Below are 72,089 nucleotides of genomic sequence, written 5' to 3' on the forward strand. Positions count from 1 at the left end.
TAGTTGGCTAATATCTGCTTTCATTGTCTCTTGTGCAGTTTCCCAGTCCTCCATATTTTTACTATTGTAAGGGTGCCTTGGCTTTACTGTATTTATTTTTTATATTTTTTCTCTATTATTTTTATTAATCAAAATAAAATAAGAAAAAGAAAAGGAAGGAAAAACATAATGCAAATCGTTTATTTTATTAAGAAATAATAAAGTTGTGAGTAAATAGAAATTAACATAGAAAAGAGTCCACACACACCCAACCCTCTAGAAAGCTCATAAATCAATGCGTTAGAAAGAAAACCTAATCTCTAGTCCTAGCTATCACGCTCTCAAATTTCTTTCAACAACCCTAAAGGATAATTTATTCTTCAATGTATTAGATCCTAATTGACCCCGACTCCAAAGTCCATGTTAACTTGCATTTTTTTTTTCAAATTTAACCATAGCTTTATAATTTCGAGCCTAAAAACAAATCAACATGATGAGATGACATGACAAAACATAAATACATGGATGCATAATATGTTATGCATGACTTTATTACTAATTCAAAATTAAGAGGAAAAAATAAATAAATAAACTGAGGATTAAAAAGATGTGCATATTTCCCTTTGGGCCTTAACAAAGGTTTGGCGCCTAATGGATCTAAGGTAAAAGACATGCACTCACTAGGATGGTTTCCTAATACCTAACTATCAAGGTCACTAGAGCTATGGTCCACTTCATGGCATTTCCCACGACAATTGGTAAACAATAAGAGGTGGGAGTACCAATGAAGCAAACAAACTCTAGCCAGGGTTCTCACAATGACCACTTGGAAAGTACATCCATCGTGGCATTGTTACACAATCCCCTCTAATTCTAAAGTTACTCAAACCCGGGTATAGGGCCCCGCTCATGTCATGCACACAGTGTGTGTGTGTGTGAAGGGAGGATAATGCATACCCAAACCCTTTCCCGCAAACAAACAGAAAAAAAAAACCAAGTAGATATATATAACAAAGTCATCTATCCTATGATTCAATATTCAAGCATACAAATAAACAATATAAACAAAAATTTCAATCCTCCAAAATGAAAAAAAAAAAATACATACAAAATAATAATCATAATAATAATAAAAATAAATAAAAAAACAAACAAATAAATAAATAAAGAAAAATAAAGAAAAAAATTTAAAACAACCGTATCAATTTTACATATTTAATTAAATGCCTAACTCTCTAAAATCCCCAGTGTAGTCGCCATTTGTCACAACCGAAATTGCAACGGGATGACGAACCAAAAAGAAATATTAAAAAAATAGGTTTGGAGTCGCCACCATATTATTATAGGAAACTATGAAAAACCATAAAAAAAAGCAAGGTCTACGAAAACAAATTTTGGATACAGGAGTTGGTTATGCGTAGGGAAGGTGTTATCACCCTACAACGCCCGTCATAAGACTATACCTTTAATTAAAATACAAATGGATGTGATCTCCTTTAAATGTTTATTTTTTTCAACATAATAAAACGAAAAAAATTCAAAAGAAAACAAAAAATGATTTTTGTCTTTTGGGTTCGACAAGGATTACTCCTTGCTTCTACGTATCTCCATTCATAATGGGAGAATCAGGGTCACGTAGTTCTTTATGGAAAGAATTTTTGAAAAAAAAAAAATTTGTTCAAAGATGTTGAGATCACTTTTTTTAATATTTGAAAATGTTGTATTTTTTTAGTAATCTTATAGAAGAGCGAAGGTATTAAGTACTAATACGACGCGAGCGGTCACACAAGCACTTATACCTTTTAAAACTGAAAAGGGTATTGAAATTATTTATTTATTTATTATTTTCTTTAAAGAAAAACATCTGAAATCATATATGATACCCAAAAAAGTGTGATTATTATATATCAATAATTTATGAAAACATTAGGAAAATTAATAAATAAATAAATAAAAGATTAGGAAATAATGTTTACGATTAAACATATTGTTTTATTATTTGTTAAATGTTAAATAAAAAGTTAAAAAAAATTAATATGAAAAATATAGCACAACATATTCATAAAATGTTAAAACATGATATCTCTCACTTATTCATAACTAATGAACCCCAAAATGCATATAGTAATGCTTTTTCCACACCAAGAAGAAATGGCAAAAACATCAAATTCAACAAAAATCAAAACCAAATCTCAACAAACACCACATAACACAACAAGAATATATTTTTGTGAACTTGAACGAGAGATTGGATTTACAATAGTTGCGTTGGAACACCAAGAAGCACATGGGGGTGACAATCGAAGGTGAGTGGGTTTTTTCTATGCGAGGGTTAAAAGAAATTATATGCTTAGGGTAAGATAGAGGTCTCCATAATCGTCCCTTTATTCTTTTGCTTGATGGGTTTATATACACAAAATTATAAATCTAACACAATCTCGCAATAAAGTCAGTTTTGATTATAAAGAAAATGAAAAGGCAAGAATTGGTCTCAATATTATCACATTATGGGAATCAAATCATAGAAAAATCATAGCACAAAATCAAACGTGATCAGGAAAAATGATTCTAATTAGTAAAAGAGATATTGCTTTGAATCATATTACTATTTTCTTTTTCTGAAAAAGAGGTGTCATAAAATCAGAGCACAAAATCAATTATCCTTGGGAAAAAACGATTTTAAATATTAAAACAGATTCTGCTTCTAAATATTAGAATTCCATCATTAACTTCTTGATTTGGAGCATAAATGACAAAGCATAGAGTGGGGGTGAGAATATAAAATTTTAGGCTGCTATTAGTTGTAAGAAAATGCATTGTGGGTGGATAGAGTATTTTGGGCTAAAATAAAAACAAGACATTAAAAGAAAACATATAAAAGCTTAAAATAATTTTTTTCTTTTTATTTATTATTATTATTATCATATTATTATTATTTAGAAAAGGGAAAAAAATTACTTATTTTTATTTTTTATATTATTTTTTATTTGTTTATTATTTATTATTATTTTTTAAATATATTTTTATTATTAATTATTCTATTATTTTTATTAAGTCGAACGAAATTGGGTGTTGGCAGCGCCAAAAGATCAAATCCATGAATGTGTTCGACGCTTACAATTATCCAAAAAGTTACTGTAAAATGATTACAAAGTAAGTAAGAAAATCCATAGGAAAATAAATCCATGAAAAAGTCCTCAAGTTGACCCCTCTCTGGTTCTAAGTATCCACGGGCTCACCTGCATCAACATCTGCTCCTATGTACCAAGTTACATGATCATTGTCAAACATACAAACAGATAGGGTGAGCTCAAATAAAAAGGAATACAATACACAATAACATAATGATTTTAAACTCAATACTCTAACCCAAACCTAACCGTCAACCCAACATTCACATCTTCCTCTAGTCGCCTTTGATTCTACACCCTTGGATGATTACATTGATCGATCCTTGCTGCCACAAGTGTTTACTCACCCCTCTGACTACAGGCTACCACCTATAGTCCACACGCGGGAATAAACTTCTCACGGCCACAATCCGCAACACTGAGTAGAGTTCCCCAATACGAACCGTAGTTCGTATTTGTCCCAAGACTACCAAACTCGTTGGATAACACAGAGAAGGTTAATCTTTCGGAACCCATCCGTATGAGCAACAATCTCGCACACTCTACTGGACTTCCAAAACCACTAGGCTGCAACCTCGAGTGGCCACGTGTTATATAAGTTGCACTCGTAATTGGACCCAGCAGAGCATCGCCTCAAGACCTCCATCCAAAGCGATGTAAAATCCTCCACATGATCAAGTTTTGCACCCGAAATCACCTGGCGCATCACACACATTGCCTTGCGCTGCCTGGTTCCAGACCGCTTGGCGAAACCCAAATGCCGCAAAGCGACAAGCTCCTTCTAGTACCTCTATCAATCCAATTCCGCGTGGTGGGACCATTCCTTCTGCCTAGCACTACGTGATTCTAGTGGCCTCTACCACTGTTTTTGGTCCTTACTCCCTGGCAACTTGTCCCCCGTCGCCAGGCGCCATACTAGTAATGAAATGCTATTGGTTTTGGGCACTTTGGAACAAGTTCTAATGAACCTCAAACACGCAACACACAATTCATATTATCAATCATACTCATCCAGTCATAATCATATGACTGAATCACAATTCACACATCCATTTAAATACATTTCACAATTTAAAATCATGCATTTCCTTAATTAGTTATGAATCCACCATAAATTTATTCTTTTACTAAATGAGGCATACTTCACTGATTTTGCAACCAACATTACAATTTGCACTTCATGATAGTAACCAACAAGCAATGAACCACATCACAATTAAGGAAAACATGTCCTTTACATGCATATAATCACAATCCCTACATAATCATACATATATTTAATTCCATTACAAGCCTATGTTCTCTTTCCAACCCCTATGCCCAATTCAACATTTTTATGCACAATATTTCTAGTTAAACACCCAAGGACGCATAATACAAAATAGAAAAAAAATACAAATATGCATTGATGTGTCGCCTGGCGGTAGTTCATGTGCCGCTAGGCAGTGCATAAAAATTTTGGGTTCTTCCCAGTTTTCTTGCACCAGTACGAATCCCAAAATCTCAGTTGTCAATTCAGGCATCCATTGTGTCATATTTTTCACGTCTTGTCAAAATTACCCATTTCATTCTTGTCCAAATATAATATACTTTCATGAAAACAGCACATTAATCATAGCCAGGAACATATTCCCTCCTTCTCAACCCTAACATGAACCCATTCCCCAATCATGCAAAGAATCATACAATTATCACCAGTTCATACAATCTCATACATGTAAACACGTAACCAAATTTATAATTTGATATAAAGACCCCAACCAAGAATTACCTACATCATAGAACTCAAGCTAACAGAACAACTAGGCAAGCCAGTTCGCGTCGCCTGGCGGGAAGTACATAGTCGCCAACCGGTTTTTGGAAATTTCCAGAAACATGAACATTTTAAGCATAATTTGGTTAAGGAGATAGCTTTCATACATCATTATATCACGCAATTACACATATCAAAATGAAAGAACAGTTGAAACTCCCCTAACCTGGATTACTTTAGAGTTCCTTCCTTGATCACCAATGGCCTCCTTTGCTCCTCCTTAATTCAACTCTCCATCTCACTCACTAAATCACACGTTACTCTGAAATTTCTCTCCTCACAATACTCTACAATTGGAGCCACCAAAAATCCATTCTCTCTCCCTTAATTTGGCTCATAAATATCCCTTAATTATGCTTAATGGCTAAAAAACGGAAATGCATTGAAAATAATTTTAATTGTCATTCAAGAGTCATTATTAATAGTTTTTCCAGCTAGGGTGTTTGACTCTTCACATTCATGCCCAAAAGAAATTTGGCAAAAAGGAAAAAGAAGCTTAATTCATGTTTACCAAGGTTTGAACATACAACCATGCCATTGTGAAGTCAATACACACCTATTCAACCAATTCATGTTTCATGATAATTCCTATACATCTAGGAATTTAAAATCACTCATCATGATCAAGCATATCATAAAAAATAATACAATCAAATAACACACAATTTGGCATATATAGGACTCAAACCCAAGTCCTCTCAACACCTCCACATACTTTCAACCAATTAAGCTAATACATTTCCACATCATGAAAGTCAGCATTAAATGTCATAAAGGCTCCCCTACCTGCATTTCTTACCAACATGAAACTAAATCACACACAATCAAACGATAAGCTCACTCCTCAAAAGCCCCAAAATATTTTTAAAATATTTTCAAAACTTTTGCTCTGATACCAAAATTGTAACATCCCGATAGGATATTACGGGTTTAAATAATTAAATAAAAATAAGAAAATAAATCCCATTTATTATAAGTCCATTTCCCAAAAACGCGGGAAATTAAAACAAAACTTTAACTGTAACATAATTCAAATGTTCGCAATTACATTATTACAAAATCCACCAAAATTCAAAATAATTAAAATTACATCAAAAGTCTTAAAATGAAAATCTTTTCAAAAGCCCAGGTAGCCCCTGCACTCCGCCTTTAAGCATCTCTTGGCTCACCTGTCAAATCATCTGCTCCCGGATAACAAGTTATCCGATCATCGCCGCACACACACAGATAGGGTGAGCTATGCACAGATATATATACATATATATATATATATATATATATATATATATATACACACACACACACACACACACACATAAAATAATATGCCATCCATCCCAAAGAAAATAACATCACTAAAGTATTTCATTATTTTCAAATTACCCATTCCCTGATCTCATAATCCTTCATGAGTCATATGCATGAACTAGGTCTTGGGACTTCACTGTGCTCCCACGAAACTAATCCATTCGTGGTCCAACCCTATGAGCCTATCCTGCTCATAGTCCTGCCCTACAGACTCCTCATTCTTAGTAAATCATCCAAGCCTCCCTCGCTTGGACCATGGCACACACGCAATCACCATACTATGGACTCCTCGCCCAATAACAGCCGACGGAAACATAATAGTTCCTTGTTCATCGTGTGTTCGACTCATGTAATCACCATACTAAGGTCTTCTTGCCACTTAGCAGCCGATAAGAACTACACAGTTCCATGCCTATCATGCATCCAACCATCAAGCACATCCCAGACCCCTATTGGACTTAGTCCTTCAAGCCCAAACACCGCAAACACAAGCATATGGTCACTACACTTTAAAAAATATCAAGCCAACAATCCAAATAGTGCATATTAGCTTGGCTTCTAGCCATTCTCGCTTAGGCGAGCCCTTCTCGCATGAGCGAGATCCCATTCGCTCAAACACCCAAATCTCCTCACCTGGATGAAATCTCAATGTAATCAGCACCAATGTCTCCTCGCAACCTCGCTTAGGCGAGCCATTCTCGCCTGAGCGAGAGTATCAATCGCTCAACACCTCAAAACCCCTTGCCTGGATGAGAAGTCGCGCTCAACACGTGCAGGCTTCCTCGCGACCTTGCTTCGGCGAGCCTCTCTCGCTTGAGCGAGAGTCTCGGTCACTCAACCCTGACACAAGTCGCCCAAGCGAGAAGCGCGATTCAAAACCAAAACAAGGCTTTGCAACTCTCGCTTAGACGAGGTTGGACTCGCTTGGGCGAGACTAGCAGAGTTTCCTCTCTGTTAACGCACACAATTCACCCAAAACAATGCCAAACCAAACCAAAATCATACCAAAATAGCATTCCACCATTACCAACACATTAACATGACAAACAACCCTCATAATCATGGTTTCTATTCATTCAGACTACCAACTTCGTGTCCAAATTCAACAATGATACATTTCATACCACTCATAAGGTCAAAGCACAACCACTATGCCAATTCATATTTAGTGATAACTATTATAATCCTATAATTATGATTTCACTCACTATTCACAAACATATTATCAAAATAATAATAAATCAAATAACCCATAAATGGCATACATAGGACTCGAACATAAGTCCTTTCACACAATTAAAGTACTATCAACCACATGAGCTAGCACTTTTCCACGTCACATCAAACAATATTTAATGCCAAAAAGGCTCTTCCTACCCGCATTTATTAATTAATTAATTTTCACGGGTCTTACAACATGCGCCACTTTCCATCTTTCTTGGGCACCAAAAACACATGCACAACACAAGGACTTAAACTTTTTTGAACCCATCCCTTGTCTAGCCACTCATTCACTTGAGTTTCTATCTCCTTAGTCTCAATTGGGTTTGTCCTATAGGCGGGTCTATTAGGAAGACTTGCCCCTGGGACAAAATCAATTTTGTGCTCAATCCCTCTAAAAGGTAGGAGACCATGGAGGCCATCCTTTGGAAAAATATCTTGAAATTTATGAAGGATAGCACGAATGGAAGGAGGTAGATCCTTAAGAGAAGGATGTTCAAGACAAGTAAGGATTGCTTGACAAAGTAGGAGGAAGGGAGGTTGCTCATCATGAAGAGTGTGTATGAGTTAAAAGAACTTCATGAGCAACATCCTTAGAAGAAGAAACTTCCTCTACCTTTGTCTTGTCCTTAGAATCTTTAAAAGCATTAGAGTTCTTAGAACTCTCTTCCTCTCTCCTAGCTCGCATTTGAACTTGATCGCTAGCAACTTGGCTAGGAGTGAGGGGATGCAACACAAAAGTTTTTGAATGATGTTGGAGGGTGATCTCATTGGTGTGGCCATTGTGTAAAGTTTCATGATCAATATGCCAAGGCCTTCCCAAGAGAATATGGCAAGCTTCCATTGGGATTACATCACATAAAACTTTATCTTTAAATTTCGCAGTGGAGAACTTGACTTTCACTTGATGTTCAACTTTGAGATCCCCATCTTCATTAAGCCAATGAAGTTTGTAAGGTTTGGGATGGGGTAACAAAGTCAAATTCAACTTCTCAACCAATCTTGTGCTACAACAATTGCAACAAGACCCACTATCAATGATCAAAGAGCAAGTGTTTTTCAAAACCTCACATCTTGTGTGTAAAATATTTTCTCTTTGATCATTGAGAGGAAGGCTAGGTTGGTTATTGAGAAGCCTCCTAATCATCAAAAGTTTCCCTTCATTTGGATATGATCGTTCTTAAGAATCACTAGAATGAGAAGTGTCGAAGTCACTTGAAGATGACTTCTCTTGGCTAGTGTAGAGGTCTTTGCCCTTAAGCACAATGGTGCGTTTGGTAGGGCATTGGGCGGCCACATGACCTCTACCTAGAAACTTGAAACATTTGATGTCACTACCTCTTTTGTTGGTGGAGGATTCACCTTTGTCACTTACCTTTGTAAGGCTCTTATGAGTGGACTCTTTTTCTTTTGAAAAATCTTTCTTTTGAAAATTATTTTTTTGAAAAAGAAGGAGAATCCTTGCGAGAAGGACGTCTCAAAAGTTGTTGCTCCACCTTGATGCTCATTTGAACAAGATTATTAAAATTGCGGTAGGGGAGCAACTCAACTTTATCTCTTATGTTGTAATTGAGTCCACTTAAGAACCTAGCAATGGTAAGTTCCTCTTCTTTTTCAATTTTGGCTCTCATGATGTAGAGCTCCATCTTTTGTCTATACTCTTCTATAGACATAGATCTTTGTTGGAGCCTTTGGAGCTTGTCCAAGAGCTCTCTTTTGTAGTAGGAGGGAACATGGCGGGCATGAAGGGCTTCCTTAAGATCATTCCAATACTCAATATCATGTACCCTTTTTCTCCTTCTTTAGAGGACTAAAGAAGTCCACCAATTAAGAGCATGCCCTTGAAAGCTAAGACTAGCTAGAGACACATGCCTCTCTTCCTCCACAACATGACTCTCAAACAATTGTTCCACTTTTGCAACCCAATCAAAAAAAACCTCAACATTATCCTTTCCATAGAAATGAGGCAAATCAATTTTGACTTCTTTAGGATAAGGAGGTATGCATCTTTGCCTTCTTACACGAGGCAATTGTCTAAGGTTGATGCGCTCATCTTCCTCCTCTTCAAAATCATACTCATGCCTTGAAGGGGCACGAGAAGGCCTAGGAGAGGCACGAGTATGAAGGTTGGAAGGGTTAAGTTGATTGGCAATTAATTGAAGATTGGCTTGCATGGAAGCCATTTGAATTTTAAGGTCCCTAACCTCTTGAGAGAGATTATTTAGGACTCTAGGATCAACCTCAACCTCCTCATCACCACATGTGTGGAGGTTGTTTTCATCAACATGTTGTTGATGTTGGGTACTAGCACGAGTAGCCCTTCTAGTGCTCATGGTGATTGAAAGAACTTAGAACTTTAACAAAAAGGTGAAAGACGAAACCAAGCACAAGTAGACCTCCAGGTTAGGCGAGGTGAGTCTGAAAGACTTTTTAAGTACCAAGGCCAATCCTTGCCAAGATGTACTTGCAAAAGGTTTCAAAGATCACACAATTGTCTAAGGCTAAGTAAGTATAATCACTTGAGACACTAAGCACAAATAAACACAAACAAGACTCAAAGAAAAGAAAAGACTAACACTAAAAACGGACCCCTAAATGGCAAAAATTTTAGAGACTTTGGTCTCACAAATTAAAACCACTAAGTGTCTAATCTATGCAGCCTAAAAGCAAAGTGAGAAAGCACTTAGAACTTTCAACACACTCACTTACTAAAACGTTGCATTATAATATGAAAAAGGTTCTATTTAGGAGATGGGATTGAACACCTTTGGTTGCCCAAGACACCTAAGTAGGCCATGGATACAATTTAGAACTTGAAAGCAATTTTGGTTCACTTAATATCTCAAATTTTGATGCTCAAAAGATGCAATTTCACAATCACGGAGGCTTCAAAATGGTACCAAATAAGATGTGCCAAAAAGAAGTACAAAGTACAAAGAAGTAAATCCAAAAAATAAGAAATAATGCAACTCCAAATGTGCTGCCAAAGTGCTACCAATTTGCACAAAATCAAGAGCCAAGAGCTTGGCTTGTAGCCTCCTTTTGATTTGAACAAAGACCACCACCAAGTAAGGCACTTGTAAGCACCTTAAGCCACCAAAATGAAGTGCAAAACAGTAACTATAGCCTTGGTTTTAAGGCCAAAACAACTACCAAACCTGCACCAAAAAAACAAAACGACAAGAAAACCATACTAAGCAATGGAGTTAGCACACACACACACACACTCTCAAATGAATAGGTCCAAAACTCTCAATAGGTGAGGAAAAGGATAACCACACAACCTAAAATTCTACTTCAATATCCACCACCTAAGATGCTACCAAATCATATAATCCATTCTAAACTTCATAGCATCATCAATCACAACCAATAACCAAGAGTCAAGTATATGAACCCAAACAAAGGAGAAAGCAAGAAAAGCTAATTAGAAATGCTAAACCAAAAGAGAATTGAAATGAAACATGACTAGAAGGAGATTCAAGAAGTGACAAGCAAGAAATTAAAGGCTGGAAAGAAAGGCAAGCACCACAAAAAGGAACCTAGAAATGCACTAGAATAGATGAAAAAACTGAAAAAAGAGAAGAAAAAGTGCTAAAAAACAACCACTGTACTCATTGCAATTTTGTGCCAAATTGAGGGAATAAATTCAACTTCTATTGAAGGCAAACTCAAGCCAATATAGAGTACACAATCAAGGAATCAATTAGAATAACAAAGAGCACTTAAAAGCACCACAAAACGCAAAAAATAGCAGTAAAACATAAAATTCCCGAGACCACTGCGCCAGAAAACGTGAAAATTTGCCTCAACTACGCCGATTTTTCATTTTTTTTCTACTCAACATTTTTGAATGATTACTTTTTGTGTTTTTTGTCTGGATGTTAGCTAAATGAAGAAAAATTCAAATTAAAATTTGGACCAGGCAGTGAGTCATGAAAAATCTCAAACAGTAGGTGTTTGTGCAGTGAAAACTGGAAAAACAAACGGGAGCAGAATTGCTCACAGAAATTGAAGATGTTCTATGAAAATTCAAGATGAATAAACTTGATTATGATCTAAAATCAAGTATGAATCATAGAAGAACATCTTAAACACTCAAAAGCACAATCCAATTGGTGAAATGGATGAAAAACAGTGAGACCATTGCCTTACACATCCACAAGCATCACTTGAAGTTCATGGCTCATTTTGTGTGATGTAGGACTTGGTTCTCATCAAGCAAGTGCAGAATTCAGCTATATGAACGAAAATTAAGATGTATGAAAGTGCTAAAACATGACTTAAGACAAAACAAAACATAAGGAACTGAAAATTAAAAGATGCACCGATTAAAATGAAGAAAAACAGCAAGGAAGAAAAGAATAAGTGTTGGAAAACGAAAATGGAACCTAAAACAGATTTGCACCAATGAAGCAAGGAGTACTACAAGATGAATCAATAAAGATTCATATAGCCTCAATGTCAAACGGCGGAGAGCAACAAGAACATGAAAAAAAACAACAGAAAAATTGAAGAAAACAGGGGAGAAAAGAGACAACGGAAATTAAAACAAGACACAAGTATGGACCAAGAACCTTACCCAAACCAAGAGGATGGATGCACCAAAGGCTTGGATGGCTCTAGATACCAATTGATGGACATCCTTGGTGTAGGAAAGGAAGGAGATCCATGGAAGACACAAAAAGTAGATGAAATGCAATAGAAATGAAGATAAGAGCAAGAAGAGCTCCATGCAATGGAGGTTTTTGGTGAAGATGAAGAGTAGAAGTGGAGCTATGGTATGGAAGGTGGCTAGAGGAGATGAAGGAGAAGGTTAGCCATGTATGCTCTCAAAATAATAGAAGAGTGGAGTGATCTCAACACAAACATTCTATTAAAAATTTCAAGAGTTAAAATGTACAAATGGTCTACTTTTGGCTTTTATATGTGAGCCTAAAAGCTAGACTAATTCTTGGCCCTTAGATCAAGCTTGGAGGAGAAGCTTTAATCATCACCCTTGGATGATGGCTTGGAGAAGGAGGTATCTTCCTAGCCTTAAGATGAAGACTTTGAAAAGAAGACACTCTCTTAGCCCTTGGATGAAGGAGGCACATGGGTGGAGTGTGGACTTAGCTCCATGGGATGCATGATCCATGAGGTGTATGAAGGAATGTTGACTTTCACTTAGTCCACCTTTGACCTTTGGTAGCTCATGGCCAAATCTCCTATTGGGCTTAGTCAAGCCTAATTTTATCAATTCAACTACACATTTTTTGACTTATTATCTAAAAAAACAAGGCCTAAACAATGGCCCAATTTAAATCCATACTACTTCCTTCATGCATCATCTCATATTTTAGAGATTTCTTTAGCCCATGTGAATAATGTAAAAAGCCCATGATTGACTTGATCATCTTATGAGAGGTCCATATGAATCTTTCTCATCATGCTTCTAGTGATTGGGCCTTGATGTGGGCTTGGGCTTGTTGATGCACTTGAGCTTGGGCTTGTTGGGGTCACATCAGATTACTTCATCTATGTGCTTTGCATTTTCTAACTTGTTTGAGTCACTCAACCATAATAATATATAAGCATGTGGCAGACCTCTCTTTTGAAATTCAACTATATACATACCTAAAATTTGAAGATAATTATTAGACAAAACAATTGGCAGTAAAAAAGTCTAAATGATGGAAATGTAGTTTGTGTACTTGCATTGACTTTGCCAAAGAAATTATTCTTCTTGAAATCTGTCATCATTTGGTCTAATTTTATTTTAAAAACTCTGCAAATAATGACTGGCCTATCTAAAGTAGTTAAACCTCTTGATTTTACAAAATCAAGAATTTCAGGCCAATTTACATTACATGTGATTGTTATAAACAAACACTACAACAAAAAAGCTAATTTGCGAGAGAAATTAGCGAGGAAAAAGATTCTCACTAATTTCTCGCTATTTAGCGAGGGATTAGCAACAAAAATAATCTGTAGCTAATTTGCGAGGCAATTAGCAAGAGAATTTATTTCTCACTAATTTCTCGCTATTTAGCGAGGGATCAGCAACAAAAAAAGTTTTATACTTAATTTGCGAGAGAAATTAGCGAGAAAATTTATTTCTCACTATTTAGAGAGGGATCAGTGACAAAAAAAGTTTCGTATCTAATTTGCGAGGAAAATTAGCGAGGAAACTTATTCCTCACTATTTAGCGAGGAATCGGCGACAAAATGTTCTGTAACTAATTTGCGAGGGAAATTAGAGAAAAAATTTATTCCTCACTATTTAGAGAGAGATCAGCGACAAAAAAAAATGTAACTAATTTTCTAGAGAAATTAGCGTGAAAAATTATTCCTCACTATTTAGCATGAGATCAATAAAAAAGAATCCGTAATTAATTTGAAGTTAATTAGTTATATTTGGAGAGAGGTAAATCATTCTATTAACAAAAACTATTTGTAAATTTTATTATAAAATATTTTTCATAAAAAATATTCATGAAAGTTTTTAAAATTATTTTTAACAAGAAATCTCTACAAATTTTATAAAATATTATTTGTAAATAATTAATGTTATTTCACGTCAATTTTGTTGCAGATTTTCTTAAAATAAATATCTACAAAAAATACTTGTAGTTTTTATTATAAAATATTCATGAAATTGTTTTAGAATTATTTTTTTATTGTGAACTATTTTTCATAAAAATATCTATAAAGTGTTGGAAATTGTTTTTTTTTTAAAAATACAAATTCTTTTTCAAAAATATATCAGTAGAAAATCAATATTAATACATACAAATTTTATAATATTAATAATATTAATTAATTTTTATTATATTATATATTATTAGGAAATATAACATTTTAAAAAATTGTCTATAGGAACTATTTGTAAATTTTATTATAGAATATGTTTCTTAAAAATGTAATGTAATTTTTTTAGAATTGTTTTGCAAAAAGTATTTACAAATATTTGTTTATATCTTTATAAATTGTGATTTAAATTAAAAGGATTATTAATTAATTTACATTAGTATAAATTTATTATATTTTACTGTTTTATTTCTTTTATATGTTTATTTATTTTTAGGTTTTTAAATATTAAATAAATTATTTGAGATACATTGTAAGTAAAAGTAAATTATATTTAAATATTTTATTTATAAAATATGAATATTTAACTTAATTTAATATAATATTTACTTAACTTTAGTAAATAGGTAATTTTTTTATAAATAATTATTAATATTAGTATTTAATATTTTTATATCTACATAAATTACTTTTTTATAAATAATCATTAATATTAGTTTTTAACTTTTTAATATTTATATAAAAACCTATATAAAAAATAATTACATAAAAAATAATATTAAATATGAAATAAAAATCAATAAATTGAAAATATAAACTACCGTAACTTTTAATCTTATATCTTGAGCATGTCGAAGATACAACCCCAAATTTTTAAATCACTGTACAAATAATGAAGTATTCTAAATCATGAAAGCTCAGGTTTTTTGTGAAAAATTGAAGCTATGAAAAATTGAAGTGATGGAACAATTGAAGGCAATCGTGCAAAGAGCGTGGAAGAGAGTGACGAGGTGGAAGAAAGATTGGAGAGGTTGCAGCTTGACTACGTCGTCTACACCGAGTTTGGTTTCTAATCAAGTTAATTATCTCTCTCTGCCTCTGTTATTTCTCGTTCACCTTCTTGCTTTTCATCGATTGGTTCTTCTTCTTGTTGTTTGGTAGATCGGGGGACGATTTCGGAGTTGTCAAAATCCTGTATTTGAACAGAGGAGTCAGTGTTGTTGCGTTTCGTCGAAGTGAAGGAGGAGGTTGTGCTATTGCCATTACTATGTGAACGACACCAGATTGGGGGATTAGGGCAAATGTTTCGTTACCTTCATCGGCAATAGGTAATCATTTGTTTCTTTTCCTTGAGTTTTTAGTTTTGTAATAGTTTGCATACAAGTTTCTTAGTGTTATAATCATTTTAAATTCGATGAAGTAAGACATTACGATTTGGGAATGCTTCTTTTCTTCTTTCGTTCCATAGGTGCAGTGAGAATAAGTGTACTTATTTCATTGTTGAAATACTTTCTCGCAAGTTTCATATCCATATTTGCCATTCACAGTGAAAATCTAACTCTACTTCTCAGGCATATCTTCTAAAACTTTTAAAGCAACCTAGAGTTATTGCAGAGATAATTGTAAGTCCATTTCTTTTCTTTTAGTTTTTAATCAATATAGGTGTATGTAACTTATTTTACTATCAATCTTTACTAATGTTGATTGTCTTTCCTGACTTTAGACGTCACTACGTTTCACTTATAAATGGTTTAATATGAAATTTATTGTGTAGGATGCAATATGATTTGAAACAACGCATTAATCAAGATAAATGTTATTAACTGCGTATCTGTCTTAACACCACAGAAGTTATTTTAGAATAACGTTGAAATAAGAAAAGGTTGTTGTCAGCATACACTCTCGGTTCCTAGTTCCCAAAGGATCTGAGAGCTTGTGAAGTAAAGTAGATTTAGTATCTCAGCTTCTTTTTTGGATACTTTTCTTTTTCATTTTTTTATCATTTTATAACTAAACTTTTGAGGTATAATCTAAATATATGTATTTACTCTGACAATATAATGTACTGTGGGAAATTCACATGTCAGAGTCATGAACTAAGTATATAGTACTGCTGCTATTCACTCACATGATGTCCTTAATTGCAGTTTGGCTTCTATAGGTGTCTTTTGTTTAAAATTTTGTTTCATTAAAATCTCTTATCTAATGATCCAACTAAATTTACTCACCTTTCCTATGAATTCTATGTGCTGCAATTGCTCATGATGACACTTTAAATTTAATTCTTGGTGGAAACAATATTTGACACTTATCTTTAGAACAAACTATATCAGTGCCAAATGAAAATTTGAAACATTAGTTGACAACACTTGTAGGAAAAAAATTCTAATTATATATTCAAGGAGAAATATGTATAATTAATGTCACAAATGGAAGGGAATCAAATCCCTTTGTGATTTTGTGTGATTGTAATATTCATGTGTATAAGAATAACATTGTTAAAATAAATCTATACTTTAGTATTTAGTGTATTTCGAAGCTAATTTCTCACTTATTAAATGGGGAGATATTATAAATAATAAAATATAAACAAAAATTAAAAAATATAGAACTGTGTATATTAAAGTAAAAATAAATAAAAAATTGAAAGAGAGAACTAATTCATTAAAATAACATAATTTTACTTTTAATAAATTAAAATATAGAATAAATAACATGATATGAAAAATACCAAGTTATATGCGTTCCAGAGTTATAATAGAGGTTTTAGAGTAGGATATAACATTTTTCAAAAAACTTTTTGTTACTATTTTTATTATTCTAAAATATTATGTTTTATGATCAAAATAATAATATGATATATCAGGTTTATTAATTGATGTTATGTAACTACGTCAGCAATAAGAGTTCTGAAAATTACAAATAAATAATATTTATATTCTAATTTAAAATTCATTGTGTAGAGCATGGATTACTTGAAAATGCTACCTCTTTTCGGTCTTTTCCTGGTAGATCAACAACCAAAGCAATGGGATTTGCATTTGCAGCTGGAACAACAGATCATGCACCTTCAACAGAAGATGATATATATATATATATATATATATATATATATATATATATATATATATATATATATATATATATATATATATATATATTAATTTTAATCATGTATGTCAACAATTGTTCTAACTGTTATGATTAAAAGCTTTCATTATGTTCTTGACTTTGAATATTTTGAATATGGTAAAATTTGACATGATTCATATAAATTGGATGGCAAGATTTATTATATTTTTATGTAATATTGATAATTAAATACGTTTTATAAGTTACAAAAATAATAAGAGCATGAAATATGTTTGCCTAACGCAATTTGCTACAATTTTTGCTATATTAGTTAGAGATAAAGTATTACAATTGGCGAGGGATTAGCTAGGGTTTAGCTAGGGACCAGTTTGCTATGGATTAGTGAGAAATTTGCTACAATCATTTTGCTAGGGATTAGTGAGTGTTTAGCTAGGAATCAATTTGCTAAGGATTAGCGAGGAATTTGTTACAATTTTTTTGTGAGGGATTAACTAGGAATTTGCTACAACTACTTTGCTAGGGATTAGTTAGGAATTTGCTAAAAATATTTTGCTAAGGATTAGCCAGGGTTTTGCTACAACTCGTTTGCTAGGGATTAGCGAGGGATTTGCTACAAACATTTTGTTAGGGATTAGTTAGGGATTTGCTACAACTAGTTTGCTAGGGATTAGCTAGGGATTTGCTACAACCAGTTTACTAGGGATTAGTTAGGAATTAGCTAGGGATTAGCTACGAACTAGTTCCCTCGCTATTTAGCTACCTATAATTTAGCTAAGGTTTGGTGTCCTCGCTAATCCGTCGCTAAAACGTTTTGCGAGGGATCAACGAGGGATTAGCTAGGGATTATTCCCTCGCAAATATGCAAATTTGTTGTAGTGAAATTTGGATAGCCATACCTCTTACAAATGGCCATAACATCTTGGAAATTATTAAACATGTATCTCATACCACCTGTAGATGAAGCTGGCAAAACTATATGCTTTCCAATGGAAGAAGGATCAGTTTCACCTTTGTTAACAGTTTCTTGTAACCCATTTAGAATATCGAAACGAATGAGTTTTTGATTATTTCTTATAAAAGACAACCTTTGGGCTTCAATCATGGTGTAGGTATCCACTAAAAATTGTTGAAACAATCTACGTGAATTCTCGTAAAGAAATATGAATTCTCTTTCTACTTTGAACATATCTTTGACAATCTCTATATGGAAAAATCAAAGGATATTGCAGAGGAATGAAACATGTATGAGTTTCATGTAGTCTCGTCAACTGACCATAAACTTTCTTGACAATGATGTCTCTTCCTACATCTAAGGTGCTCAAATCACCAACTATCAATGTTGCGACTTCATCTGCTATTGGCGTATTGTATACTCTAGGATCTTTAAAGCGATGTCTAAATAACCTCAATCCAAAATCTTATCGGTCATCATCATGTATAAAATCTCTTACTCTTCTGAATGATTGAGCAAGAACATTGTGTTTGTCAATCATGTTTTTCAACTCTTCGATCAATGATTTATCAAATATGGATTGTTGTATAAAAGACCTGTAAAATTACAAAAGGATCAATAATATACACAATGATTCATAAAACAAAATAAAGTATGAAGGCATACCCAAAGTGACTAACTTTGTTTGTTGTTTCATTTTCTGTGTCATAAATATATAGTTGTGCAAATTTTGGACTTGATCCTTTATCGGGCAATAAACTTCCAATACGATGGTAATTTTGACCACTAAGAATAAATTGAGGAGGACCACATCCATCATTGATTGAGGAATGAATCTTCGCACCAATTGATGTAAATGAGAACATGTTGTTGTAGCTTCTTATGTACTGTAAGAAATGTTGGCTTGTAGAGTCTTCACCTTTTAACAACTTTTGAAGCAATTGTGGAGGTTTCTTCAACAATGAAAGTTGGACTTTTCCCTTTTGACAACAAAGAGAGAAATAAACTTATTTTAATCTTTTGCATTTATCAGATCTTTCTTCGCACCACAATTGAGCTTGACAATAGGGACACTCAATGGAACAGTCCCCTACATCAACATTTGCTAAGTACATAAAAAATAATGTCATTAACTAAAACATATTTATATTTATATGTACACTATAATAATATAAATTGACTAAAAAGTAGTGTGGCACCTTGAATTTTAGCTCTTGAATACAAATCAGAGGAGAAATGCTCAATTATGTAATCTGAAATAAAATAAAAAACAATTATTAATAAAGGAAAATAAATACAATATTAATTTATTTTTTAAAATCAACCATTATTAATTACCATCATTTTCATCTTCATCAGAATTATTGTCAAAATCCAATATCTTTGAAATAGGTGTAATAGCATCCTCAAGAGAAGGCTGACAAAATTTTACAGTTTCTAAATATTGAGATGATTTACTTGGTCTTGCACTGGCATAGGATGGCTGCTTAGATATGTCTAAATATTGATTTCAAGATTAGCAACATGAATTTGTAACAATTAAAGTAATTAAAGTAATCAAATTAATTTTGTTAATAGTACAAATTACCACGACTTTGGTTCTCTTCAACATCAAAAAGATTAACAACTTCAGAATAAGCAGAAGAATCCACAGAAGCAGGAGTGAAGTTGCTACAAACAAATTCTTTATCTAAGTTGTTAGTAATTGTATTCAACAGTGGTTATGTATTAAACAAATTCGTTTTTCTTCTTCCACTATGATAGTCACTTTGAACCATACCTGCAAGTATATGCATAAATTCATGAACTGAATTCAACATTTATATAGACATGAAATATAAACTGATGATATATTATTTTGTCATTGTGTTCTTAATTTTAGATTGTACGAATTTGTTTTACTTAAGTTGAATGGAAAATAATTTTGTTGGTTTCACATTTGACTACTGTGAAACAGTGACAAAGTTATAAGTTGTATTGGTACCTATGTTTTTAATGTTGCTTTTGTGCATAATTGGACCATTGGTGATTTCAATTGAAGTACAATCCTTTCCAGATCCAATGGAGGTAGAACCATGAATTTCTTTAAATGAAATGTTAGTAATAGAAAAAGTATGAAAGTAATTGAAATAAAGATAAAATAATAATAGATTTATCAGCAATGATATTACTTTTTTCTGCAATCTTCTAATTCCTAATAACTTTCCTTCTTGTTTGTGCATACTTATAATTAATTTGGTCAATGTCTATAAATTGCAATTAAACAAAATTAAATAAAAATGTATCCAGTTTACAATAGAAAGATTACATTAAATATAAAGATGAATGATAACAAACATGAAAGAGATTGATTATGAAATGCAATGATTTATTCTCCATCTCTGTCAATTTCATTGCATGTCCATTGAATATGGATAAATTGACAAAGACATTATGCATTCCAATTTCATTGTTGGGAATTTGAATGAATTTTAAATTCAATGAACAAACTTACCACGATAGGTCAACTCCAACAGCGGCTTTCTATTTGAAGATTGAATTGCTTGATCATGCACATTTCTATCTTCATTGAGAGATAAGGAGTTTTTGATAGTTGAATTTGGGGTAAGATTTTCATTCCATACTAGAGAATTGTTCAAAAGTAAGATGAGAACATAATAGATAAAAATCATTTGAAAAAAAAAATTGTTAAACTATATAATCCCCAAACTGTTAAACTTTAGCAGTAAAAGCAATCTAACTATGGAATCCAAATAATAAACATATTAAAAAATATAAAACTGCAAGTTTTTAAAAATTCAAAAAGTTGTGTTAGTCTATTCAAGAAGTTGCATTTGTTGCATTTTTTATATCAATATCTAAAAAAATTAAGAGCACAACTTATATGTAAGATGATGTATTCAGTAACTTATTAACATAATGTAACAATGAAAAAATTCTTCAATGTCAATGAATGGACAGGATTACAACGGTTTATATTGAATGAAAAAATGATTACCAAAATGTGTATAATGAGAAAGAGGTGTAGTATTTGTAGAAGAAAATGCTTCAGTGTCAATGGATTTTTCTTGATTGGTATCTGTAGTGAAGAGAACAAAATAAAAATTTGTGTTGGTATTTACAACTTTGTTATACCATTTGAATGTTTATGTTATTGTATTGGATGAGAAGTAAATGTATTTATTTGGAAAAAGTTTTAACAATAAATGAAATGAGAAATAAATTTATTTTACCCGAGGAGTTCATCATCATATTTGAAATATTTTGTGAGACAATGCTCTTCCTTTTTCTTCTTGCATTTCTTGAATCATTTGTAGCCATTTGTGTGTATTACTGTTCAAAGTGTCTAAAAGTTATGCATTCTCTTGCTGTTATGTTTCTTTACACATTCAAGAGAAGTTGAATAAAAAAAAGATTTTGATTAATAATTAGATTTTGTTGGAGGATGTGTTGAATATAAAAAGCTAATAATAGATGAAAGGACATTTTCAGTTTTCCACGTTGAATATTCCTAAGTTAGCTAATGTAAGTACAATCTTTTTATAAAACAGAACAACCAAGTCATTGATATGGAAAACTGTAACATATAATTCAATATTTTGAACAACGTACCTTTTGAAAAAAGATTTGATCTGCAATGTCCAAATTGGTGATTTGCAGACACTACAATGCTTCTGTTCAGAATGTGCATTTGTGCTATAATTCCTTTTTGGGCTAACACATAAGTATTATGCTTGGTAATAGCCAACCATCAAAGTAGAATTTTGTTTCTACATTTACTGTACCCTGAAACTAATAAAAAAAATTAAAAATCAGGTCAAACAAAAAGAATGAAAGCACAAACAATTTTTAATTGTCCTTTGATGAAAAATGAATACGTCGAATATTAAGTTTTTAAAACATAAATACACTGTAAAAATTTTTATTTAAATTACAACACGTGTTTGAGAGTAACAAATCAAAAAAAAAATTATTGCATTTTTTTTATAAAAGAAATAATGTTGTGTGATAGTATTCGAATAAGTTAACGATTTGTAAATAAACATTACAAAGGAATACCAAGTTAAAACAATTACCATGTTAGCAAGTTAAGATATTGAGTTATTTATTATGACTTTAAACGTATTGTTTTAAAATCAATTAAATCTTACAAAAAATTTGAATTCCTATGTTAAAAATGTTTTTATAAAATAATAATTTTTATTCATTTTTATTATCACAATTGAATATTGTTTGTATAAAATAAATATTAAAATAAATCTTAGTGCTTATGATGTTTTTTTAAGAAATTTATATAAAAGTAATACATAACTATAATACATAATTTGAACCATGAAAATAAGTAAAATGAAATTAAGTAAAATATTAAAGTTGACCATAATTAACTTACAAATAATAGTTATAGATATGGCTTCTACTTATTAGAAACAACAAAATTACCATGCATTCAGTCTTACAAACAAAATAAAAGCAAACTTCCTTGAAAGTGCAATAATGTAAACCATAAATACCATCTAAAGTAAAATTAAAGAAAAGTTAAATAGTAAAATTAGTGATATAAGAATTGCGACAAATTAGCTACGGATTAGCGAGAAAAAAATTGCAACAAATTAGTTACAAATTAGTTATGGATTAGCGAGAAAAGAATTGTGACAGATTAGCTACGGATTAGCGGGGAAAAATTGCGACAGATTAGCTACGGATTAGCGGGGAAAAAATTGCGACAGATTAGCTACCGATTAGCGAGAACAAAATTGCGACAAATTAGCTACAGATTAGCGACAACATAATTGCGACAAATTAGCTACGGATTAGTGACAACAGAATTACGACAGATTAGCTACAGATTAGCGACAACAGAATTGCGACAAATTAGCTACGGATGAGCTAGAAATTTTAAAACTTTTTCACTTCAATTAACGATGGAATAGAGAGGGATTAGCTATGAATTAGCTACGAATTAGCTAAAAATTTTAAAACTTTTTCATTTCAATTAGAGAGGGAATAGAGAGGGATTAGTTATGAATTAGCGACAATTTAGCTATGAATATTTTCCTCTCTAATTAGCTACCTGTATTTAGCTACAAAAAATTCCCTAGCAATTTGATAGGTAATCTGTCGCAAAACAATTTAGCTACGGATCAGCTATGAAATATTCCGTAGCTAATATATAAAATTTTTGTAGTGTGAATTTTTTTTATATATAGACTTTTATTTTCTTCTTTCTCATTTGGTTGTGAGCTGCAAACACAATAACATCCCCTTCTTTCAATCGATTGAATCTGCAGAAGTCCTTCCATCCCTTCCCAATCTTAGTTGACTTCTTAGGTGAATTACGCACCAAAAGCTTACATTGAACAATGAATGTGTTCTTCGATCCCTGCAACTCTAACCTCTTGAATCTACGTTTCCGAACGTAAGCTGCAAAGTCAGTGGTAGGTCCTGTAAAAAGAAACAAAAAAGAAACAAAAAATAAATCACAACTTATATCAACAAAATAACATATAAAAAACAATATAAAACCAAATTGTTCACCAGATGGCTCACTTTCTTTGAGATTTTGTCAATTTCATTCTAAAAGGATGTTTTGTTCACATTCAAAGTATGTTTGTAAGAAACTTCGTCGCAATCGATATTGCAGACATGCTGGAGAATACAGTAATCTGGAATGTTGAGTTGCCAACATATCTGAATAAAATTTGATGGATATGTTCCAATTTATAAAAAACTCTTAGGCTAGACCAACCGTCAATGACCAATGGATCATTGACATCCATATTAAAAGTTAACTAATGGCGATTTTCTTTAATATCTTCCAATTGCCAAACCGGTCCTAATTCTTGCGCAAACATAGCAACAAATATTTGATCAACATGACTGAACTCCTAAAATTCCAGTGTTCAATAAACAAAAAACAGGGTGAAAAACATTTTAAAAATGACTGTAATAAAAAGAATGTAAGCAAACATTAAACTGATCATGAAAGAAAGACAGAGAATAAATAAGATTTCATCCAAAGGAATAAAAACATGCATGCCTAATGTAAGCAAAAACATTTGATGGATTATTGAAGAAAGTTCACATTTTTAGAAAATAAATTAATATGTCAGATTTACAGCAAGGTAAAAATAAAATCTTTGCTTATGGAAGCAAAATTTGGTAGATTTCAACGATTATTGAAGAAAGTTTACATTTTTTTTTTCAAAAAGAAAGATTTCTAACCAAGCACAAAAAAATGAATCGGTGATCGAAAGAAAAACATTTTGAAATGAAGAACACACAACAAAAAGAAAAAGTCGTAAATTTGAACGATTGTTGAAGAAATTTAACATTTTTAGAAATTAAAAACATAGTAAGTAAGAGATGCATGTCTGATCAAAGAAAAAACAGTTTGACATACATGAAGCATGCATAACAAAGAGAAAAAAACCATAGATTTGAACGATTATAAAATAAAGTTTTGATTTTTATATATATAAAAAATAAGGTTTCGAACAAAGTTTTAAAAAATGCATTGCTGATGGAAGAAAAAACATTTAGAGTACATTTGAACGAATAATATTGATTGAACAAAAAGAGTTGAATGCAGAAAGAACATATTTTTCAACTTCTTGTAAAGTAAACATACCTGATTATGAACAAAAATGCAGTGTAGTGAACCTTCCTAAAGTTATTCTGGCAGCCACACTGACAGAGGTATCCATGGAGGTTTACGGGGAGTGACCCTTGTGTTTCCTTGATGGATAATAAACATACAGTTCATACAGTTTTGAATAAAAACTTTATCTATAAAATATATGAACATATCAAACACTTTTTAAAAAATTACTACAGTTGTACAAAATGTCAAAAAGTTAGTTACCTTGGAAGGTTTTCACTTTGCAATAATGTAAAGCAATGACAACATATTGATCCTCTCCAGAGGCAAGAAATGCATTTAACATATCAACATATTGACCAAATAAAGTACACTACAGTCAATAACTATTGCATGATGTACAATTTCGTTAGATAAGACTAATGTTAAACATCATATAAAAGAAAAACAATGCTCTTACCCATCTGATTCAATAAGGATGACATTCATCTTGGTCTTCTTACCACCTTTCTCTAACTCTCTCTCTGTTCCAACACCAGTAAACATTCCAATGACATCTAAAAAAATCAAAAAATAACAAAATAAAACATGAATGAAAAGTTTAATGCAAAGAAGAAAAAAAAAGAAAAGAATATACTTATTAACTAAGTAATCTGTGTCAAAACCAGGAGCTTTGATGGTTGAAAAAGGGGTGTATGCAGTACTAATTTTGGGAACTAAGGTAGATTCTACCAAATTGACCTTGGTTCCAAATTGGAAGTTGATCTTTTAGGTGTGATTTGTAGTTCTATAAGAACCACCATTACATGAAACACTAAAAGATTAGATGGCGTAAACCTTATCATCTTTGATTTCAGAATGAAATTTGTATATCAGTGTGCGTCTAACAAACGCATGGATTAGGACACCCTGCACAAAAAATTTCATATATGACATAATAATATCATATTGTAACTACAACAATAACGAAAACTAAGAAAATAACAGACGTTTATAGTATTGTGTAATACCTTTTTGTCTTGAAGAACAATCTTCATGGAAAATGGAGATTTTCCTTTTGTGTAATCTTCAACAAACCATAACCTTACCACTCTTGCAACGATATTCCAGCTTTCCTTCTCCGGATTAGTTCTTGTAATGACTGAGTTTGTTTTTACAAAGCAGACATGGTGTAAGGAAAACGAGAAATTAGACAATAGTGAAAAAAGGGAAGGTGTGGATAGATGTATTTATAGAGAACCTAAAAACATAAGAATGGTCTGATGTATTTGTAAAGATCATACATCAAAACTAAAACCATACGCATGTTGTGGTTTTGGTTACACAAATTCAGTAAAAATTGGGAAAAGCAATTGTCAAACATATGAAAAGGACAGAAGAAAGCAAAACACCTTTTTTCACATGCCTAAAGATTCATTCAAACCAAAACCATACGCATACTTTGGGTTTGGTTTCCCAAATTGAGTAAAATTTGGGAAAAGCAACTGGTCAAACATATGAAGAGCAGAGAAAAAAACAAAAAGCTCATTTTCACACAGCTCAATGTTGTGGAATAAAAGGAAAATATGGCAGAGAGCAGAAGAAAAATAAAAGTTGCCTGACATTTAAATGCTTACAAAAGAAGGAAACATAATTTGAAAAAGGAAATAAAAATCTGATTTCAAATAAAGATCTTGTTTGAACGTTTGAAGAAAAGGAAATATGAAGACAATAGGGAAGAAAAAGGAAAGAACAAAAAAAAAGGTATGAAGAGAACAAAAAGCCAAAAAAGGAAAGAAGTGACATGATGCAATCATGTAGCTTTTTTATATCACATAAGAAATAAATTGAAAAACGTTTCCAAATATCGTTCCAACGTAGATGAAAAAGGAAATAAATATGGGAAAGGAAAGAAGTGACCTGATGTTGTCATGTACATTTTTTACTGTTTTAGTTAACTGAGGACTCCAACATAAAATATGGGAAAACCTACATAAAATAAAAGAATAATAACGTTAGAAATAAATTAAAAGATTGAATAAAATAATTAAAAGAAAATTATTTTAAATTAACTAACAAATTATATTTCTAACATAAATTATAGAGATTGTCAAAGTATGTTGCTTTTTATCGTTATAGAAAGAGCTTTAGAAAAAAATCTAACAAATATGAAAAAGTGATATTTACTTTTTTAGATAAATATATAGGTTGATGTATTTGTAGTAAAATTAAATTAAATATGACAATTAATGTTATTCTTGGGTACAATGATAGCATGGACATATTTTGTCTAATTCAATGTCAAGCAAATACATACTGATTTAATTTATGTTTTTCAAAACTTCTACATTATTAGTTCTCATATCCAATCGCATGGACAACAACTTTTGTTCTTGCTTTGAGCTCGTCAAGCATGAGCATGCGCATAGCAGTTGGCCATCTTTTTTGCATAAAATTGTAACCAGCATTCTCTCTTTTGCATAAAAAACATTACTTGCTTTGCCTTGAATTCCAACACTGCCTGAGACAACAGATCCACCTTGGGTTCCAATCAACAAATATGAGTAAGTCCTTTTAAAAAATCAAAAGCAATACAGAAATCAAACATATATAAATAAAATTGTGTGCATTTAAGTGCATAACCTGGATTTTCAGAAAAACTAAGATCACAAAAAGTAAAAACATTTTAAAACTACTTAAAAATTAATACAGTTACTTCTAATACAATACAATAAAATCAACAACCAAGAAATCAACAATACAACAATAAGAAAATGATACATTAAAATGTGAAATCAATTTAAGGACAAATACATTAAAATGATATCTTTGAATCAACAATACAACAATAAGAAAAATAATGGAAAAGATGAAAAAAATATTGGATTTTACAGACATGTACTTGGATAATGGAATACTCGCCTGAAAATAGATAATGGAATACTCGCCTGAAAATGGATAATGGAAATGTTAAAGAATGTGAAATCCTAAAAAAATGTGAAATCGTGAATATGGTGATGAGAATAAAGTTAAAGAAATGTGAAATAATCACTCAAAATGTGAATATCATCCTGTGTAACAATGTTCTTCATCATTTTGTTTACTCAAGGCTTACCCAAAAAAAACAAAGCAAATAAAGATAAAGAAAAAATATGAGAAGTAAACTGTGAAGGCATAACCAAAACCTGATCTTTGGACTTGACTTCTCCGATCATCTTCTTTGTTAGTGAAGGCATAACCAAATCATAAACAACAATGAAGATAGAAAAAACACAAAAATAATCATGTAAACAAAAAACACCAAAACCTTACGAAGTAGTGGTCGAATATGATGGAAATCAGAAAATACAGTGTACACATTTCGTACAAGGTTTCGTTGATGATCAGAGAGTAACATATTATGAATGCCTTTATATCTTCTTCGAACTTGCATCCTCTATATCAATCTGAAAAATCTAGAAATAAACCCTAAAAAATGTGAAATCATGAAAAATAAAATACCATGGAAAGCTCTTCGTCATTCTATTTACTGAAGGCGTACCCAAAAAGAACAAAGCAAAGAAAGTTAGAGAAAACATAAGAGAAGTAAACAGTGAAGACAAAACCAAAACCTGGTCTTTGGACTTGAAGACTTCTCCGATCATCTTCTTTATTAGTGAAGGCATAAATAAATCATAAACAAAAAGGATGATAGAAAAACCATAAAGGGTAGGGTTTCGTTGATGATCGAAGAGTAACAGAAGGTTAGGGTTTCAGATGATCGTGGAGTAAGACAATGGTAGGGTTTCAGTGATGAATATGGAGGGTTTTGTTGATGATCAAAGAGTAACATAAGGTTAGATTTTGAGTGATGAATATGGAGGGTTTCAGTGAGGCAGCGTAGGGTGTGTGGTAGCGTAGGGTTCGCTACCCCTCCATAGGTTATTAGAAGGAGATCTATGAAACATATACAATAAGTATATCATTTAATTATCTTATTTCCTTTATGGGGAAATAAGACAATTAAAGAACCTCCGACTATTGGCAAAACTACAACTGTTGTTAACCAAGGAAAATAATTCGTGATAAAAATAAGATATACTTAGACTACAAAAACTCGGGCTCAAAATATTTTTTTATTTTGAGCTCGGGTTTTTGCCAGTAAAAAAAAGTACTTGTATGCGGTTCTTTTTGAAACGTATCAATAAGCTAGACCCATGTGGGTGAGAGAAAAGTTGTGAACAAATGGAGGCAGCAGATGGTGACGGCAGAGAGTGAGAGAAGAGTGGAGTGTGAAAGAATTAGGATTTTAAAAAGTCATTGACATGTGTCATCGCCATACGTTGCCACTTGTCAAAAAAATAGAGTGTTTTAACACTAGTGCAGGAAAGAGATTATGTCGCGGTTATTTTGACTTTTTGGCTTCGGTTTTACACCCGAGGTATATCCAGGCGAGGTAAAAAAAAACATGTTTATGCCTCGGTTATGAACCGAGGCATATGCGAGGGTTACTACCTCGGTTCTAGAGGGAACCGAGGCCTAATGTGCATCGCAGATTTAAAAAAAAAAAAGTATTTTCTGACCCAATAACAGCATCACACGTAGCCATGATCCTTGTACACACACCTACACCAATCACAGTGTGCCACATCATCATCTTCAACCTTCTCCCAAATCAGAAACCCTAGCCACCATTCAAACCCTAAATGCCGCCAGTGTGTCGTGACCACCATCTTCGACCACCGCATCACACCGGAACAACTTCACGACGCCTTCATTCATCTCGCCGGCGACGTAGAACACCCTCTCTTCACTATCATATCTGAACGGAAACATCCCACGACTAACCATCGTGAGCCAAATCGCGACTTCGACACACACATCGACGTTCAAAACCCATAGAAGAGTTTTACAATTTGAAAAAGGAGAAGTACATACCTACAAGCGAGATTGAATGACGAAATGGAGGCGATTTTGCAACCTCTGCAATGACAACAATGGAGGAGGCTCGCGTGACGGAGGAGGCTCGTTCAACGGTGGACCGGCGGTGGAGAGACGAAACTGCTACTACGTGGAAGAAGGAACCTTTGCGATCTGGAACAATGGCGTTCGAAAATGGAAGAGAGAAAAATGGCTGCTGCTCCATGCGAAGAAGATGAATAGTGGCATGATTTATTTTAAACCCGAAGAAGGCTTATTGCCTCGGTTGATTTTAAACCGAGGCATAAACATCTATCTGCCTCGGTTAGATGTGACCCGAGGCGTATTCCACTTGAAAAGTAATCAAATATGCCTCGGTTAAAATAGACCCGAGGCATAAACATCTATCTGCCTCGGTTAGAATTGACCCGAGGCATAAAAGTCTGCCACTAATTTAAAAATATCAATGTAGCGGGAAAAATAAAAATTTTAGGGGGTTTATGCCTCGGTTCTAAGTACAACCGAGGCATAAAAGTTTGAAAAAATTACAAAAGTGCCACCGCGTCTTCATATGCCTCGTTTGGAAGTGAACCGAGGCATATAGGGCGCTGTAAAAACCCCATTATGCACTAGTGTAAATTTCTATTTTTAGTTAATTATGTTCGTTTCGCTTTTCGTGGTTGATGGAAAAACTTGCATTTTGTGCTACCTTGAATTGTATTATTAATAGATTAGAGACATAGGTGTATCATTAATGCAAAACTCTCAAAGAAAATAGAAGAATTAAGGGTATTGGACAAAATATTTGACATCCAATTTCCTCCTTTGTACTTTAAGCTTTGTGGAAAACAGACAACAAATTTCAAGGATGAAGCAAATGTGTGTATACATCACAAAGCTCCTTTAAAAGTTAAAACATTAAAAGAGATATGTGAAGATGGTTTAATTGTAATGTGGAAACATATGAAGGTTTATATAACTTGTTAATGTTAATGTACTCATTTAATTTATGTATATATTGTTTTTGTAATCATTTCATTGCATGTCCTTTATCCTCTTCCATCAAACATAATGCATCTTAAAAGTCATAAAATTATAAAAAGTATCTAATAGATTATTTTCAAAATACATCATATACATAAATAAAAATTGAGTACATTCACATTAACAAAGTTATACTAATCTTCATATGTTTCCACATTACAGTTAAATTATCTTCAGATATCTCTTTCTAAGTTTTAACTTGTAAAAGAGTTTTGTGATATATAGACACACGATTATTTCAGTTTTGAAATATTTTTACATGTTTTTCACAAAGCTTAAAGTATGAAAAAGGGAATTGGATGTCAAATGTTTTGTCCAATACCATTAATTTTTCTCTTTTTTTAGGAGTTTTGCATTATTAGTATGTTCATGTCTCTTCTTAACGGCATATTGATATAAAATAAATTCAAGAAACCAAATCAATATCAATTTTAATAATGATTTATTTAGTTTTTGAAAAAATGTGTTATATAAATACTTGAACATGTTTCAAATTTCTCAACATAATTAAATTTAGAAGTCTTAATCCTTTTAGAATTTAATTTTAATGATTTTGTTATCTACAAAGTATAAAAAAATAATAATTTAAAAAGATATCATCAAACTAAACATATATGTTTTCATATTTTTTAAATATAATTATTGTGATATTTATTTTACTTTATCACTGTTATGAAAAGTGCTATGATCAATATAAAATTAGTCGCAATTAATATATAAATAGTGACTATATTTTTATTTATCATTATTAATTTTATTTTTATAAGATAAAATAATATTAAGTAACGAATGCAAGATCTCACAAGTCTAAAATAACACAAGTTTTTTTTTTTCAATAATATATATATATATATATATAATTAGAAAATGTAAATAACTTTAAAATCTTAAACTTTTTTTTTATAAAATTTTAAATTAATTTAACTTAAAAATATTAAATTAGTCTAATAAATTTCTAACATTTTATTTAAATTTATTTTATTCCAACAATATATTTTGTTGTAAAACCTTTTAAATATTTTATAAAATTAACACTATTAAAAAAACTCATATTTCATGCCAATATTATTTTGAAATTTTTTTTTGTAGAAAATACTTATAAATTTTGTTATGAAAAAAAAATTGTAGGAAATTATTGCCAATTCTTTTACAAAATATTTCGTATAAAAAACTTTTCACAACCAATTTTGTAGGAAATATTTACGAATTTTATAATTTTGTAGGAAACAATTACCCACGAAGGAATTACCTGTTGATAACGCTGTCGTCAAGCGATCAAATTAATACTACTTATCTATAACAACTTCAGTATTGTTAAGAAAGTAGCCAAAATATTAGTATGGGTTAAGTCAACCCTAAGTCGTCTCCCAACGAACACAAAATTGATTTTTAACAAATTAGTTCTTATAAATTCTATACAAAAGAGTTAGTCAAATAAAATAATAAAAATATAGGGGATTAAGATAAACAAAGATAGAAATAAAATTTAAAAGATAAAAAAAAAATAAAAAGAATAGTAAAGAAAATAGATTGAAGTTACAAGTAATTCTAAGAAGTTGTTCTTACTTGCATCCCTCAACATATCAGACAATATTTGCTTATTTTCATACCACTCTTGCTCAATATTTCTGCATCTTTGATCAACTCGCAACCTTTCATCCATGGACTCTAATTTCTCTATAACTTCACCCATTAATATCATAACTTCCCTGTAGGATGATCCATTGGTTGCTTCAACTTGCTGTGGTGGTACATATTGTTGTTGAAAACTATTTGGAACATATGGTTGCTGAGGTGGACACTCAGAATATGGTTGTTGCTCACATCCCAAAAAAGATGATCTAGGATATAGATCATTAAATTGTCGTAAAGTTAACCCACTTATATCAAGTGCAGAAGTAGGTGCGACAATTTGTTGCTGAAAATCACGTGGTTGTTGTGGATAGCAATTGTAATCCATTTGAAAACTACAATGTTGATTACTTTTGTATGAAAAATTATTTTGCATTTTTGAAAGAGGTTTTCTGAAAAGAAATAAGTTTAAAGATTGTTGAGTAGACTTCCAGGAAAGAGAGGTGCGTCTCAATGGACAACTTAAGTACCTTATCTTTCCTTAGCCAAAGTTTTTCCCAACTAGTTTCACAAATTTCCCAACAAAATTCCTCAAACAAAAATTATGCTTACAAAAAAAAAATAAAGTAACTCAAGAAAATAAATGTTAGAACAAAAATGTAGAAAAGAAAATGTTAGTGATAAACAAAAAAATAACAATAAAAATAAAAATAAAAGTAAAAATCAAAAATAAAATCAAAAGAATAAAAATAAAAATAAGAACTAAAATGATAAAAATTCTAACCGTGTTTCCCGGTAACGACGCCAAATTTGATAACGTTGTCGTCAAGCGATCAAATTAATACTACTTATCTATAACAACTTCAGTATTGTTAAGAAAGTAGCCAAGATATTAGTATGGGTTAAGTCAACCCTAAGTCATCTCCCAACGAACACGGAATTGATTTTTAACAAATTAGTTCTTATAAATTCTATACAAAAGAGTTAGTCAAATAAAATAATAAAAATATAGGGGATTAAGATAAACAAAGATAGAAATAAAATTTAAAAGATAAAAAGAAATAAAAACAATAGTAAAGAAAATAGATTGATTCCATTGCTTTTCCAAAATAGATTCATCATCGATTATCTAAAGATTATTGCTCAATTAATTATTGTTATAGATTTACAAATTAATCAATGTAAAGTCTCAATTAATTTGTTGGCGATCTCACTTTTAACCAAAGTACAGTCTCAATTAAAAGTGAGAACTTTTAGATTATCCATAGTAAATTCAACCAAAGTATAGTCTCAATCAAATTTACTATGCCTAATCATGTATATTCTTTTATCTCCTCACCAAATAAAAAGCTTAATTAATCAAAGTAAAGTCTCAATTAATTGTAGTTAGAGTAAATACCTTTAACCAAAGTAAAGTCTTAATTATTGGTAAAAACTCATTTAATCATATGAAAGTTTCTAAATAAAATCAAAGTAAAGTCTCAATTCAATTTAAAAACCCTTTGACTCATATGATCAACATGCATATAGATTTAAAATCATTACTTTTTACGTGATTCAAATATAAAAGACATAGATGAATTAAAATCTCAACAATAATAAAAAGAACAAAGAAATTATTTCATTCTAACCTCAGAATCCATAATGAAATTACATTGGAATCAACCTAAGAAGTTTAGCACTCCATGAAATACAAAAGAAATAAAAGAAGAATAGAGAGAAGAAAAGAGAGAGGAAGAAATTAGGCCCCCCTAAGGGTTCCTCAATTTCGACGTGTGGAGCTTGTCTTTCTTCTGCTTCTCCCTTAGCCTCTTTATATAGGCTTCAATCGAGTTTGGACTTTATCTGTTCGGTTGCTAAAATATTTTATCTTTATTTAATTAATTAGCAACTTAATTTTTGTCCAATTTCAAATTTTGCCTCTCTTGTTTGACCATTTTTACAATATTGACCAGAATTTGACCAAAGTTGATCAGAGTTGACTGCTGCTTTGACCAGTTGACCCGTTGACCAATATGACTGTGCAATGAGAAGCTGACACATGGCAGAATGCACTTTATCTCTCCAGACTAGGGTTTCTCTCACACTTTGGCTGCGGAAAGGTTTCATGGAGGCGCTGGTTCTGCTCCAGGTGGTGCGTCGTTCATGGTGTTTGCGAGACGGTGTTGTACCGACGTGAACTAATGTAGGTGTCGCGACTGGTTCGTGTTTTCTGGTGAAGTGCTGCAATGGAGGTGATGGAATCTGGTGCGTGCTCTCGTTGTCACAGTGCAGGTTCCATGGTGGCACTGGTTCTGGTCTGCGGTGGCTGACGGTGCTGTAGTGGTGGGGACGACGAATGGTAGTGCGTGAAGATCTGATTCGTTATTCATGGCTGCTGCGCGAAGATGGTTCTGTTCTCGCTCATGGCTGCGCGGAGAAGATGATGGTTGCGGATCTGGTTCGTTGGCTCGCTGCATTTGCGCGATGGTGCAGAAGGTTGAAGATGGTGGAGTTGCGGTGTTGGCGAGAGTGGCGAACGGTGTTGCTGCGATTGCTCCGGCGAGAGTGGCGGTTGCCGTAGAGGGTGGTCATGGTGGCTAAAATTAGGGTTAGGGTTTCATGTGTGAGATGGAGGAGATGATGACGTGGCAATGTCTAATTGGTGCATTTGTGTTTGCAAGGATTAATGCCACGTGTCAACATATGGTTGGCCTGATTTGAAAGTTGAGGATTGCCACATGGCAACATCTGGTTGAGTGGAGTTTAAGTGGTAGGAGGGGTGCAACTTAGTGAAAACAGGGGATGCAGAATAGGTTTTTGGTGAGACCCATTTAGAAAGAGGGGAGTGTATAAGTAAAAACTGGGGTGCAGAAGTGATTTTGCCAGAACTTGCTGATTTTAGCCTTATTTAAAGGTGCTTTGTAACTTCAATCAATTTATTTTCCCATCTTGAATGAGCTTAATCTTAACTTCAGCAGCATCAACAAAAGTTAAAATATCCAAAAATAATTTATGCAGCTAAAAATCACTTTTTAAAACATTTTTATCACACAAGCTCAAATAGCCTAATTATCAGAACTATCAATTAAATTACTCTTTAAGCATACAAATTCAATTAAATCACTCTTCCAATGGAAGCCAAGGCATATTCTTTTTTTTTCTAGCAATTTCATTTTTTTAGGCATTTTTCCCGTTTCGTAAGTTGATTTTTCTTGCTGTACATTATTTTTCGATTCAAATTTGATTTTCTTTTGATGCTTCTTCAACTTCTCATAAACCCTAATTCTATTATCGATACGCGTGCTTTTTTTTATTGTTTAGGGAAAAAACACATTGAATCTGATGTAATGAAGGTTAGAGCTACCATGGATGCTCGAGCATGGTTCTGATATTGTCACGCACCGATGGTCGGCAAGTCATGTCCTTGGAGGAAGCGCTCATCAAGTACAATGAGTAACTCGGTTGTAGATATTAGCACTTTTTCAACCATGTAAGTTAAATTCCTGTTCCGATCCTTTTTATATATTGAAGCAACAACACCATATAGTTGAAAGGAAAGACGATTATATTCGTGTAATCGTGTGGAGTATCAAAGCTCAATCTTGCGGGTATGTGCAACTTACATATAAGGAAACTCATCATGAAAAAGAAAAAAAAACCATTTTATATATTTTAGCGAATATTAAGAGCCATATCTAATTTCCTTCTTTTCTCTGTCTTGTTTTAACAGTTTGTGGATGATAATGAGTTTTGGTTTCCACCTGATAAGGGTTCTACTTTGGACTATAGATTTGCATCTAGGATGGGGATTTAAGTCAAATCAACGGTTCTAACACCAAATCTTTTAAAGCAACAAGCTTTTCTTTTTCTTAACTAAGCACAATCTTAGAATAAATTGAAGAATGTGAAGTGCTTATCTTGATAGCCTGTAATGCCAATGATAATAGGCATTTTAAATTTGTACCTGCAAAAACATGTGATCTTTTTGTGGGAGAATGGGTACTAGACCAATTTGGACCAGTGTACACTAATGAGAGTTGTCGTATGGTCGAACCTCATCAAAATTGTATGAGGAATGGACGTCCTGATTCGGGATACTTGTATTGGAGGTGGAGTCCAAGAAGTGAATTGCCCAAGTTCAATCCCAAGAAGCTTCTTAAGTTTATGAGAAATAAATCATTTTCATTGGTGATTCAATCTCTCGTAATCATGTGTTGTCCCTACTCTGCATTCTCTCAAAGGTATTGTGAATGTTAATATCAGTTAACCAATTTGCAAATTTGATATCATTAGCCTTTTTTGCTTGAAAGATTTCCCCTAGAATCTTGATTAGTGCTCAGTATGTATACATTATTTATGCTTTGGTTCACTTTCTCTTGCTTGCCAAATTTTAGAAATTAAGGTCCATTTGCTAGGAAAGAAATAGATTGATGGGAAATTATGTGAATGGAATTAGGAAAAACAATGGAAGTTAAAAACAGAATAAAAATAAAAACATTTGGTGTAAAAATAAAAATATCAAAAGAATCAAAATAGAAAAAATTAAGTGAAAATAATTAATGAACCAGACTTTTGTTTTTTGTTTCTCTTTTCATTTGTTATTTTCCACCTCGTTCTTGCTTTTTCCTTTATTCAGAGATAGTTAAAGTCAAGATTCCAATAATTTAGTTTGTCCACTTATTTACTCTTTAACTCAGTTAAATCAACAATGAATCATTCAAGTCCAACTTTCTTTTTGGTAGTTTAATGAATTATAAAATGAAACCAATTAAGTTGCTTCTCTGTGACTATATTTTAACGTTAAAGTAGCACCAAGCCACAAACCTCACTTTATTATTCCTAATTGTTTGATATCTCTCTTTCTACTTTGACTTAACATTTGTGTCCATTTGCTAGGCTGCAAGAGAAACTGGTGCACTTAAAAAGACTAAGGAGAAACTTGAAAAAAAAAAAGTGGAGGAACTCACTTGGCGTCTTCGACTAGAGAAAAATTTAAGGGTGAGATATACGCTTTGCACATACACAAATTTTGGAAGATCAATTTCAGCATAGGACATCCTTAAAGAAAATTATTTGGGATCCTATAGAGGAACCTAGAAGAATCCAATACACGGGAGATGGAAAAGCTGCAGAATTTACTGCAAGAGATGCAAAATAAAGTTGATGAAACCAATGCATTTGTAGAAATTATAGAGTTTATTGATGTGTGTTTTCTAGATTGATGAGAATGTTGCCAGGGAAATCATAAACCATAGAAGTCTTCGCCAGCACAATATTATTCGGTTCAAGGAGGTATGTAGTCTGGACAAATGATATGATCTTAGTGAGAGTACTATTTGTATCATGTTTAGGTTATTTAAATGTGATTTCAAGTTTGCAGGGGGGTTAAACTTCCACACATTTGGGTATTGTTATGGAGTATGCAAGTGGTGGAGAGCTCTTTGAGAGGATTTGTAGTGCTGGAAGATTCAATGAAGATGAGGTTTGTTCGCTTTCTCTCTTTTCATTTATCCACCAATTCTTTTTCCACTTCTATACTCATCATAAGCATGAAACTACTTATTCTCCCTTCCCTTACTTCATTGTTGGCAACTGAGTGTTTGGAAATTCAATTGTTTTATTTTCATTCTGGTTATCTCTTAGTTTTCTATGCTTGATATTGCTTCCAGCAGCTTATTTCAGGAGTTAGCTATTGTCATTCCAAGGTGAATAGAATAATTATACTGTGAATGAGTCGTTTCGGATGGCAGTTAGTTTTTAGTTTCCTTTGTGGTTATTTTCTTTCTAATTTTTTTCTTCTGCAACAAATATGTCATCAAGACTTGAAGCTTAAAAACACCTTATTGGATGACAATTCTGTCCACAGCTCAAAATTCGTGATTTTTGTTAAATAGTAAACGATTTTTTTTTCTTAAAAAAGTTATGATTTGCCGGCGGTTATAACTGCCTCTAAATATTAGTTGATTTTAAATATATATATATATATATATATATATATATATAATTTTGCTGGTAGTTATAATTGTCGTTATATATTACTTTTTTTAAAATAAATTGATTTTGTTGGCGGTTATAATCGCCACTAAATATCGGATAACTTTTTCTTTAAATTAATTTAGTGGTGGTTATAACCGACTTTAATATTTTTAATGGCGGTTATTCCGACGGTTATATTAAACCGACACTATGGTACTTTTGTGACGTTAAATTCTGTGACAGTTGGTTAACTAACGAAAATAAAAATAGTGGCGATTTTAACTGCCACTAAACCACACAATCAACTGACGCTAAAATTTAAATCTTTAGTAGTGGATTAATGTTTTTACGATATCTCCTAAACAATTTTGTATACATTATGTTCTATCCAATAGTTTAAAAGTTTCTTATCATTTACAGCTTTTTTTCTTTTAATTCTTGATTTTTTTTTTCTTTTAAGCTTTAGAGTCGATAAAAAATCTGTAATATAAATTAAATTTATAATAGGTACTAAATAAATATTTTTAATAAATTTTGTGAATAATTGATATGAATATTTAATTATTTGTTTATTGATAGTTACATATGTGTGATATCAAAAACGCAAATACTAATTACCCACAAATAATTAATTTTATTTAAATATATATTTTTTACAAAATCAAGTGATAAAAAATGTATTAATAAAAAGAAATATTTATCATTAAAAGTTATTTAAAATTTAATTTCAAATATTTATATTTTTTTCATTTGAATTTATAAATAGAAGTTATTTCTAAAGAGAGAGAAAATTTATATTTTACAAATTCATTTAAATATGTTGTTTAGAAAAACTAAATTTATTTACATTAATCTTTTAGCGTAGTTTTATTTAAAATATACTTTAAAATTAATTCTTTTATCTAAATTTATTTTTTGAAAACTTATTTTTTTAATAATTTTATTTAAATTAATATATATATATATATATATATATATATATATATATATATATAAATACCAAAACTCTTTTTTTATCTAACCGACAGATAATAGAACATGCGAAAGAACACGAGAGATGACAAGTAACCAATATTGGTAGCCAAACCATTGACATCACTAATCACTGCATACCAAAAGACAAATTTATGATGCCAAAATATTTTGTTATTTAAGATGTTCTAAGATTTATGTATTTTATATTTACGATGCCAAAATAACTTGTGATTTATGTATTTTAATGAACATGTAATCATCTGCCAAAATTAATGCGTTGTATTTTATAATATTAAATTTCTATGCTTTAATTAATATTTCATTTGTATTGTATATACCTTTTATCTTGAAAAATAACAAATAAAATTTATTTATTTCAAAACTGTTTTACATTTGATTGAATTGAATTATAATAAAATTAAAACATTAAATAAGAAAATCAATGACAGGACATCAATCTTTTCGTATGAACATATATTAAGCAAACCCCTTGTGCACTGACGAAACTAGGTTATATGTTAGTGTACTTGGCCTCCCAATTGTTTTTACAAATATACATGTACCGGGCACCGAGATTCAGGGAGGTCGGAAAGATCGGAGGGGTCGGATACCTCGGCGAAGTCGGTGTCATTTACAGAGTTCATAAGCACAATTCATTTGGGTCCAGCCTAGTAACGTGATCCGATTCAATTCATAAGCCCATAGGGGAGTTTAGAAAACTGATGTTTAAATCCCTAGATTTCAGGAACTTGCATGCGGGATTTTAGGAGTAGATAAAGGAGCAGTGGCATACTGGGAATGCTGGGAAAATGGAGTCCAATACCAAAGCGGTTATGAAGGAAGGATATAATAGAACATATTTAGGAAAAAGAAGGGATCATCAGAGTGGAAGGAGAGTGAGACAGAGACAAAGAGAAAAGAAAATTATATTATTTTGGTCTACCACATTTTCTGAACCGGAACATTGGCGCCCACCGTGGGACAGGTAAAACTAGCACCCTTGCCCACAGAAGAAAATGACTGTCACGACCTCTGGAAAGAATGGGGGAGATACCCTCACCATGGAACAAGTCATGTAGCATATCGACAGTTTACGTCGCGAAAATGAAGAAATGCAAAAACAAGTAGATGACGAACGCACCCGGTGACAAGAGCAAGAAGCAAAACGACGAGCAGACCTCGAAGCAGAAAGTGAGCGTTTGCAGAAAGAAACCATGGAATCCCGTCAGCGCCTAGAGGAGTCCTTACGCCAACAAGAACAACTCCGAAAATGCAACGAAGATTTGCACACATGGATGAGAGACCGTGGCAGTTTTGGCAATCATGCCATGTTAAACAGGAATATCGACCAGGAAGAAGGACATCCTTTCGCAAGAAGGATAATGGAGGAGTTGATTGCCCCACATTTCATCATTCCGAAGGTCCCTCCATTTTTTGGAGAAGGCGACCCGGAGGCCCACCTCAAGGCATTCCGAGCATAGATGCTGATTTCAGGAGGAAGTGATGCCATCCGATGTAAAATGTTCGTTGAAACACTCACAGGTACCGCACTCAAGTGGTTCGGCAAACTTCCTAGCGCCTCCATTACATCTTTCTCCACATTCGCCCAAGTTTTTATGCAATGATTTGCAGTAAACCGACCGAAGCAGCTGCAAATTGCCGACATGTTTGATGTAAAACAACTCCCAAAAGAGTCGCTAAAGCAGTTCCTGAACTGCTTCTGCGACGTGAGTATGGGACTCATCAGTCCCAGTGAAGAAATGCTAGTAGGAGCCTTTGTTAAAGGACTACGAGCCAACCTCTTTAGTGAATCCCTAATCCGATCACCCGCAATGACGTTAGTAGAGGTTAGGAGCCGAGCAATAGTACACATCGAGACCAAGGAAGCCATGCAGAAGAAAAGGGTAAAAGAAAAGCGTCTGAGCCTAGAATGTAAAAATAAAGATTCTTGTCGACAAGTCATGGAGACTTTCTCACCGCACAAACGATCAAGTGTTAAATTCTCCCCTTATTCCACGCAACGTACCGCTCACAGGAAGATGGTGAGGACGACCTGCCCAGCACTCACTAAACCTAAAGCTCAGTTGATAAAGGTAGAGGACATCGCGAAATATTTGCGATTTCCTCTGGAAACAGGGAGGCTACTCGGGAAGGACACCTCGGCCTGGTGTGAATTTCATAAAACGCATGGCCACGATACGGAGAGTTGCTTAGGACAGCTAGCGAGTTTGCCCAGAAGAGGAATACTTCTAAAATACGTCAGTTCGGAAGATCGGGAGGACATGGATGAAATTCCAATTCTAGGCGATTTTAACACGATAGCAGGAGGTTTTGCAGGAGGAGGTCCTACTAAGTTTGCCAGGAAACGTTATGCCTGAGGGGTTATGTCAATGGAGACCTTAAAATCTGCTGCTCTGAGCCCTACACTCACATTCTCAGAAGAAGACATGAGGGATGTGTTCCCTTACGAAGATGACCCAGTGGTTTTGTCTATTGTGATGATGGGAAGAAATGTACACCGAGTCTTGATCGATCAGGGAAGCTCAGCTGATGTGATGTTTTGGGACGCTTTTATGGGTCTGCAAGTCCTTAGGGATCAATTGCAACCTTTTGACAGAGTACTAGTGGAGGTGCATGGTTATGTCGATCTTCGAACCACATTTTCGAACAATCAGGCACCAAAAACAATAGTAGTCAGGTACATAGTGGTGAATGCACCCTCCTCTTACAACTTACTGCTGGGGAGACCATCCCTTAATAAACTGGGAGTGGTAGTGTCCACCACCCACATGAAAATGAAGTTTCCCACAACAGAAGGGATAGTTATAATGAGAGTAGACCAGGAGATCGCCCGAAAGTGCTATGAGAGCAGTCTACACGCCAGGAGGACCTATGCCATAGCTCAGAGTGGATCAGTCAGAGAAGGAATACGGGAATCCGAAACAGAACTAGATCTGAGGTCCTTTGGCAAGCATCGAGGACTGAAGCCTGTAGGGGATTTAAAGGAAGTAGAGATTTCATCGGGCAAGAAGGTAAAAATCGGATCGAATTTAGATCCACGGACAGAATCCGAGCTATGCCAAGTCTTGCAATCTAACCTTATATATTTGGCATGGATGGCCCAGGACATGCCTGGTATAAATCCAGACGTTATATGCCATCGATTGAATGTGAATTCAAAGTACAAGGCGAAGATACAAAGGCAAAGGAGACTTAATGATGAAAAAGTAGAGGCTGCCGCTGCAGAAATACTAAAGTTAAAAGAAACAGGGCACATCAGGGAGATCCAATACCCGTAATGGTTGGCCAACGTTGTAATGGTTAAAAAAGGTTAGTGGGAAGTGGAGGATGTGTGTCGACTTCACATATCTTAATACAGCTTGTCCTAAAGATTCATATCCACTGCCCAATATAGACACACTTGTAGATCGAGTCTCCGGATGCGGCCTGCTTAGCTTCATGGATGCGTACTCTGGTTACAATCAGATCAGGATGCATCCAGAAGATGAAGACAAGACTGCTTTTATGGGAATAAAGGCCAACTTTTGTTACTGAGTAATGTCTTTTGGCCTCAAGAACGCATGAGCGACCTACCAAAGGATGATGGATATAATTTTGCAACCCATGCTCGGAAAAAATGTTGAGGCCTATGTAGACGACATGGTGGTGACCTCGGCTGGCGGAAAAAACCACACAGAAGACCTCCTGGAGTTATTTGATACCATCAACAAATATCAACTAAGATTGAATCCAGAAAAGTGCATTTTTGGAGTAAATGCGGGAAAATTTTTGGGCTTCATGTTAACCGAGAGAGGGATTGAGGCCAACCCAGATAAATGCATGGCAATCATAAACATGAGGAGTCCTAGTTGTATACGTGAGGTTCAACAACTGACAGGAAGGATGGCTGCGTTAGCTAGATTCTTGGCAAAATTCGAAGATAGAGGTCATCCGTATTTTCAATGTCTGCAAAAAAATACGAAGTTCCAATGGAGTTCAGAATGCGAACGAGCTTTCACAGAATTAAAAGAATACTTGAGCCGACCTCCAATGCTTTCTCGGCCAGAAATTGGCTCCCCTTTGCAAATGTATCTGACAGTGACCGATCATGCAATAAGCTCGGTCCTTGTCCAGGAGCGAGAGGGAATCCAGAGACCAGTTTATTTCGTAAGTCGATTATTGCACGGGGCAGAAAAAAATTATCCCACCTTGGAGAAACCTGCACTGACGATTGTGATTACTACTAGAAAGCTCCGGCCTTATTTCCAACACTTCCGAATAATACTAAAAACCGATCTCCCAATTAGGCAAGTTGATGAGTGCGTATTTTTGCCCTCATTCAATATTTAATTCTGAGTATTTAATTGAATTTGTATGCTTAAAGAGTGATTTAATTGACAGTTCTGATAATTAGGCTATTTGAGCTTGTGTGATAAAAATGTTTTAAAAAGTGATTTTTAGCTGCATAAATTATTTTTAGATATTTTAACGTTTGTTGATGCAGCTGAAGTTAAGATTAAGCTCATTCAAGGTGGGAAAATAAATTTATTGAAGTTACAAACCACCTTTAAATAAGGCTAAAATCAGCAAGTTCTGGCAAAATCACTTCTGCACCCCAGTTTTTACTTATACACTCCCCTTTTTCTAAATGGGTCTCACTAAAAACCTATTTTGCACCCCCTGTTTTCACTAAGTTGCACCCCTCCTACCACTTAAACTCCACTCAACCAGATGTTGCCATGTGGCAATCCTCAACTTTCAAATCAGGCCAACCACTACAGCACCGTCAGCCACCGCAGACCAGAACCAGCGCCACCATGGAACCTGCACCGTGACAATGAGAGCATGCACCAGATTCCATCACCTCCATTGCAACACTTCACCAGAAAACACGAACCAGTCGCGGCACCTGCATCAGTTCACGTCGGAACAGCACCGTCCCGCAGCCACCATGAACGACGCACCACCTGGAGCAGAACCAGCGCCTCCATGAAACCTTTTCGCAGCCAAAGTGTGAGAGAAAGCCTAGTCTGGAGAGAGAAAGTGCATTCTGCCACGTGTCAGCTTCTCATTGCACAGTCATATTGGTCAACGGGTCAACTGGTCAAAGCAGCAGTCAACTCTGATCAACTTTGGTCAAATTCTGGTCAATATTGTAAAAATGGTCAAACAAGAGAGGCAAAATTGGAAATTGGACAGAAATTAAGTTGCTAATTAATTAAATAAAGATAAAATATTTTAGCAACCGAATAGATAAAGTCCAAATCCGATTGAAGCCTATATAAAGAGGCTAAGGGAGAAGCAGAAGAAAGACAAACTCGGCACGTCGGAATTGAGGAACCCTTAGGGGGGCCTAATTTGTTTCTCTCTCTTTTCTTCTCTCTATTCTTCTTTTATTTCTTTTTTATTTCATGGAGTGCTAAACTTCTTGGGTTGATTCCAATGTAATTTCATTATGGATTCTGAGGTTAGAATGAAATAATTTCTTTGTTCTTTTTATTATTGTTGAGGTTTTAATTCATCTATGTCTTTTATCTTTGAATCACGTAAAAAGTAATGATTTTAAATCTATATGCATGTTGATCATATGAGTCAAAGGGTTTTTAAATTGAATTGAGACTTTACTTTGATTTTATTTAAAAACTTTCATATGATTAAATGAGTTTTTACCAATAATTGAGACTTTACTTTGGTTAAAGGTATTTACTCTTACTACAATTAATTGAGACTTTACTTTTGTAACATCCCTGGCTACAATTAATTGGTTTTATTTACCAACTGGTAACCAATTGAGACGACTTAGGGTTGACTTAACCCATACTAATATTTTGGCTACTTTCTTAACAATACTGAAGTTGTTATAGATAAGTAGTATTAATTTGATCGCTTGACGACAGCGTTATCACAAGTCCTAAAGAATTTAGATATGACCGGTCGATTGGTAAAATGGGCCATTGAACTAGGTGAATATGATATCACATATGAACCACGAGGTCCTATTAAAGCACAAGCATTATCCGATTTTGTAGCTGAATTAACGCTACCGTCAACTGAGGGCAAGGGAACACTCGATCCGGAGGAGATAGGCGCGAACTGGGTTTTATCGGTGGATGATTCCTCCAATCAATGAGGAAGTGGGGCCGACGTAGTTCTGGAAGGTCTTGGTGGTGTTCTAATTGAACAGTCTCTAAAGTTTTCTTTTAAATCCAGTAACAATCAAGCAGAATATGAAACTCTAGCAGCAGGAATGTTATTAGCTAAAGAGATGGGGGTCACACGTCTCGTGGCTAGAAGCGATTCTTTGCTAGTAACAGGCCAAGTTAACGGTGATTTCGCTGCCAGAGACCCTCAGCTAGCTCGGTACTTGGAGTATATAACAAATTTATCAAAAGTGTTTCGTACCTTTGAGCTTATCCACGTTCCTCGGGATGACAACAATAGAGTGAATCTCTTATCCAAGCTGGCCAGTTGTACTAAGCCTGGGCAACAAAAATCAGTGATCAAGGAAACATTGAAGACTCCAAGGATAGATACTTCGGGTCGAGCTGAGATTCTGACCTCAAATACTTCGGGCCGAGCTGATATCACGACCTCCAATATAGCAAATAGCTCAGAAACATGGATGACGCCTATAAAGACTTACTTGTCCGATGGAGTGTTACCCTCAGATCCAGAGGAAGCCCAACGCATTAAAAGGAGTTCCTCTAGATACACGATGCTAGACGGTCATCTTTTCCGTTTTGGATTTGCTCGACCTTTATTAACATGCATAAGTCACACGGAGTCAAAAAGAATTATGTTAGAGTTGCATGAAGGGATATGCGGGAGTCATGTGGGAGGACACACGCTAATGTTACGAGTCCTACGAGCAGGATATTTCTGGCCTACTATAAAAAGGACTGTTTGGAACACGTACAGAAATGCGACCAATGTCAAAGACATTCTAACATTTTCTGAGCCCCCCCAGAAGTTTTACACTTCATCAACGCTCCTTGGCCTTTTCACACTTGGGGAATAGACATACTCGGTTCGTTCCCGTTAGCAGCACGTCAGATGAAGTTCCTCCTAGTAGCTGTCGAGTATATGACGAAATGGATAGAGGCTGAACCCGTGGCTTCCATTATAGCCACCAAAGTGGCAACATTTTTATGGAAAAACATAATATGTAGATTCGGAAGACCTTGCCGATTGATATCGGACAACGGGACCCAATTTTCAAGCTCTCAAGTTAGAGCACTTTGTAATAAAGTGGGAATTAAATAGATATTCTCATCTGTAGAACATCCGCAGACAAATGGGCAATCCAAAGCCACCAATAAGGTCATCTTGAGGGCACTCAAACGAAGAATAACGACAGTGAAAACATCTTGGCCAGACGAGATACCCCGCATCCTCTGGGCTTACCACAACACCCCACAATCTACAACACAGGAGACGCCTTTCAACCTGGTATATGGCACAGATGCTCTTCTTCCTATAGAGTTTGGGGATACCACAGAAAGGCCCATTACAAATCAAGAAGAGGAAGAACAAAACATACACACTAATTTGGATGTTTTAGAAGAGGTTCGTGAACTAGCTCGGATAACAAGTCAGGTCACAAAAAGACAAGTGGAAAGGCGATACAAGACTAAGGTGAGGCCTCGTGACGTTAAAGAAAGTGACCTAGTGCTAAGGAAAGCTCACATAATCGAAATAGAAGACAAGCTGTCGCCAAAATGGGTCAGCCAGTTCCGAGTTAAGAAAGCTCTTTTGGGAGGGGCATACAAGTTAAAGACACTGGATGGAACCACCATTCCCAGAACATGGAATGCAGCCAACTTGCAATTCTATTTAAGCTAATTTCTGGTTTAATTTGTTCTTATTTTTTCATCACTTTACATTACGAAACATTTTTTATTGTTCAAATAAAGCCCCACACTTTTTTCCCTTTCGAAAATAGGGAGGGTTTTTTAATGAGGTGGGTTTTCATCACCTAAGTGTTAAATTTTTTTATAGAAATATTTTTTCGATCTGATCTGGCTACGCGCTTGGAACGCACCTCAGGATGCTGAGGGCTGTATCGGTCCGACCTGGCTACGCGCTTGGAACACACCTTAGCATGTTAAGGTCTGTATCGGTCCGACCTAGCTACGCGCTTGGAACGCACCTCAGCACGCGGATGGCTGTATCGGTCCGACCTAGCTACGTGCTTGGAATGAACCTCAGCACGTTGAGGGTTGTATCGGTCTGACCTGGCTACGCGTTTGGAACGAACCTCAGCACGCTGAGGACTGCGTCGGTCCGATCTTGCTACACGCATGGAACGAACCTCGGCACGATGAGGGCCGTCTCGGTCCGACTTTACTACGCACTTGGAACAATACTCAGTACACTGATGGCTTCCTTGGTTCGGTCTCGATGCTTCCTCGCGAGCATTCCAAATCATCTAACAGTTGCATCTAGGTTACACATAACAAAGAGTCTTGATTAACGTCTATATTGGTCCTACCTCGCTGACGAAACATTGGTGGCAATGGAAACAATCAGGTATTTTAGCTAATCCTTTTAGCATCTTGATCTATATTATTATCCAAATTTATTCCAATATATTGTAAGTTTGTCTGATTCTGATTCTTATAAACACAATCATGTTACTTGTAATTAAACAAGGCATGGAAATTCGCAAATTAATATCCATATGGATTACGTTCGAAAGATACTTAGGTAAATCAAACAAATAGTTCTTCAAGCAAAATGAAACCTATTACATGCCTCTATTTCCTACTCGTCGCCTATCTCTACTAGCTGACCTTCTATCACCTCCTTCATAATACTCGCGAGTGAGACATCAGCGTCAGGGCAGAGTATTTTTACTTGGTCTAGAGCTAGTTGAAACCCCTGGTTCAGAGTGGCACAAAGTTGATCCGTGAGCTCTTATTTCTCATTTCCAAATTTTGGCATTTCGTTGTCAGCTCTTGTATCTGGGTCTCATAAATCTCAACCTTTGGTGTCAATTCATCTAGCTTGGTTTTTAAAGGCGTTAGTTCGTCAAGTTTGGTTTTCAAAGAAATCAACTCGGTTTCCTTTCCCTCTAGAGTCTTGCGCACCTTAATGAGCTCAGCAGCATCGGATCGGAGTTGCGTTGCTTCCTTCTTAGCCTTTTCAAGACTGTTTGTCAGCGCGGATTCATTCAACTCCAATGCTTCCATACGATCAATTAAGAAGAGTGTTTAAGCATCGGCCTGATGCAGATAACGTAATACACCTTCTCGGGCCGAGGTGGTGGTTTTCCCAGAAAGTACTGTACCATCGGCTACAGAGAAATTCTGAGCTCGCCCATGAGCAAGATGTTCAAAGTCCTCGTCCCAAAAGCTTTTTCTTAACCCTGAGACGACAAGTGTACTGGTCCTAGTCACATCAATAGTTGGCATACGACCAATGGACTCGGAAATTTCACACTCATTCTCTTTGTGTCCAAATTTCCTTTTTTTTAGCTGGGAGTCACTTTGAGTATTTCGGGATCGCTATCAAGACTGATCTTCGAAGGCCGACCTTGAGCTCGGAAAATCTGCTCTTTCGGTTTCCCTTTTTGCTTGATGCGTCGAAGCAGGTCTTTCTGAGACAAAGCCATTTGTTTTTCTAACATCATAAAATATAATAAGGGTCAATAAAGACAGAAGAAATAAAGTTAAAAATTAAGAAAGTACGAATACAACGTAAAAGTATATACCAATGAATAGTTTTAAATCTACTTCTCGATATTCGAGGTCTAAGATCTTACAGATGTTGAAATGACCTCTAGACCCTCCAATTCTGCACAACCTTTCTGATCCGCTGGGTCTAACTCTCTTTAGGATAGGTGTTTTCGTCCAGTATAAAGGAAACCCTTCTAATAAAGTAGGGTTGTGCGCCGGCGCTAAGATTTTTACAAAGGCTCCCCTAAAACCCTTATATGAGGATTGGTATAAAGTAAATAAGCTTCAACCCCCTACTCCACTCAGAGACGTCCACACTGATCGGGAAGAACCGCCTTTTAGCTCAAAGAAATACAAGAACATAGCAGGAGTAGATCGGATACCGAGCCCCCGCAGAGGATATGGAAGGCTCGTATAAAAGCCCAACTATTGGGGTGTAATTGCGCAGGAGCTACATTTAGGGTAGCTAATAATCCCTTCTCAAAATCGTTGAAGGGAAGTCGAAACCCAAGCCTCTCGAAGAGTGTAGCATATATGAAGGTGAAGGTCTCCCAAGGAGGGAGAGTACCATCTCTACATACGGGCTCGTCTAACTCACATACCCCCACAATTACATCGTTCTCGTCATTTTTACACAAGGATTGTTTACCCCTAAAGGTTTGAAATCTCTTTTCAGTACAGAAACCAGTACATTCTTGTTTAAGATCTAAAGGAGCCCAAGGGTATTGAGAGTCGTAAGAAGTCATCCTGACTAGATAAAATATCCTATGCAATCTTATTACTTAAACAGGGACGAACAGGGACAAGCAAGGAATCCGAAACAGACAATTAGAAAACCCCAACCTTATTTTTGTATTCAGATACTTAGAAATAAAATATGAAGTATAAAGGACGGGGCATAAACACAGATAGTTTCAAGAAAGGTTTTTAGGAACATACAAACAAATAAAGCAACTGAAAAAATATAGCACATATCTCATCAAGAGATTTACCAAAAACAGCAGGCGAGTTTGATAAAGAATCCACCAAGGAATTTAAAGTGCTTCCGATAAATTGGTACATACTTGGGAAAAGTTGCGTTGCGTTTTCAGAGCGAAACCAGAGGATGAAGCAGAACCCAACTGATATCACTGTCGTTAGGCGATCAAATTATCACTACTTAACTTTAGCAACTTCAGTATTGCCAAATTAGTAGTGAACAAACTAGTTAGGGTTAAGATAACCCTGAGTCGTCTCACAACGAATACGGAATTGATTTCAAATATTTGACTCTTATAAAAATGCAATTAAAACTAGTAACCATGAAAATATGGGGTTTTGATAAACAAAGAATAATTGATACGCAAATAAAATATTGTAAAAACAGTAATAGTAAATAGGTCAATTCCACTGTTCTTCCAAAATAGGATTCATCATTAGTTTTCTAAAGATTATTGTTATTGATTCCTTGTTTAAGATTTCAAATTAATCAATGTAACTTCTTAATTAATTTGTTGACGTCCTCACTTTTAACCAAAGTAACTTCTCAATTAAAAGTAAGAACTTTGTAGATTAGTCCTAGTAAATTTAACCAAAGTAACTTCTCAATTAAACTTTACTAGTCCTAATCATGTCTATTCTTTTAGACCTTATATCTAGTAAAAAGTTAATTAATCAAAGTAACTTCTTGATTAATTCTAATCTAAGTTTTTACCTCTAATCAAAGTAACTTCTCAATTATTAGCAAGAACTCATGCAATCATATGAAAGTTTCTAAAAATTAATCAAAGTAACTTCTTAATTAAAATTCAAAAACCCATAGACTCATATGATTGTTATGTTCTTTATATTTACCACTATGCTAACTTGCTATAATGTAAAAATCATTGTTTTAACTAGATTAAGAACTAAAAGACATAGATAAAAAAAATAAATCTCAACAAGAATCAAAAGAACAAATAAATTAATTCATCTAACCTCAGAATCCAATTAAGAAATTACAGTGGAATCAACCCTAAAAGCTTAGCCCTCCATGGCTTTGATGAAATACATGATAATAATACGATGAAGGAAAGAAAATATGAAGGAAGAAGGAAAGATGTGGTGGATGACGGTATTTGCCAAAACCAGAGAGTTGCTAAGTCTGTAAGTCCCCCTCTTCTGCTCCCTTAGGCCTCTTTAAATAGGCTTCAATTGGACTTGGACTTTATCTGTCGGTTGCTAAAATATTTTATCTTTATTTAATTAATTGGCAACTTAATTTCTGTCCAATTTCCAATTTTGCCCCTCTTATTTGATCATTTTTACAATATTGACCAGAAGTTGACCAAAGTTTGACTAGTTGACCAGATTTGACCAATTTGACTGTGCAATCAGAGGCTGACATGTGGCACAGAGAGTCTCTCCAAAATTAGGGTTTACTCCTCCTTCCTCCCTTGGCTGCTGCGTTAGGGTTTCATGGAGGCTTGTGGCTGCCGTCATGGTCTGAATGCGTTGCGGTGGTGGCTGTTCCGGCGAAGGCGCGGTGGTGGCAGCTCCGGCGAAGGCGCGGTGGTGGCAGCTCCGGCGAAGGCGCGGTGGTGGTTCGTGAATCTCTTCCGCAGCTGCTCGTGTGCTGGTCCGTGAGTGAACTGAGGTAGGTTTCCGATCTGCTTCGTTCGCGTTCATGATGGAGTCTTCTACAATGGCTGCTGGTGCGCAAGGATGATGGTGGATTCAAGCTTCCGGTGCAGATTCACGACGTGCGCTGGTTCGCGCTTCCATGGTGGCACGCGGTGATTGCGCGCTGCGAAGGTGGAATTGCGATGGAGGCCGGCACAACTGCTGCTGGATGCGTGGAGTGCGACGCGGTGGTGCGGGAATGGCAGCGGCTGCCGTGGCTGGGGTGCGAGGAAGAAGAACTCGCGGTCTGCTGCAGAGATGGTGGCCGACGAGGAGGTGGCTACTGCCGCGCCTGGTTCTTCTCCGGCAACGAGCGATGGTGGCTGGTGAGTGCGTCGCAAGCGCGGTGGTCGGCGTGAGTGGCATTGCTGCTGGTGCGGACGAACAGGTGTGCGGAGATGGTGGTGCGGATGGAAAAATGGTGACGGTGATGAAGATCTATGGTGGCTGCTGGAGAAGATGAATGCAGGTGCTTTGCTCTGGCGTGGTGGTTCAGTTGCGGTGGCTGGCGAGATTGGCGGCGGCGGCTGCCATGGTGATGGAAGGAGAGGAGAAAATTAGGAATAGGATTTCATTTTGGAAGATGGTGACGTGGCAAGATTTGATTGGTCAATTTGGTGAGTGGAGGATTATGACACGTGTCAGCTTATGGTTGGCCTGATTTGAAAGGTGGGGATTGTCACATGGCGTGATCTGGTTTAGTGGAGTTTAAGTGGTAGGAAGGGTGCAACTTAGTGAAAACTGAGGGTGCAGAACAGGTTTTTGTAGTCCACTTTAGAAGGAGTGTGCAAATAAAATCTAGGGGTGCATTTAGCTCCTAATTTGTTCTTTTCCAGAATTTCCTGATTTTGGATTTATTTTGTAACTTTGAATATTTCAAATCCACACTATTAATGACAAAAAATAAATTCCAACTGCATTAACAAACGTTAGAATATTCAATAATATTTTATGCAACTAAAATCAATTTTTACGCCATTATTACCAAACTTGCTCAATACATCCAATAATCACAAATCCTAATTAAATCAATCTTTAAACACAGAAAATTCAATTAAATCCCCAAATTTAAATATTAAATGAGAGCAAAAATTTGAACTCATCACAAGCATAGATGAAATGGAAGAGGAAGCATGAATAAAAGGAAATTGAACGGTTATTTAAGGTTTGAATTTTAACCGTTGGATTTGAAATTGAGAGAACATCTGGCGCAACTAATGAATGTACACGTGGCTTGGTAGGTAAGGAGTAATAAATGCGGACAGGACAAATAGTGGTGAACGTCACCTCATTACCAGGATATTGTCATTAACCTCGAGGTGAAGCAAGCAACCTTATGTCACGCTAGCACGAAATAAGGTTGGAGGGCTGTATACCGGACATCGAGATTCAGGGAGGTCGGAAAGATCGGAGGGGCCAAATACCTCGACGAAGTCGGTGTCATTTACAAAGTTCATAAGCACAGTCCATTTGGGCCCAGCCTAGTAATGTGATCTGATTCAATTCATAAGTCCATAGGGAAGTTTAGAAAACTGATGTTTAAATCCCTAGATTTCAGGAAGTTGCATGCGGAATTTTAGGAGTAGATAAAGGAGCAGTGGCATACTGGGAATGCTGGGAAAACAGAGTCTAGTACCAAAGTACCAAAGCGGTTATGAAGGAAGGATATAAAAGAACATATTTAGGAAAAAGAAGGGATCATCAGAGTGGAAGGAGAGTGAGACAAAGACAAAGAGAAAAGAAAATTACCGGAACAATACATAAATAATGTCTTAATTTTAATATATTTTATATATTTAACATTTCAAAATTTGTGTATATCTGTAAAGAGAAAAATGATTAAATTTGTGTGATGTGTGTGTATATGAATAGAAAAATTATTGATTTTTTTGGATAATGGATACAAATGAAACACATCACAACTCTCCAAACCACTGAAATTCTCAAGTGAAAAAGGGGTGAATGAGTACATGGTGTACGGCCAAGTGCTTCGCACTATTTCCTGCATTTATTGCATCTGAACAACTCACAATTATCTGTAATAACTTTCAAGAACCAACCCTTAAAAACCGATAAAGCCTAAAAATCTTCAAGTATTTGAAGTAGTAAATATGTTAAGTGCTGCTTTACATGCTTTTCTTTTCTAGATCACAATTTGGATGAACCACTGGACCGAGCATAATCAACTAATTCTCTTCTCAAAATTTTGCCAGCCGGAGATTTTGGGATAGAATTGACAAAACATACACGCCGTATCTTCTTGTAAGGAGAAACCTGCATCAACAATATGTTAGCAATTTGGATCACTATATTATTAGTTAAAGTATTAACTGGTCTAATTAATTAAATCTACAGCTAATAGTCTAAATGTCATGATATATTAATTGTGTATTAATTATGTAGATATTAGCGATATTGTAATTTGATAAAGAAATCAAATTATAAATATTAAAATTAAGTAATTGACAAAAGTTACACTGGTCTTTGTTCCTTTCTCTTCCTCTCCCATCAAGAAGAGTAAATCATAAAAAAAGTTTCACGTACTCTATAGTTGGAACTATAGTTGGAAGATCAGGTACTAATATTTCATTGTTCCCCAATGCTTCCGTATTCTTTTCTTTTCTTCCGTATTCTTTCCTTTTGTAGTTGTTCTGTTTTGATTCGTAATCTAACATAATAAGCATACTTAAGCAACATGGCAAGAACTAAGACTTGTTCACAGGAGCATCTAGGTTTTATTAGTGTTTGTTACTGAACACCAGGTTTCAGAAGCAGACCTGCTTTGCCACAAACTCCATAATCTGATCTGCAGAAATGTTGCTTCCAGGTTTTCTTACTACAAAGGCCATAGGAATCTGTCCTGCTTCTTCATTAGGGTACCTGTTACCAAAAAAAGATTAGCAGATTAGCGATGCATTTATGTTATGGGAAATGCATCGCCCACACAAACAACACCAACTTTTTGGTTTTGGATTGGATTTGTCTTCTCTAAGCTCAGCTTGCATAACGCAAGTAATCTCAGTCGATGATAAAAAAATGAACTGTTGAAATAATATACACCAATGCAGTGCAACTGATACTATTTACTTTAAATTGCTCACTTTAGAGAAGCCAGTGATATATATTAACAAACAGTTTAAAATCAAAAGAGAAATTTTGGTTCTCTGTAAATCGATCTGCTTCTGAACACACACAAGATTAAGGGATTAGATCCATACGGAATTACTGCAGCATCAGCAATTTCAGGATTGGTGAGAAGTATGTGTTCCAATTCAGCAGGGGGAACCTGGAAATGGCTTGAAAACAGTAAGAAAAATGTAAAAGTAGCAGAATAAGATTGAAAAAAAGAAAACATCTCACCTGATAAGCTTTGTATTTGATCAATTCCTTCAGTCTATCTACAATGTAGAGGAAACCCTCAGAGTCAAAATAACAAAGATCGCCTGTCTTCAGCCATCCCCCTGAATCCAGTGTTTCAGCTGACGCCTTCTCATCTCCTACATAACCTGCATCCACACCATGACCATCACACCATAAATGAAACATACACATACTACACAAGCAAGATTATAAAGTGTGAATTAGATTTCTCCACTGATATGAACTTTTCTTCACTGCTTATTAGTATAATGCAACCAAAATGAATAGGCCTTATCTCAGATTACATTGGATTCTGTAATACCATGATGTTGGAAAATGCTTATATCCGAAAGAACAATCTCAGGAAATATAAAGGAAATAGGAAATAACCTTTCATGATTGATGGACCTCGAATCCACAGTTCCCCTTTTTGGCAAGGAGGTAATGCCTCTCCAGTTACAGGGTCCACTATCTTGGCCTCCATGTTTTCTGACAGTCGACCCACAGAACCATGGCGCTTAAACTCCTCAGGACCAAATGTTCTAGCTGCTGCTCCTCCACTTTCAGTAAGACCATAGCCCTAGGGAATAAAATAATAAAAATAATAATAATGGTCTGAATTTTATGGTGTAATTTTACAAATATTTGGATAAAAAGTCTTGAGGGTTTTAAGTAGAACAAAATCATCAATAAATCACAATTGTTTATTTTTTGGATAAAAAGAAAAATTAGAAAAATTAGTTCAAAACAATTTAAAACTAAAATATAACAGTCTAAATAAAATAGATCACACGAGAAATTACTCTACACAGTAATTATGGCTTTGTTTTGTGATCAACTATGTTATTGAGTTGTGATCAACTATTTATATCAAGAAATCTACATCGTATCATTCTCAACTATTTTAAAAATTCCTTAAAAAAGTTACTCCTACTTACCATAAGGTTAGAAGAATATAGTGGACTTTTTTTGTAAGGTTTATTTACAATTTATGAGGCATTAAATTTTTTGAAGTTCCCTTTTGAGTCCTACGACAGTGGGACAGGTTTGGCTATCTCCAAAAAGTGGGACCTGATTATCAGAAGAAGGGTAACAATCACGTGGTGAAAAGGTTAAGTGCAGGTCACCTGGGAAATTTCCACGTTGGGGAATTTGGCTTTGAAGTCATCGGCGACATGCTCGCCGAGCGGCGCGCCGCCGCAACCTATAATCCGGAGCGAGCTCAGGTCGTACTTGTTCACGAGCTCCGACTTGGCGAGGGCCACCACGAGCGGCGGCGACACCGGCATCATTGAGATTTTATACCTCTCCACGGCTTTGAGCATCCCTTCGAAATCGAATCTCTGCATCAGAACGAGCGTCTCCCCCAAAGAGATGCACCTGACCAGCATGAAGAACCCGAACACGTGGAACAGCGGCAGTGTGAACAGTGACACGGGGTGCGGTTCCGCTTCGTCGGCATCTTGCTGGATGGTCCTCAGCTGATAGTACCCTGCTGTGACTGCAATGAAGTTCCGGTGGGTGAGGAACACGCCCTTCACGCGCCCGGTGGTGCCGGAGGAGAAGAGAATTGCGGCGGAGTCGGACTGACTCACTTCGACTCCGGGAGCGCGTGAGTGTGAGTCTACGTTGGCGTCGAGCATGGAGAGGAAGAGCGGGGAGTCGGTGAGAACAGTGCCGAATTTGAGGGCGGGGATGTTTGAGGCGACGGCGGAGGTGACGAAGGCGATGGCGGGTTTTGTGAGTCGGACGAGGTGAGTCAACTCGGAAGGGGAACTGAGCGGGTTGGCAGGTGCGACTGTGACCCCGAGCGAGAGGAGAGAGAAGTATAGTACGGGAACGTGCACGGAGGTTGGAGTGAGGATTAGTGCCACGTGGCCTTTGGAGAGAGGGGTGAGAGATTGGATGGAGGAGGCGAGGGATTTCACTTGGCGGAGGAAGAGGGAGTAGGAGAGGTGGCGGCCGGTTGTGGCGTCGATGATGGCGGATTTATCAGTGGCGGTGGCGGCGGCGGGGAGGAGGGAGAGGGCGTAATCGGTGAGGGAGAGCGGCTGAGACGGCGGAGGGAGGGGGACGTTTGGACGGAGGCTGTGGAAGATTCTAGAAGAAGAACAGAAACCGGTGTTTGGGTCGATGGTGGTGTTTGGAAGAGAGTGTTTTTGGTTTTGGGTGGCCATTACTGTTGTAAAAATTTAATCTCTCTGAGTATGTTTCCTGTTCTCCACCGGAGTTGTCTCTTCTTCTTGCCAAACCGGTCTGTCAATTTCTGCTTTATATAGTGTTACATTGTCAGTCACGTTCAGCATGTGCAGCTCACGTGTTACAATATAAATATATTTAAATCTTAAATATATAATTCAGAATCGTGCCTATGTTTAAGGAATAATTGTCCGGTATTCTACACTTTTGCTTTTGCTTCCTTTATACAACCTTTTTTAAATTGAATTTGAGGACATGATATCATGCATGTCGCAATTGTGGATGATCAACCAAATTATACCTTCACAATGCAAATCAAATCAGAGGTAATTTTTTCCATTTATAGAATGATAAAACTCTATCTCGATCCGATTTCCATGAACTTCTTCAACATTATAGGAGTGGTTTTTGGACTACCAAAATTGAATAACTATTATTGAAATATAACGAAATTTGAAAGGATAGAAACAATTTTTTTTTTGAAACATCTCAAATATTTTTATAATTATGTTAAATTATTTACATATATTTATATTGTATTATTAATATATATATATATATATATTTATTGTTTCAGGTGTAAGGTCAAAAGTCTATTGAAACAATTTCATAATGTTCATTTTGATGTTGTATTCTCTTTGTTTGGGTAATTTGGACATCAACTAATCGACGGGTAGTGTGGGTACATGCTAAAATACTCCAATACTAAAATCAATTTAAGTTCGATTGGTCAAAGCAGTTAATGTTGTAATAAATACATAACAAATGTATCAACAACAATAAATTATACCTACACTTATAGTTTTCTCCATGAACTTTTTGATTAAACAGCCTAATTACAGCCTAATTCTCTTTAAGCTTGTTTACTTACTTGTTTAAGCTAATTATGTGGTTAGCTAACTTTAGTGATGATCGACAAGTTTTCTCCTCAATCATTCGGTCGATCCTATCCAATACGGTTTGGTTGTACTAGTCGGTACATATAGTACATAGGCCCCCAAGACTTAAGCGTGATTAGAGACCGAAAGTGAAAAGGGTTTAAGCGCTAATCGTCCGCAGAAATATGATCATTGGCGATAAGGGGATATGACACTTCGTGAGTCACATTAATGCCTCATGAGTCGTGTCAAGGTTAAATCCAAAGTGTTGCGTCCCCTCAACAGTTAAAGGGCATTTGATCCGATAATCCAGGTGCTGCCACATGTCCTCCAAGTTTTTTTATAAATAGGAGTGTGTGGGTCCTGTCATTTTCACATTTTCCTTTCTTGCTACATTTCTCAAACCGCTCAGTATTCATTCTTTTTCCATTTAAGGTAATAATGTCTCCTATTAAAGTTTCCAGCTCGAAAGATTCCTCTGATCAGGAGGGTAGGGGATACATAGACACGTTACTTCGTTGCCCTCATCGCTCGGGTCATCTTTGGGAAGTCAGGGGCCGGCCGAACAGATCACACCAATCGTCAACAACAGCACCACATCTGAAAATATTGTCAATAAGGGTTTGATCGAGAACAGGAATAAAGACAAGGGTAAGGAGGCAACCACAGAAGAGCATAGTGGCAACACCATGGGGAGATTCACATTGACACAATGGTCGAAAGAGATCAATTAAACCTCCCAAAGATTAAAGGGTACAATTAGGTTGCACATGAAGCCTGAGATTACGCTACTCGATATTGGTGGGGTAACGATTTGGTTGCCTTGGACGATTGGACATAGATGACTTTGTTAATTTGAATGTTTGTATTGGTGGGTATTTGAGCAGATAAATTGTTAAAATTTTATTATCTTACCTTGTGTTTTTGTTGTATTGTGATTTTTTCACCTACAATGATCGTATATTATACATGAACAAAAGATAGTGCATGTAGAAGAAATGTGTAGTAGTAGATTGTTGATGACTTATTTAGAGAGTAGACTAATCACTGTATAACTTTTATATTGTATAAATTCTCCTAATTTATGAAACTTATATATATATATATATATATATATATATATATATATATATATATATATAAGAATTAAACTATTATTTTTCATGGAAGACTATAAATATATATATATATATATGCTTTTATAAGTGATTATGTTTAATATTTAATTTGTAATAGTAATTAATCAATAGTAGGATAATTTTAGTTAACTGTTATGAGTTTTTCTTAAGGCTTAAATATACATTTGGTCCCGATTTTTGTTGTTTTTATTCAATTTGGTCCTCATTTTTGTTTTGTATTCAATTTGGTCCTCACTTTCGTCAAATTTTGGTCAATTTGGTCCTTTTGACTAATGGTGTTTGAATAGTTAACGTTTTTTAAATGTACATGTCACGTGTCAACTTTTGATTTTTTTTTTTAACTTTTTTTCAATGATTTTAAAAACAATTAAACTATTTTAATTTCAAAAAAGTTGTCCACGTGTCAAGTCACAATTGTGATTGTATTATTTCTTTTTGTTCAATTTAGTCCCGATATTCGTTATTTTTGTTCAATTCAATCTCTATATTCTTTATTTTTGTTTAATTTAGCCCAATATTTTTAAAATAAAAGAATTTAATTTTTAAAATTGACATTATTATTATTTATTTTTGACATTCAATTATAAATTATATATTTAATTATAAATTGAATATAATTCTCAGATTTAACTATTAAATAGAACATAATTATTTTAATATTATTAAAATATAATTATTAAAATTTAAAAAATATATATTAACATTTGTAAAATTTACATTTAAATCTAAAATATTTAATATTTTTATTGTATTTTAGATATTAAAATCTAAAATATTTTATATTTAAATGTTAATTTTAGAAATATTAGTTTACTTTTCTAAAATATTTTGAATATTTAAAATATTTTTAAATATAAATTTTAAAAGTATTTTAGAATATAAATATTAGAAAAAAAATTTATATATTCTTATAATATTTTAAATAATTATATTCTATTTAGAAATTAAATATAAGAATTTTATTCAATTTATAATTAAATTTAATAATTTATAATTGAATTTAAAAAATAATTAATAAAAATGTCAATGTTAGAAAAAATATTAATATAATTTGTATGAAAGATATTAGATTTGGTGTCTATTTGAAAGGAACAAAATTGATTTATTCTAACAAAAATTGGGACTAAATTGAACAAAAATAACAAATATAGAAACTAAATTGAACAAAAAAAAAATAACACAACCACAAACTGACACGTGGCACTAACATTGACATGTGGCACAATTGTGACTTGACACGTGGATAATTTGTTTGAAATTAAAAAAATTTAAACTTTTTTTTTAAGAAAAAAGGAGTTGACACGTGATAGTTTTGAAATGGTGATTTTAGCCAAGAAGGGGGGGTTGAATTGGCTTTATAAAACTTTTTCGAAAGCTTAAATCACTTTTCAATTGAATCAAATAGATTGGAAAGTTTGGATGTAAATACATCATACCAGTACACTTTTAGTCGATTAAAATATAAAACAGCAAACTAATTTGTTCAAGAAGCTATGAAATAGTCGATTAAAAAGACAAATCAGTCAGCTAAAATATCGGAGATTTATACAGAATGTAGAATTTGCAAATTCAACTCAAACAACAATCTTTTACATAAAGACTTGTTCCAAACAATATTTTTAATAAGTATACAACCTCAGATTACACAAAAACGCATTAAATCACACCAAAGAACGATTTGCTTGGTTTTCTTGAGTTTTTTAAAGAGATTCAAAGTGAATGAGATGAGGGAGAGAGAATTGCACAATTGTTTTTATACTTGTTCACTCAATCATAGAGCTACATCCAGTTTACTAGGACAACCTGAGCCTGATTTCCACTATATTCAAAAGTTTTACAAATCACACACCAAGATTACACTTTTGAACAAAGAAAATTGCAAGATTTTTGACCTACAAAAATCTAGATACACACCCTGCAAGAATCACACTTACAGACCTGAAATCACATCAGGCAAACCAACCAAAGGCACAAGAACATCCAAACCTGATGGTGGTTGTCCCTAGCCAACCATACATGTGTTCTTCAAGCTACTCACAAGCCAAAATGCCTCCAAGATCAACCAAGATTTTCAAACTACAAGTTGCAGTTGTGTATTGTAGAGAGAGCTTTCTAGAGAAGAATGACAAAGTTTCGTGCTCAAAAACTCAGATTCGCACCTCTGCTCGCGAAAACAGAGCTTATATAGTCTAGTTTAAGTGAAAACACTCGATTGAATTTTCCGTACAGTCAGCTGATTTCACTTGACTTAAGTAAAATTAGTCGATTGAAAAATAATTCAACTGACTGAATGCATTCATACCAGAAACTATATACAACAAGCCTTTTAACCTGTTAAAACCCATTTTAACAGATTACAAGAGACACACTAAGGCACACAAGACATCTATCCTATGTCATATAACCAACCAACATGATATAACACTAAAACATTACATTTAACATGTTATTTTCATATTTAACACACTAAAACTTAATCTTCAAGTGGATCTTCGTCAATCTTCATCAAACACCTATGATCTTCATGCACATAGCTTTATCAATTTTTTGCTTCAAGTTTGCTTGTGCCAACTACACGTGACATGTACTGTTCAAAATGTTAACTATATAAACACGTTAGTGAAAAGGACTAAATTGACCAAAATTTGACGAAAATGAGAACTTAATTAAACACAAAACAAAAATAATGACCAAATTAAATAAAAACAACAAAAATAGAAACCAAATCTATATTTAATCTTTTTTTAACGATATACTTAAAATTTTACCTTAATAATATAAGATATATTTAATAAGAAGCAAATTATAAATATTAGACAATAATACATGTGTCTGTAAATCTTTCATTGCTTTACTTTGTTTATCTTTAAATAATTTTTTATTTAGAGTTTTAGTGGACATAAATTATGAAATTTTTATATATATTTAGGAGATTTAACTATAACTTTGAAGGCTATAAATATATATTATATACTTATATAAGTGATTAAACTTAATATTTAATTTGGAATACTTTAAATAGTAGGATAATTTTAGTTAGCAGTTATGTTATTTTTAACCCGACCTAAAATTTTACTTTAATAATATAAGATATATTTAATAAGATGCAAATTGTAAAAGTAAAATTATAAATATTAGACATAATGAATACTTAGTTCTATGTAAAGCAATGAAAAATATAAAGCAGAAACAATACTGTGAAATATTAATAAATTAATATACACATAAAAAAAGTAGTAAGACAAAAATCATCCTTATTTATTAGAAGAAATATTTTATTGTTCTAACTCGATCTAAGTTCATCGTCATTAGGAACAACTACTAGGACTTATTGTGTAATGGAACAAGCCCTCAATCCAGGATAATCTGACAGCTTGTCTAATTTGGAGCGTGGAGTTTCATCACGGTTTTATCCTTAAAAGGCATCTCAGAGGGTGGAGGGAGGAAAGAGTATTTAAATTGCACTTGACCTCGACTCCTAAGCGACGTGGGACTTATTGGCATCGTTAGGAACAACCACCGTGTTCCCGAGGTATTTTCCGCATTGGAGCATGGAGCTCTATCACGATTTTGTCCTTAAAAGACACATCAGAGGGTAGAGGGAGGAAGGAGTATTTAAATTGTGCTTGACCTCGACTCTTAAACGATGTGAGACTTATTAGGTGTACTGAAACATTTATTTTCTATAATAATTGTATTCTATTGAAATTAGATTAAATGGTAATCATCCTTATTTATTAAAAGAAAATTTTTATTTTCTGTAATAATTGTATTCTCTTGAAATTGGATTGATTTTAATAAAATATGTGTATTGTAAAACAAAAATGAAGTGTATATAAAGGTCATTCGATACCTTCAATGTCGCATTCAACACAAATCCTATAAACGAATGTATTCTAAGGGAATTTGAAGAACGTTAGTTGCTATCAACTCTTGTTTAGTGATGGCTTGAAGAGGTGAAGATTTTGTATATGGAACGTGTTAGGAATCAGAGTGAGTCTAAGTCTCACATTGAGTAAAAATAAGAAAGTTAAACACTGTATAAGGTTGAAGACCCATAAACTCATTGCCTTAAGGTGTTGGGTTGAGAGTGGTGTCAATATCTTATGTGTGGGTTAGACTCATGTCTCATTGGTGTTGTATCTCCCAGGCAATGATGCACCGATACTTCAACTTAAGTCACGTATCTATGTCCGACTTGTATCTGTGTCCGATACTTTAGGATACTTTATCGATACTTATTGATAAATAGTAGACTCCAAATTTTTTTTTGAATAATGATCAATTTTAGTGACAAAAAATAATTAGTCAATATAGTGACCAATTTAGGTATCAATTTATAAACTAAACATTATTGCCTACTAAAATAGTTCAAAAAAATATAATTGATCTCTAAATTGGTAACTAAAATAGTCTCTATTGCCTACAATCATATATTTATTATGATTTTAAAAATTATTGTACACTTTTCAATATTTATATATCACATATTTATTACGTATCGTATCCTATTATTTTCAAAATAAATGTATCGACGTATCAGATACGTGTCGTATCCGATACACGTATCGTATTCGTGCATCATAGCTCTCAGGTAATCATCTCTCAAAAGATCCAACAATGGTATTAGAGCCAAAGGTTTGTGTGGTGATCGGCTCAGACAAGTTCCTATATTGAAAGTCTTATTGACAATGGGTCAGGTAAGTGTGACCCCTTAAGATGAACGACAGTACAAGTAAGGGGTACCCATGGCTTAAAATGCTTTTGCTCGAGAGAGGGAGTACCAATGTGAATTGCCTTAAGATTTTGAGTTGAGAGTGGTCTCAATCCCTTGTGTATGGGTTGGGCTCATGTCTTATTGATATTGTATCTCCCCGGTGATCCTCTCTCGAAAGACTCAACAGAGCATTGATAGTGCATCACATGGAGTGCTTGTTTTGTATGTGCTTGGTGAGGCATAAGTATGACTTCTTCGAGGTTTCATATCCCAAGAGTTGTTTTCGAGATCAAGATCACGGAAAGTCATCTTTCTCTAAATATTCTTCAAATGTGTGAGCACAAAAATGTACATTTTCCTATGTTCTTAATAATGTGTGTTATATCCCTTTGTCTCAATTACCTTTTCCTTGTATAAAGAGAGATATAATCTATGTGTACATTTCTAAAGAAGTTTATCTTGTTGGTTTGGACGAGTGCAAACATCCTTTGCATAGGCGTATTTTGTTAACAAAATGAGATAAACCGCTTGCACATTTAGACCTTTTTAAAAACCTTGATGTAGCTTGGAAGCATTTGATCAATGGAAGGCAATTCCACTTGGCAAAGGGTTCTATAAATTTGTTTTTTCTTCTTTAGAAGACATGTGAAGTAAATTGGCTTGACTATTGGAACTTAGAATTTATCTCTTGACATTCTTCATATTTTTTCTTGGACAAAAACTTGTCACAACTTCCTTGAAACTTTCAAAAACTCAATGTTGGGTTCACATTCATGGTCTTTCTTTAGAGTATTAACAATCAAAAACGATTTTCTCAATAGCACATGGAATTGATACACCTTTAGCTTTAGATGTACCAAGAATAAGTCTTGAGGTTTCTTTTTGCACGTGCCTTGGTTGATGTTGATTTATTATTTGATTTCCTAATCAATTTCTTTGTGGAAAGGTTATGATTTGAATTTATTGTTGATGTGGAGTATGATTGATAACCTCTATTTTGTTCAAATTGTAAAATGATTGATCATGATCTATCTTATTGTAGACGGTTACAAAATGTTATTGTTGGTAGGGAGAAAACAGTTGGCGCAAATATACAACAACATTATCTTTTAAAAGTGGTTGGTGCACAAGATGGAACTAAGGACTCCTTACCTCAAGTGGTAGAGTCTATCATGGAGCTTACGATGGAGCTTGTGGTGGAAGTGCAACTTGTTGCATAGTCACAACCTGAGTCAATTGTGGGTAATCATGATAATATTTGTGTTGTGAATGGATCTTCTTCTCTTGTTGAGAATCTATATGGTGGTGTGCAAGTGGAATGTGATTCTTTGGTTTGTATCCCTTCTTTGAAGGATGTCACTCCCATTATAGATAGTTTGTAGTGTTTATAGCAATTAGATTCAACTCATAGTAGTTTAACGGTAGTTCCTAATCCTTTGACTAAGGAGATTCACTTTTTAAAGGAAATGAGAGTAGCTTTTAAATTGGTTAATATACTTGATGAGAAAGAAGATTCTAATATTGAACATGTTGATGAGTCGGTTCAAACTACAAGCAAACTTGGTAAGAGCAGGCCAAAAAAAGTTAATACTAAATCTTCCAAAGCAAAAACCTCTACAAATTAAAGATGTTTTTAGGAATGTAAGAGGATTGACAAATGATAAATTTTTTAATACACTAAGAATTTTTTTTTCTTCTAATATATAGAGTTCAAAGTGTGAAATGATTTTCGTGAAAACATCATAAACTTTTTTCATAATATTTTTTTTACTATGTGTCATGTAATTTCATCATGAGTATAGTGTAATCCTCCATGTTTTTTTTTCTAAATAAAATCTTCAACAATGATGTTTATAATAAACTTACTTATTTGATAATAAAAATAGGAGAATGCTAACAAGTGCTTTAAGGATATTGGTTAAGGAATAATTAATGTGCATTGGTACCATTATTTTTACATTGAAAGTTGAAATAATTAAAAATATTAATTAAAATAGTATGAATGCATATCATAGATTTTTTGTTAAAGACAAAAATTCTCTTTTAATTTTTAGAATAACTTTCTGATACAAAACAAGAATATTGGAATTTTTAAAGTCTCTGCTCAAATTAATACTTTAATTGTTTCTTTTTTTGTAATCTTAGATATTTAACGCTATTTTTTTTGTTGATTTTTCTATTAATTTAAACTTTCTTATATTTAATTATATTTAATTTTTAGCAACATTAAAATATAGTTATTTTATAATTTAATTATTTTTTAATCTGTATTGATGAACATTAAATAAAATATTAAACACACATATATAATACTTATAAAAATTTTTATTCTTTAATTAAAATAAAATTACATTAATGATTATTAAATCAAATTTTATTAAATATCACACTTAATTATATATTTTATAAAATTTAATATATATTAATTATTATTATTAATTGGTATCCTTAATACACCTGTTAAAATACCCATAAAAATAAGTGTGTCATTAGAAATTTTTATATTTCTCAACTTCATTTAATTCTACATAACTACATCATTAAAAATATTTAATGCAATGATTTGATTTTAACGTTGAAATTTGCATAACTGTTGAACTTTACACTGACAGCTAAGTATAGTACTGTTGTTATTCAAGTGTATATGATTACATCAGTAAAAATAATTAACTCCTGCAATCAATAACTTGAACAAGTCAACGTGACAGTGATAATTTAAAAAAATAGCTTAAATATAATTTTAGCCTTCTAAAATCACCAAGTTTTGACTTTAGTGATGCAAGGAACGTTGGTGTCAAACTTTTTTACGGCCTTAAATTATTTTGTCACCGTGACACGCACCGAATCATTTGAAAATTCGATACCTTATATTTTGTTTATATTATTTTTAAAATAAATAATACATGAAAATTATATATAGAAAACCCCAAAAGAGAAAGAATGTGAATAAATATATTCTTTGAAAAATATTAGGACTATACTTCCTTACATCATCATTGAATTTTTTTTTTATAAGAACAGAAACTAAAAACAATTTTATAGAGGCAAAAAATATTTCAAAGTTTCAAGACAAAAAAATAATTAAACAGAAAATAAATTAACTTATTTTTTGGGTAAGCACAAAGATTAAAACTGTGTAGTGCTGTTCATTAATGCTTTGATTTTTAATTTTTTTGTGAGGAATTTTTATTCTTGGACCGAGCTGGCCCATTCATATTTCTACTCCAGTTTGGGCTGATACAAGTCATCTATTTCCTAGAAAATTACTCCCTGCACCTCCCTCTTTTTCTTCCTACACCCGATATAATCCATAAATCCGGTTTTACCCCTGTTAGAAAATGGAATAACCTAAATACCATATTCATTCGTCGTTCTCTTTTGTCACTAAATTGCAGAGACTCATCTTCACCTCGAACTACAACCCCTTATCTCCATTTTTGTTGTTGAGAAGTTTTCCGAGAGCCCATGTGTTTGTTTATTGTCGATTGAATAGATTTTTCTTTTCTATTTGATAGAGGGGTGGTGGTTTTGGTATAGGTGGTTTGAAATATGGATATGCATGTTTTTGGAACATTTTAGAATATGTATTTCGAAAAATATTTTTAAATTTGAAAATATGTTTTGAAATGTATATTCTGATATACATTCTTCAAACACACATGTTGGAACAGAAAAGAGAAGCAAAACAGAAGGGAGTGGAATAACCTAGATAGGAGAGAGTGCTCTATAAAAATGAGAGCAAAAGAATCGTTATTCAAAATGAAGGTGAACCACATGTTATATACACAATACACGTGTTAGAGTTTAAGTTCAATAGTACCAAAGGAAGCATGATTTGGAGTCAAACCCTCCATAAAGATTTTCAGAGTTTTTGGCTCATTGTGTTTCAAACACATACCAAATCAAAGAAGGAAGAAGTTGGATGATAAAGGGGAACCACTAATATTTGTTAGGTATAACTCTAATGGATCTTACAAATTATATAATCCCAACTGAATCAAGTGTGTTTTAGTAGGGATGTTCACTTTGATGAGTCCAGAACATGGTATGATGAATCACTTAGTAAAACATATTCAAGTAAAGTGAAAGTGTATATGGAAAATCAAGGTGCATGAGTTGAAGCGAGGAAATTTGAGGTGTAAAATAGCAAACTAGTGAGACATATAAGGTTTCTTTTGACTCTTCAAGACTATCAAGTGTATTTTGAGACTCTTGTTTCATAGGAGGGAGATTTTGTTCAACATCTTGCACTCACGGAAGATGCTAAACTTGTTAACCTTGAAGAAGATTTGAATAACCGTGTAAGGAAAATTGCAATGGAGGATGAGTTGAGAAATATTGAGAAGAATAATACCTGGGAGATGGTAACTTTACCAAAAGACAAAGTTCCTATAGACGTTAAATGGGTGTTTAAGGTCAAGCTCAAACCAGATGGTACAATTACAAAATACAAAGCAAGGTTGGTTGCAAAGGGTTTTATGCAAAGAAAAGGAGTGGAATAACCCAAATAGGAGAGAATGCTCTATGAAATGATAGCAGAAGAATTGTTATTCAGAATGAAGGTGAATCACATGTTATATACACAACACACGTGTTAGATACACAATACACGTGTTATACAATAACAACAAAGTTATCTTACTTTCAAAAATAAATTATATTGAAGCACTAGTTAACACCCTCTTGACGATTCAAAATATTTTACAAATTGAAACTGAAAACATTCAAGGATCTTCACAGCTCAAAGAATCTTTCAGATTTTAGAGCCTTAGTCATGATGTCAGCCAATTCAAACTTTGTCTTGCAGTATTGTAATTTTATAGTCCTCTTGCTCACTTGATCATGTAAGAAGTGAAACTTGGTCTGTTGAAGTCTTGCCCAACGCCGAAAAGTGATCTTTGACTATCTCTGCCACTTCTTGATAGCCTAAAATGGCTTTCATCTGCACACGCCATCTTTCCCAATTCTTTTCATTCAGAACCGGTAGGTTCATAGGAAAAGCAGCACCAAGTCCCATTCTCCAATCTTCGCTTTGGATACCAATTGTTGGAACATAAAAGAGAAAGCAAATAGAAGGGAGTGGAATAACCTAGATAGGAGAGAATGCTCTATAAAATGAGAACAGAAGAATCGTTATTCAAAATGAAGGTGAACTATATGTTGCATACACAACACACATGTTAGATACATAGTACACGTGTTATACAAATAATTGCAAAGCTATCTTACTTTTAAAAATGAAGTATTTTGAAGCATTACTTAACAATACATATTGACATTCAAATCACTAATATCAGAACAACCATCTTCACACCCTAAAATGGATAGAAAAAAGTGAAATAATTACTTCTTCAAGTACAAAGAAGGATAAACATTTACAATACTCACTCCAAAAGTTTCTCACCAAAAGGAAGATAAGGGTTGAAAGTTGTACTTGGAAGTGAATGGGGTGAGGAGTGTGAGCATTAGGTGAGAAGAGAATAAGGAGATGAGAAGAAAGAATATGGCTTTAAGTTTTATTAAATTTTTAAACATGAATAAAATGTGATTTATGGATTTTATGGGGTACAAAAATAATAAAGGGAGGTGCAGGAAGAAAGGTTTACTTTGCTTCAAATCAGGCTTATACACGTCCTATTTCGCTAATCCACTCACCTTTTATATATATATATATATATATATATATATATATATATATATATATATATATATATATATATTATTTTTTTTTTCAAAAATACCTTCAAATATGCACTCTCTCCCTCTTCTCCACAACTGTGTCCATTTCATCTTTCTCCTGTTGGAGCAATCTTCCTACCCAACAATTGTTTAATAATTATGTGAATAGATTAGAGTAACACTTTTTACACACTTATCTATCTATTGTGAACTTTGGTTGGTTTTCAGATGAGAAAATATTTTAACTGAACCAACTTAACATTGAAGTAAATTAATTTCCATAAAAACCAAATTATTTAAGAAAACTACATTGAGTTTAAAACAAAAAACCTGCACTAAATTGTTTTTTGTATATTTAGTTTTTGAAAATTAAATTATTCTAAACATAACTACTTGAACTGAATTATAACTTATAGTATTGAAAAATATTTCAAAATAGGATATTTATTTGTAATGATTCAAACAATTTATATAGTTAAAAATAATTCAGAAAACTCATGATGTAGTTCAGTTCAATTTATTTAAACTATTGTACAATTCAACTGAATTATCATATCAATTATAAAATTTAGTATAGATTTACAATAATTTACTTCAATTCATGTATTTTGTTCACTCCTAAAGTTTACATTCTTTTCAAACATGACAATGCTATTTTACAATAGGCAAGAGAATAGAATAGAAAAAGGTATATGGGAAAAAATTGTGCATGTTAGAAGCAATTTAAGTTGTGAAACCCTAGCCATTGTGCAAGTGAATAAGAAATGGGGTTTGATTTCTATATATATTTCATGGAAATAATAATTGAAAGGGGAGTGTAGTGGTAGAAAGAGGGAATGCAAATAGCAATTTATTGAAAATCCAAAGCTTAGGAGAGTCAATGACTTGTTATTAATTAGGGTAATTAACTCTGATCTAGATCTACTTAAAGATACTGAAATCTGCAAAACATTTCCTAAACTATTTTTTTATTTATGGTTACATTTTTTTATTTTTTATCTTTGTCGTCAAGTGTCAATCAATATATATATATATATATATATATATATATATATATATATATATATACACTAAGTGGTTAATAATTTATATTTAATCTTGGTCTTATCCATTATATGTATATCTTTATCAGGTTAAAGAAAAAAAAAATACAGTTTAAACAAATCTAGTTATACTCTTAAATCAAAACCATTTAATAACTTTCCTAATTTGTATTAAATCTTAAGGATAACTGCTTAATTATTTCATTAATTACAAAATAACGAGCACACTTGGAGAATGGATAAGAACAGAATGAAAAAGGTCATAAAAAAACTTCCAACTTTATTATGTTGTGAAGGTACTAAGAAGTTTCCCATATATTCCTTATATTTATACCTTGTGATTTCATAACCACAAAGTCAGCACTTTTTTTCCCCCTTTTCATTCTCTTAGTTTGGGTTTAATTATTGTACTAAAATAGTATATATTTTACATATATTATATTTTTTTGGTACACTGCATATAATTTTAAAAGTTTTTTTTTAATTGCAGTTATATAAATAAAGAGAAATTTTAAAATAAGGTGGAAAAGAGAGATATCTATTAACCATGAGAATTTGTGAAATTAATTGGCTCATAATTAGTGTCCCTTTAGGATGATATCATTTGCTTTTAACTGCCGTCAAGGTAAAGCAAAAGAATAAAGGAAAAAGGAAATTCTATTATTGTAGCATAATTTAAAAATATTCGGTTCTAAAGTTGGACCATCTTATTAACCTATTTGCTTTTAGGGTTTTGGGTGATATCAATTGCTTTTAATATTAGTTTTAATATTTTGTTTGGATTGCACACGAAAAATAAGAGGGAAAAACGTAAATAGGAGCGGAGAATAATTGGAAAATAAATGTATTTAAATTAATTAAAAGAAATAAAAAAACGGGTAAAATAAAATAATTTTATTATTTTTATCATAGAAAAAAAAAATAACAAAAACACTTTTAATATATTGGATGTATATAATATTTCAGAATATAATAAAAATGGATATACTCTTTAATAAAAATAATCTCTATTAAAATTGATAATACTTTGTATCAATAATATAATGTGAAAAAAAAAGATATGTTTTTCACTAAATATAATACTTAATAGTAAATATATAATAAAATGCAACGTTATATAAGATTAGCTTAACATATAAAAATTCCGCTTAGGAGACTAGAAGTGAGATAAATTGATAGATACTCACCAAATTTTGCTTAGTATATTTTAATTTCATCTCGTAATCTATGAAAAAAATTTAAAATTTACTATTTGTTTATATGGTTTAAATAAATTTGTTTTTTATATTTTTAATTTATTTCAATAACTGTATAAGTATATATTTTCTGTTATGAATTAATGATTGTCCATTGATTTGTTTCCTCTCTGGATTACATGTTGTATCTATAAATAGACACTTCCTATCAATAATAATACACATATGAGTTGCTCCCTATTCTCTCATTCTCTATTGTTTCTTCTCTATTATCTGTTATTCTCTTTGTTATTTGCTTTATTTCATAACACGTTATCAACACGATGTTCCAACCAATTAAGGACTAGTGGAAGCTTTCTCTCTCTAACGACAGTGCTCTGCGTGTCTCAATCCAGGCTCTTTCTAATCCTTTCTCAAATTATAATTTTACCTTATTTTTTTCCTCTTTTGATAAGAATTGTTTAACTTT

General features: G+C 33.6%; 1 protein-coding gene and 1 long non-coding RNA gene across 4 annotated transcripts; one reads left to right on the forward strand and one right to left on the reverse strand.

Moving 5' to 3' along the window:
• Positions 1-35,297: 35,297 nt before the first annotated feature.
• Positions 35,298-38,014, forward strand: LOC114162452. Of its 3 annotated transcripts, none has more exons than XR_003599203.1 (4): positions 35,298-35,338; positions 35,463-36,382; positions 37,038-37,433; positions 37,522-38,014. It is a non-coding gene; the product is annotated as an uncharacterized LOC114162452 (long non-coding RNA). The 3 variants fall into 3 exon arrangements; XR_003599204.1 differs by lacking the exon at positions 35,298-35,338 and having other exon boundaries at positions 35,372-35,749; positions 35,872-36,382; XR_003599202.1 differs by lacking the exon at positions 35,298-35,338 and having other exon boundaries at positions 35,372-36,382.
• Positions 38,015-53,455: 15,441 nt separating this feature from the next.
• Positions 53,456-57,037, reverse strand: LOC114196041 (4-coumarate--CoA ligase-like 9). The gene is made up of 6 exons (XM_028086539.1): positions 55,897-57,037; positions 55,160-55,349; positions 54,770-54,915; positions 54,628-54,695; positions 54,187-54,289; positions 53,456-53,683 (listed from the first exon to the last, which is right to left on the reverse strand). Exons 1-6 carry the CDS (start codon positions 56,944-56,946, stop codon positions 53,558-53,560), a joined length of 1,683 nt encoding a protein of 560 aa, XP_027942340.1. The 5' UTR covers positions 56,947-57,037; the 3' UTR covers positions 53,456-53,557.
• Positions 57,038-72,089: the final 15,052 nt, after the last annotated feature.

Source organism: Vigna unguiculata, chromosome 9 (assembly GCF_004118075.2).
Source record: "Vigna unguiculata cultivar IT97K-499-35 chromosome 9, ASM411807v1, whole genome shotgun sequence".
Lineage (NCBI taxonomy): Eukaryota > Viridiplantae > Streptophyta > Magnoliopsida > Fabales > Fabaceae > Vigna > Vigna unguiculata.

Bases quoted from the DNA above. Each gene is read 5' to 3' on its own strand.
- LOC114196041 (XM_028086539.1), bottom strand. From the start codon at position 56,946: ATGGCCACCCAAAACCAAAAACACTCTCTTCCAAACACCACCATCGAC. The intron at 54,290-54,627 runs GTATGGATCTAA...TTTTGGTAACAG, and splicing joins GCTGATGCTGCAGTAATTCC to GTACCCTAATGAAGAAGCAG. The intron at 53,684-54,186 runs GTCTGCTTCTGA...TTGTTGATGCAG, and splicing joins TGGAGTTTGTGGCAAAGCAG to GTTTCTCCTTACAAGAAGAT.